General features: G+C 36.9%; 1 pseudogene; it reads left to right on the forward strand.

Annotated features, from left to right (window-relative positions):
- The first annotated feature begins 11713 nt into the window (after positions 1 to 11713).
- On the forward strand, positions 11714 to 49813 carry LOC111760104 (checkpoint protein HUS1 pseudogene; annotated as a pseudogene).
- The last annotated feature ends 22276 nt before the right edge of the window (positions 49814 to 72089 follow it).

The following is a 72089-nucleotide window of genomic DNA, read 5'->3' on the forward strand; positions in this document are numbered from 1 at the left end:
AAATATATCAGTGACCTAAACATAAGAGTTAAAAACATAAAACATTTAGAAAAAAACAGAGAGAAACCTTTCTTATATATATGTTACTAACATAAAAGTTTTAAAAATTATATATATATATATATATATTAAACTCAATAATTATTTTACTTTTCTTGTGGCATTTTCTTGTCTATTTTTTATAAAAGTAATGGGTAGTTTAGAACAGATCATGCTCATTTAATCAGCTTTTAAAGTAATACTCAGGAAAGGTAGATGCTATAAATATATTTATTGACTAGCTGAGAATGAATGATTGAATGGATGAATGGATTAATTAAATTTCCATTAAAAAATATGAAATCAAATAGGCTTTTTTTTCCTCCAGTGCTTTAAATAGACTCTCATATTATTTTTATTTTGATAAAGAAATGGTGACAACTTTCATATTTTTCTCTAAATTATTCACTCCCTTAAGGCAGGGCACAACTTTTACTTTATCTTGATATTTCTGATATAAAATATGTGCTGACACATTCCAGGCTCCTCAATAATGCCAAGTAATATAATGAAATAAAAGATAAATTGTGGAAAACAAAAAAGGCATTAACAAGACTATTACCAACTTTAAGCTACTCATTAAAATAAATTTAAACACTGAGACTCTTTTTTTGAGTTTCAAATATTCCCATGAAGAGTATATTGATGCTGCTTCTATGATTTCCCCTGTATCAAATTTTTCATGTGGCCAAAGATATGGTCAGTACCATGTACGTTACAATTTCAATTGATGTTGTATTTATTATCTCTTCAGCTCTAAAAATGTCTTTCTCTCTTTATCATTCTTTAAGCATTGTGAGTATTTTGTGTTTAAATATTTTGCTTTTACACTTTTTGTGTTGATTTCTATTTACAGCTGGACCTCTCACTTGAAAAATTAATTTTCAATTAAATTTCTAAGAAATACATTACATTGTTAAGATGTGAATATGTTATTTAAGAAAGTTACCATACACAAGCAGACAAAACTCTGACTTAGAAAGCTTTCCTGCATTATGACCACATTGATAGATAAAAGAAATCCTTGCAAGATGCTTTAGAAACTGGAACACCAATTGCCAAATCCAGGGCAAGAGAACAGGCCCATAGTTCATGATGATCAACCTTAGATGACCAATCAGTTTTTTCTTTAAGGAAGTACATACACTGCTGCACTTTGCCAATTTCATTAATTCAAGTACCAAAAGAAATATTAGCAATGGTAAGGACACCACCAGGCAGTCCAACAAGAAATCTAGATCAGTACTCCCAGGAGAGCATCAAAGTAGGTAGGCAGAGTTCAGCTTTCTTGCAAAAAAAGAATGCAGGAAAGACAAAAAGCTACCCAAGGGAGTGTCTTTGGTAATCTGCTGGAGAGTAAACTGTGGCACATGATCCAGGAGGGAGAGGGACGGAGAGACAGAGACCAAATGTAAAATGGAACACTGACAACTACGAGGATATAGAGTAAGGGAAACCAAGAGTCAAAAAAGGACCTTAATTGAAAACAAAACAAAAACCATAGAACAGATAAAGAAACTAACCAACCAAGAAAGCCCTTCAAGAGAAACAGACAGCTGGACACCAAGAAACAATTACAAGCCAATTAGACTAGTCCAGTCTAATAAACAAATTGAAAAACAGATGGAGATGCAGAATGTATAACAACTAATCAAGGGTGTACAAACAGATACCACAAATCAATTTAATGAAGTAAAGGCAGAGATGAAAGATATTAAGAAGACACTGGGGGAACATACTGAAGAAATCGTAAACATACATAAAAAGATAACAGATCTGATGGTGATGAATGGCACAATGCAAGAAATAAAAAATATGTTGGAAGCACATAACAACAGATTTGAACATGCAGAGAAAAGAATCAGTGATTTTGAAAACATTACATCTTATAGGCAGATAGTAAGACAGATAGATAAAAAGAAAAAAAAAATTCCAGAAGGTACTCAGGGATTTGAGTTACATGATATGAACAAGCATGCACATTATGGGCATTTAAGAGAGAGAAGAGAAGGGAAAGGGAGCAGATTGAATGTTGGAGGAAATAATGGATGAAAATTTTTGAACTCTTTTGAAGCACATGGACATAGATATCCAGGAAGTACAGTGCACCCCAAACAGTATAAATGCTAACAGGCCTACCTCAAGACATACACTTATCAAATTCTCCAAAACTCAGGACAAAGAGAGAATACTGAAAGCAGCAAGAGAAAAAGAGGTCCATCACATACAAAGGAAGCTTGATAAGAGTAAGTGCTCATTTCTCATCTGAAACCATGGAGACAAGAAGGCATAGGTATGGCATAGTTAAGTGCTAAAAGAAAAAAAAAAAAACACAACAACTGTCATTCAAGAATTCTATATCCATCAAAGCAGCATTCAAAAATGAGGGGGAATTCAAAATATTCACAGATAAACAGAAATTAAGAGTGTGTCAACAAGAAACCTGCCCATCAAGAATACAAAAGGGAGTTCTGTAGGTTGCAAGGGAAAAACAGGAGAGAGAGGATTGCTGGAGAATGTAGAAAGAAAGATTATTTGTAAGAATAAATAAAAAGATAAAAAGAGAAATGAAAACTACATATGACATATATAAATCTAAAGAAAATATGGTTAATGTAAGAAATGCTTTGACAATAATAACATTGAATGTTAATGAATTAAACTTTCCAATCAAGAGACAGATTGCCAGAATGGAATAGGAAATATGACCCATCTATATGCCAATAATGAGCAATCTGAGAAAGAAATCAAGAAAAAACCCATTTACAATAGCAACTAAAAGAATCAAGTACATAGGAGTAAACATATAAAAATGTGAAGGACTTGTACATAGAAAACTACACAATATTGTTAATGGAAATAAAAGAGTACCTAAATAAATGGAAGATTATTACATATTCATGGGTAGGAAGACTAAACATCTTTAAGATGTCTCTCCTACCCAACTGATTTACAGATTTAATGCAATTCTAATAAAAATTACAAAAACTTTTTTTTTACTAAAATGAAAAATCTAATCATTAAATTCATTTGGAAGGGCAAGGAGCCCCAAATAGCCAAAGACATATTGAAATAGAAAATACAAAATTGGAGTAATCACCCTACCTGACTTTAAAAAATACTACAAAGCTACAGTGGTCAAAATTGCACGGTATTCACACAAGGATAGACAAACTGACCAATGGAAGAAAATTGTGTGTTCTGATATAGACACATATACAGTTAGCTGATAGTCAACAAGGCCACCAAGCCAATTCAATTAGAAAAGAATGGTTTCTTCAACAAATAGTGCTTGGAGAATTGGATATCTGTATCCAAAAGAATGAGAGAAGAGCACCATTTCACACCCTATACAAAAATTAAATTAAGATGGATCAAAGATCTAAATAAAGAGTCAAGACCTTAAAGCTCCTGGAAGATAATGTAGGGAAGCATCTATGAAATCCTGTAGTAGGAAATGGTTTCCTAAACTTCACACCCAAAACATAAGCAAAAAAAAGAAAAAATAGATAAATGGTAGCTCCTCAAAATTAAAATTTTTGTGCTTCAAAGGAGTTGGTCAAGAAAGTGAAATAGCAGCATATACAATGGGAGAAAATATTTGGTAACCATTTTTCTAATAAGGGCCTAAGATTCAGCATATATAAAGATTTCCTACATACTGAAAATAAAAAGACAAGCACTTCATTTAAAAATGGGCAAGACTTGAACAGATATTTCTCCAAAGAAGAAAAAGAAATGGATAAAGAGCACACACACACACACAAATGCTCAACAGCATTAACTATTAGGGAAATGCAAATCAAAACTACAATAAGATATCATCTTACACCTATTAGACTGGTGGTTACTAAAAAAAAAAAAAGAGATCTACAAGTGTTAGAGAGGATGTGGAGGAAAGGGGATACTTATCCAGGGCTGTTGGAAATGTAGAATGGTTCAGCCATTGTGGAGGACACTTTGGTGGTTCCTCAGGAAGCTAACTATAGAACTGCCATATGATCCAGCAATCCCACTGCTGGGTATTACACAGAGGAATTGAAAGCAGTGACATGAACAGATATATTCACACCAAAGTTCCTAGCAACATTATTCACAATTGCCCAAAGTTGATAGCAACCCAAATGTTCATCAAGAGATGAATGGATAGCGAACTGTGGTGTATACATACAGTGGAATTGTACTCAGTTGTAAGAAGGAAAGCAGTATTAACACACAGGATAACATGGATGAATTTTGAAGATCTTAAAATGAGTGAAGTAAGCCAGTCACTGAGGGACCTCACTGATATGATTTAAACAAAAATGAGCAGACTTATAGAGCTAGAATCTTGAAGATAGGTTAACAGGAGACAAAAAGGGAGTAGAGGGTGGAGAGCCAATGCCCATGTTGGCAAAATCTATTAGAAGATGAAAAGTTGTGATAGAGCAATTGGGTGTGACAGTGATGTAGTGATGCTACCGGGTTTGGTGGTGCTGGTCTGTGAAGGGGAATGTGGTTAGGAGTTGGGTTGGAATATCCATCAACTAGGAGGAAGGCTGGTGGAATGAGCAAGTGAACTCGGGATTTGCAGGTCTGTTGTTAAAACTACAATGCTGGGAATATTCTTTTGACAAATATGGCATGGGAGAGCATGGGTGTATGGCATTGTTTGATGGGAAACATGTGGGAAAGGGAGAATCTGGGGAATGCCTCTATGAAATATGAAAGTGATCGTCTTCTCATAGTGTGTTATTTCAGTGGCTGGAGACTCACAAAATAAAGAAGAAAATATTAAATTCCCATCCTAGGGAGTCCTGCAATATTCCAATTAGAGTGAAAAGAATCTCTCAGAAACATAGGCTGTGCCTAATAAAATAACACAGACCCTCAATATTATTGCAATATTATTATTCTTGGAAAATTGAAACTTAGTGGCTACGGTATGTTCTGACGGGAGGGGGAAGGAAGAATAGAATAAATGGAACATATGGCATTTTTAGAGCATTAGAATTGTTCTGCATAATCTTGCAATAATGGATACAGGCCATTTTATATTTAATCCAAACTTATAAAAGTGTATGGTACAAAATGTAAACGTAGTGTAAACCATTGGCCATGGTTAGTAGCAATACTTCAATATTTGTACATCAATTGTAACAAGTGTACCATCCACATGTACAATGTTATTAATAGGTGAGAGTGTAAAAGGGGGAAGGTATTGAGTATATGGGAATTGCCTATATTTTCTATGTGACTTTTCTGTAACCTAAAGCTTCTTTGAAGATAAAATGAAAAAAAAAAATAAGACACTAGGGAACATAGAGAAGTAATTGTCACTGTACATAAAGGATAACAGATCTTACAGTAATGAAAGACACAATGTACAAAATACTTATTATTTTATTTCAATTTTTTAAAATTTAAAATTTTTGTATTTTATTTTATATTTTAAAAATTATTATATTATTTTCTTATTAATTTTATTTGTGCTTTTTTTGGCTTCATTTTTTGAGTAGTTTTGGATCACAGTATGTTCAAACTGTTGCATGAGAGTATGACTGGTGCAGGTTATCGGTGACGGAGGATGTGAAGAGAAGTGTGAACTTAGGTCATGCCTCTAAGGCATATGAATATGTTCAAGTGCTCATGGGGTGTTATCTCAGAAGGTTTATTCCCACACAAGAATGCAAAGAGTATTGAATTCCCATCCTGTTGAGTCCTGCTATATTCTGTAATAGAAAGGCAAGACTCCCTTAGTACATTGTCAATGCCTAGTCAAAGGAGACAGACTGTTATAGCAGGCCCTTGATATTAATGATTGCACTTATGAACCTTTTCTTGAGAAATTGAAACTAGTCTAGTATTGTGTATTGACTAAGAGTTACCTCTTTAAAGCCTCCTTGTTGCTCAAATATAGCCTCACCCTAAGCCAAATTAATCATATAAATTTATTACTTTCCCCCCCAGCATGTGACATGACTCCCAGGGATGATCCTTCCTGGCACTGAGGGATTATTACCAAGCACCTGCTAGCAATGCATCTGGAAAAAGACCTTGACCAGAAGGGGGAATTATTAAATACAAGTGAGCTTTTATGGCTAAGAGATTTCATAGTGAGTTAGGAGGTAATTCCAGAGGTTATACTTATGCATGTCTCAGCAGATCTCACCTACTGCCATAGTAAACAGTGCCTCAAATAACAGGGCTACTGAGGCTCTAGAGACATCTAGACACTATAAGCAGAGCAGACAAGTTCAGACACATCTAGACACTATAGCAGAGCAGACAAGGAATTTGACACACTGTCTGTGGGTCATACTTTGGAATTTATACTCTCCAGTGTAACAGAGTTATAATCATTTATAGTTTCCCTCCATATGGCCCTACTGCCCCTTTATTTGAAATTATATTAGCACTATAGTTGTTAAATGTATTTATCCAAGACTTAAATCTTTGCTCTCTTCATCTGCTGGTTGATCCCTAAATCTTCATAGAGTGGCAATGCCTACTGTACTACTCAGCTAAAGGTTTCCTGATACAAAGTACCAGAAATCTGCTGGTTTTTTAAGGGGTGTTCATTCGGGGTCAAAGCTTACAGTCACAAGGCCATAAAGTGTAAGTTACTTCCCTCACCAAACTCTGTTGCCATGTGTTAGAGCAAGGTGGCTGCCAGTCTCTGTAAGAGTTCAGGCTTCCTCTTCCTCTTAAGGGTCCATGGTCCCAACTTCTTCCTATATAAGATGGGATAAGTCTCATCTCTCCCAGGACTTAGTTCTTTCCAGTCTCAGCAACTCTGTTCTCTCCATAAAGCCAGCTATGAACTGTCAGTTGAAAGGCTTGTCTCTCTTCCAAGGCCTCTGCCATGTCAAATGGAGCCTTCTCCCTTTCTTGGCATATCTGCTTCTCTGTATTCTTCTCCTGTGTGTTTACTCTGGGGACTCTAGGTCAAAACTCCAGTATTAAAACTCCACTGTCTGCTCTTCTGTGTGGTTTTATCTGTGAGTCCCCATGTATTAATCAGGGATCTCTAGTGAAACAGAATCAATAGGAGATATTTGAAAATAGTATAAGATTTTATAAGAATCTCTCACTTTACTGTGGGGATGCACAAGTCCAGGTTCCAAAGGCAGGCTGCAAACCAGGGGCTCCAATGAAAGTCTTGATGAATTTCTGGGAGACATTGGCTGTCCAAAGACAAACTGGGAAAATCTCTCTCAGTGCTGAAATCACTTCCCCTTTTAAGGTGTTCAACTGATTGGATAAAGCATCTCTCATCGCTGGCAACTATCTCCCTGGTTGATACAGATGGAATCATCCATCTATGCAGTAAACTCACTGGTGGCTAAAGCCCATAAATATCCTTATATTACAATTAGCCCAGTGGTTGCTTGACCAAACAACTGGGCACAGTTACCTGGCTGATGACACATTAGCTTAATCATCACTGTCCACCCCTTATCAACTCAGCAACCATACACATTACCTTAAATCACACTTGGTTTCTAAATAAAACAATACAAGGCATTCATATATATGAGAAATACATATGAATATATATGTATATTTTTTCTCTGAATAACAATGTTCACTCTCCTTCATACAACCAGAAATACATTAATTCCCTACAGAATAAGATGCAAGTCCTTGGGTAATATTCACTCTTAAACTTGACATCCTTAAATATTATGACATGGAGTTAATACAGTTTGACATATTATAAGGGTAAATGTTGGGGAAGAAAACAAAGAAATTTGTTTTGTGTACATTTACAATCATGTAATGAAATAAGGAAGAAAGATTCACGACTATTAAAGTTTTCATTTTCGTAACTGGTCAGGTGGTCAAAGTTCATATTTATCACTACCTTCCTCCACTACCCATTCCATGTTCCTGTTACCCTCAGCAAATACTTCAGTTGGCTGTGGTTCTTTTCCTGGTGGGTTGACACAAACTTTCATTCCTGGAGATTATAGGCCATTCTTGGTCCTGCTTGGACTGGGTTCTTGCAATTTTCCATTGACTATAATTGCAGGGAATGTCAGTACTAAGAAACACCCTAAAGGATCTCCTATATGCTAGCAAACTCTTCTTTACCCTCATTGTGTGGAAGCAGTCCTATTTCCCCCTTGATTGTCAGGATCAGTCACCTCAGCCAATACAGTAATTCCCTTCTTTGCCTCTTAATTCAGAGGTAAAAAGAGTCAAAAGTGACAAGGTAGCAGTTTTAACTACCAGTTCAATGGAATCATTGTTGTGTTCCCCAGTGACGGCACTCCTCCTTTGGGGACTAAGACCTATAGACCAAAAGAACTTAAGGTTGTAGGGACAGGAAGAAAAATTTTCCTAGTGGATCACTAGGGGTAATAGTGAGGGGTGCCACTCCCATTTCCACCCCTTGATTCCCAGACTCATGAATCCTGGTTATGGGAGAAATGGCCCATAGAAGGGATCCTGATTTAGAGCATACACAACCTCCTGGAGGAAACTGACCCATTCCTGCAAGTTATTGCCACCTATTTGGTGCCATATTTGAGTCTTCAAAAAGACTTTCCACTGTTTTATCAATCTTTTTGCTTCAGGATGGTGGGATACATGGTAACACCAGTGAATTCCATGGGTATGTGCCCATTCCCAAAGATCATTTACTGTGAAATGGGTTCCTTGATAGAACCAATGCTGTGTGGGATGTCATGGTGGTAGATAAGACATTCAGTAAGTCCATGGATGGTAGTTTTGGAAGAAGCATTGCAGCAGGAAATGCAAACTCATACCTGGCGTATGTATCTTTTCTAGTTAAGAAAAATCACTGCCCTTTCCATGGAGGAAGTGGTCCAATGTAGCCAACCTGTCACCAGGTAGCAGGCTGATCACCTCATGGAGTGGTGCCATATGGTGGATTTGGTGTGAGTCACTGCTGCCAGCTGTTTGGACACTCAGAAATGACTGTTGTCAAGTCAGCCTTGGTGAGGGGAAGTCCATGTGCTGAACCCATGCTGAACCACCATCCCTATCTCCATGACCACTTTTACCATGCTTTCATTGGGTAATGACAGGAGTGACTGGTGAAAGAGGCAGAGCATTAGCCACAGATCGGGTCAAATTATACACTTGATTTGAAAACCTTCCTCTCCTGATGTCACCCTCTTGTGGGCATTCACATAGGACACACATATTTTCATGCTTTTTCCTACTCAGAAAGGTCTATCCACATCTCTTTTTTACCAATTTTCCAATGATGTTCATTAGAAGTCCCTGACCATACAGCCAAACCAGCGGCAACAGCCCATGAATCAGTGTACAAATGCACCTCCGGTCATTTCTCCTTCCAAGCAAAATGAAACACCAGGTACACTGCTGGAAGTTCTGCCCACTGAGACATTTTGCCATCCCCACAGTCCTTCATGGATGTCCAAGAATGGGACTGCAGTGCTGCATTTGCCCACTCTCAGATGGTAAATGCATTTACTATAGAACCATCTGTAAACCAGGCTTGAGATTTCTCTTCCTCAGTCAACTGATTTTGAGGAACTATCCAAGAGGCCATAACTGTGTGATGGAAGAATAACATAACATGACAGCAGTGGTAAACATGGGTATTTGGGCCACTTCTTCATGCAACTTACTTATTCCTTCAGGAACACCACTTGAGCTGTATCATATATCATATGAGTGGTATCATATATACCACTTCCATTTTATGATGGAGTGGTTCTGTACATGCCCAACATTATGGTTTGGTAGGTCAGACAAAACCTAGTTCAGGTAATGTAATGCCATGGTAACATAGTGGCCCATGGTTAAGCATTCAGTTTTTACTAAGACCCAGTAAAAGTCCAGAAGTTATTTTTAAAAAGAGTTGGTATCTGCAGAAGATTGCAGAGCTTTGTTCCAAAAGCCTAAGGGTCTGCATTGTGATTCTCCTATAAGGGCCTGCCAGAGGCCCCAAACAGCATCTCTGCCTGCCACTGAAACTTCCAGCACCATTGGATCTGCTGGATCATATGGCCCAAGTGGTAGTGCAGCTTGCATTGCAGCCTGGACCTGTCACAGAGCCTCCTCTTGTTCTGATCCCCAGAAAATTTTTTTTCACTCTATGAAAAGGTCAGAATAGCAAACCTAAATGTATAGTGTGCAGTCTCCAAAATCCAGAGACCAACGAAGCATTGTGCCTCTTTTTTGGTCATAGGAGGGGCCAGATACAACATCTATCCTTTACTGTAGAAGGGATAACCCAATATGCCCCACACCACTGGATACCTAGAAATTTAAGTGAGGTGGAAGGCACCTGCATTTTTGTTGGATTTATCTCCCATCCTCTCTCACACAAATGCCTTAGACCAATAAATCTAGAGTCTTTGCTACTTCTTGCTCACTAGGTCCTATCAACATGATATAATCAATATAATGGACTGGAGTTATGTCCTGTAGGAGGGAGTCATGATCAAGTTCCATACGGAAACTATTATGACATAGGACTGGAGATTTGATATACCCCTGAGGCAGGACAGGATGGTATGCTGCTGGCCATGTTAACTGAAAGCAAACTGTTTCTGGTACTCCTTACTAATGGCAATTGGGGAAAAATAAATTTCTCCTTCAATAGCTGCATACCAAGTACCGGGGGTGTGTTGATTTCTCAAGAAATGATACCAAATCTGGGACAGCAGCTGTATTTGGAATCACCACCTGCTTAAGTTTATGTAAATCTACTGTCATCCTCCAAGATCCATTAGTTTTCTGTGTAGACCAAATAGATTGAGTGGGGATGTGGTGGGAATCACCATCCCTGTATCCTTCCATTGTTTGATGGTGGCACTAATCCCTGCAATCTCTCCAGGAATCCAGTTTTGCCTTCGATTTACTATTCTGCTAGGTAAGGGCAGTTCTAGTGGCTTCCACTTCACCTTTCCAACCATAATAACCCTCACTCCATAAGTCAGAGATACAGTGTGGTGATTCTGCTAGTTTCTGAGGATGTCTATTCCAATTATACATTCTGAAACTGAGAAAATAACTGCAATGGATCCAGGAACTCACAGGCCCCACTGTGAGATGGACATGAGTTAAACTCCATCAATCACCTGATCCCCATAAGCCCCCTTCTGACTGGTGTACCACAGTGAAATTTTGTTCTACTTGAAATAATGTCACTTTTGAGCTAGTGTCTAATAATCCCCAAATGCCTGATCATTTTCTTTTCCCTAATGCAAAATTCCTCTGTTAAAAGTCTGTAGGTCAACTTGGGGAAACCTTGGAAGAAGAACAACAGTATAAATGTTTAGCAGATGAACAGGATCCTTCCCTAAGGAGACCTGGTCTTCTCATTCATGGGTTCTGGGTCTGTAAATTGTCTCAAGGCTGAAAATTGATTAAGAGGTCATGATCCTCTGCATCTATAATTTGAATTAGGATTGTGTTCACTTGATCTATAACTCTTCTGTTTATACAGATTCACAAGGAATTTAGTAGACTAAATTTCACTTCTATGTAATTTATGATTCATTAGCCAATGCCATAACTCTATGCAATTTAGACTATTTCAAGTGCTGCTTTGAATCTGCCTTTCATTGTGGAAGCCACACCCACCTTGTCTTGGGTGATTAATTGCTGATTCTTAGTTTTTTCAAATAGATATTTCATCATCCCCATAATGTATAGGTATTCTAATTCCATTATAGCCCTCCCTACAATAATGTGTGGAATACGGAGAAGAGCAATCACAGAGCTCTTCAAGAAAGAGGTAGTTTTACAAATTAATCTTCACAGTCCTGATAAAAGGTGAGTCCTTTTGACATTCCTGGGATGGGTGGGCAGCTCTCAAATGGTAAATTCATTCTAGCATTCCAATCTCTCTAAGCCTTTGAATTCCCTCTTCTACTATATACCAGGGCAAACCAGGCATCTCAATCTCAGACATGCTAGGCCATCATTTGGCCCATGTTTCAACCAGCCCAAACTGTTAGAGCCCTTTCTAACCCCTCCAGCTTTTTTGCTGAATCCAGAATTTCTGCTTAGCAGGCCCATATCAATAAATTCAACTTGATCCAACTTTATATTCCTTCCACCATTATCCCATACCCTTAGTACACATTCCCACACATATCCTTGATTTTTCCCTATATAATTTAGAAAACTCATGCAATTCTTTCAGAGTATAGCATATTTTCTCATGGGTCACACTTTGTATTTCACCTTTTGTGGTTTATTGTGATTTATTGTGGTTTATTGTTATCAAAGTGAAGAAGGGTGGTGGGGGTGGGTAAAGAGAAGGATTAAAAATGTCTTGCAAGCTACTGACCTCAAGGCATTCCTTCTTCAGGCAGGGAGGGGTTGGAAGGCAGATTCCTCAGGGCAGACTGGAGGCTGGGAGTGTGTGCTGGAGTTTGATTGGTACCTGCCTCTGGGCTGGGATGAATTCCAGGCTCACCAGGGCAGGCTGGAGCCTGGGTGATGTAAGGTTGACAAGATGTTGTCTCTACTGGGCAGGCAATCACAGGTTTATCTGGTAAAGTTTCAGGAGAATTTTGGGTTCTAATATCCCCACCAATATTATCATCATACCCTATGTTTCCATCCCAGTCCTCTGGATTCCACTCCTTTCGAACCAATGCCTTCACTTTACTACAGAAACCCTTTCGAGTTGAGGTTTTACTTTCCTTTGTAGCTCTGCTACTCATATAATGGAAGTCTTAGTTTGGTTCTCAGATATCTCCAAACTGAGGCTGCAGGAGACAAGATTTTCTTTCAGAGCACGCATAGAAAGAAATTTTCACTTTATTCATGTCGCATTTAAGTTGTAAATTTGAAGCCTTTAGCACATCTCTTTCTTTTGCAACTGTATCCAGAGTATCTAGGAGGAGCCAGCCAACATCATTATATTTTTTACTCCTTAAAACACTGTTAAGGTATTGAAAACACTTTCATTAAGATCCTTACTTCTTATAAGCATGGAAGTAGGGGAAACCAGTGATGATATTTTGCATATCTCCATTGCCAACTCATGCCCTGGACTGTTAGTGGCCTCTCCATTATTGGAAAGGAAGTAATTAGTAACCTTGACTCCAATTAGAGTAGAGAACCAATTGCAAAACTCTCATAACCACTTCAGACATCCCATATTTAAGACTCTGTTTCTCAAGAACCATTGATGGTTCTGGAGTGGTTCTGTATTAGTCAGGGTTCTCTAGGGAAAAAGTATCAACAGGAGATATCTGTAAATAGTATGGGATTTTATAAGAGTCTCTCACGTTTCCATGGTGATGCACAAGCCCAGGTCCTACAGCAGCCTGCAGGACTCCATGAAAGTCTAAGGAATGCCCTCGATCAGTTCCTTGGAGATGTTGGCTGTCCAAATATGAGCTGGGAGATTCTCTCAATGCTGAAATCACTTCCCCTTTTAAGGCATTCAACTGATCAGATAAAGCATCACTCATTGCTGATAGCAATCTCCCTGATTTACGTAGATGTAATCAGCCATCTATGCAGTAAATTCACTGATAACTAAAGCCCATAGATGTCTTTGTATTACAATTACCCCAGTGCTTCCTTGATCAAACAACTGGGCACAATTACCTGACTGAGTGGACACCTTAATCTAACTATCACACCCCACCCACCAAGGGGTCAGTGACTCAATGTCCTACTGACATGGCCCAATCAAAGGCTAAATCATAATTTAATCAAATAAAAGTGAAACTTCTGAATCCAATACAACTTAATATGCCCAGAGGCTCAAACCAGGTTACAAACATAATCAGTATTTTTGGAATTCATCAGTAATATCAAACTCACACCTACTGACCAATTCACTTGACTTACCTAGTTCAGCTAGTGAAAGAATGATGATAGACAACACCCATCCTGAGTAACAGAGGTCTGCAACTGCTAGCAAGAGAGTTCATTTCATCTGCCCCATGGGATCTAAGCCCCTTTTCAATTTGAAACAGAGTGGGCATCACCATCCCAATACCCTCAAGACTGGGAGAATAAAAAATGGATTAAAGTAGGCTTATCATTCCATTATAGACATTATTCTAGCAATGGGGTAATTTTTATCATTGATTTATAGACAGTGGCCACAAGAGGTTCTGAGGGGAGGAGAGGGGAAAATAGATTTAACATGGGGGCATTTTCAAAATATTGGAATTGTCCTGCATGACATTGCAATGACAGTTACAGACCATTATACATTTTGTCAAAACTATAAAATTGTGGGGAGTGGAGTGTAAACTATAATGTAACTATATCCATGATTAATAGCAATGCTTCAATATGTGTTTATTAATTATAGCAAATGTACCACATTAATGAAAGATGTTGCTAATGTGGGAATGTATGAGAGGGGCCAGGGGATGGGGTATATAAGAATCCCCTATATTTTTATGTAGCATTTATGTAATCTAAAACTTTTTAAAAAATAAAATAAAATATAAAAGAAATATAGATCAATGTATTGTCCATCACTGCTTGTGGCAATGAATTAAGGCTAATCTACATTCCTTCTGGGGCAGGGATGTATCCTTACTTATTTCTGCCAGAGTTAGTGCTAGGTTTCTTGCTGTTTTTTCTATTTTTATGATTCCAACTAATGGGAACATTGCTCTGATTGTTAGAATAAACAAAAAGTCAGCAATTCATATCATGTGACTTAAAAACTGATTGGCTTTGTTTCATAATTCACATCTGAGTTCGAATTTCCAGCCCTAGTGCTTTATAGAATTATAGTTTGTTTTTGTTTTTATTTTTTTAAACATAGGCATAGACAAGTCTTGGAATACTCTTCCTAAACTGGATGATGTGTTAATCTGAAACAAATAGGACCAGGAAACCTGGTCATGAAGGAAATAGTATCCTGTAGGGGCACATGGAGACCCAGGAAAAAAGGATTTGCTCACAGCACAAGGTCAGGACCAAGGTCTTACATTAAATGGGTTACATATTTGAATCACTATTAGTCTTCCCCAGAAAGCAAATATTTGATCCACTGCCTTATGAAATATGTTAAGTTCAAGTTAAAAATTATTCAGGATCTGATCATTAGAATATAGTATGTGGTTCTTGTTCTGGGAAAGAGGGATGCCAGGAAAGCCAGAGCTGATTTGTTTAAGGTCATTTATTCATGTAGGTGAAAGTAATTTCATTTGATAAATAAATCCAACAAATATACAGACACCTTTCACATCAGTAAACTTTCTAGGTGTCCATTTCTAAAGTGAAAGATAAGCTGTTTCATCTGGACCCTGCCAGGCCCAGAAGAGAGGTATAATGTTTAGTTGGTCTCTTCAGATTTCAGAGACAACATATTCCTCATCTGTGTGTGCAACTCTGGCCCATTTACCTAGTGACCAGAAAAGTTGCTAGTTTTGAGGGGGGACTGGAACAAAAGGAGGTTCTATGACAGGTATAGCCTGTTATGCAATCTTCACTGTTACTTGGGCCATATGGTACAGGAGGGGCCAGTGGCAAATATAGATGCCATCTGGAGCTTTTGGTAGGCCCCTATAGAGTCACAATATAGACCTTTGGGATTTTGGAGCCAAGCCCTGCCATCCTCTGTAGATAACTACTCTCCTTCTGGTAAACATCTTTTGGCCTGCTATTGGGTCTTAGAAGAGAATGAACAATTAACCATGGGCCACCAAGTTGCCATGAGACCTGATTTGCCTATCATGAGTGGTTATTGTCTGACCCACCAAACTATAAATCTGGTCATGCAGAGCAGCACTCCATCATAAAGTGGAATTGGTATATATGAGATAGGACTTGACCGGGGTACCTGAAGCCTAAAGTAAATTACATGAGGAAGTAGTTCAAATATCCATGGTCATCACTACTGCCATATTACCTTCTCTTTACCACCCAACAGCTATGTACTTTTGGAAGAGTTCCTTACAATGAGTTGACTGAGGAAGAGAATATTTGGGTCTGGTTTACAGATGGTTCTGCACAATATGCAGGTACCAACTGAAAGTGGACAGCTGCCAGACTGCAGTCCCATTCTGAGATTTTTCCAAAAGGTAATGGTAAATGTAAATCCTCCCAGTGGGCATAACTTTGTGTGGTGCAACTGATTGCTCATTTTTCTTGGAAGAAAGTGCATTTGTGCACCGATTCATGGATTGATAGCAATGGTTTGGCTGGATGTTTAAGGAGTTAGAAGGAACCTGATTGGAAAATTATTACTGAGTTTTGGAAAAGAGATGTGGATTGGCCTTTCTGAGGTAGCTAAAAACAAGAACATACTTGTATTTTACATGAATGCTTATCAGAGTGTGACATCAGCAGAGGAAGACTTTAATTATCAAGTGTATAAGATAACCTGCTTTATGGCTAGCATGCAACCTCTTTTACCAGCCATTACTGTCATTGGCAATGGACTCATGAAAAAAGTGGTCACGGCAGTATGGTTGGAGGTTATGAATGGGGTTCAGCAACATGGACTTCCCTTCACCAAGGCTGACTTGGTTACAGCCTTTAATGAGTGCCCAATATCCCAGCAGCAGACAGTCATACAGCCCCCAATATGGCACCATTCCTTGAGAGTGATCAACATGTTATCTGGTGGTAGGTTTATTACATTTGGCCACTTCTATCATGGAAGGGTCAGTGATATGTCCTAGCTGGAATAGACACATAGACTGGATATGGGTTTGCCTTCCCTGCATGCAATGTTTCTTCCAAAACTAACAGCAGTGGACTTAACAAATGTCCATTACCATGGCATTCCACACAACATTGTTTCTTGTCAAGAAGCAAGTGATGTGCAGAAATGGGTACATGTTCATGGAATTCACTGGTCTTCCCATGTTCCCCATCATCCTGAAGAAGCTGGATTGATAGAATGGTGGAATGGCTTTTTGAAGACTCAATTATGGCACCAACCAGGTGGCAAAACCTTGAAAGACTGGGACAATTTTTTCCAGGAAGCTGTGTATGCTCTAAATAAGTGTCCATCATATGGTGCTATTTCTCCCATAGTCAGTTATATTAGTCAGCCAAAGGGGTGCTAATGCAAAATATCAGAATTCTTCTGGCTTTTATAAAGTAAAGTAAATGATGAAACTATTATTGGAAACTTGAGGAAAGGTGATCCATGTTTAAAGTAGCAGAGAACTTGGTAGGGTTAACTCCTGGTGTTTCATGGAAGGCAGAAATTGAAAATGGCTATCCTGGGCATTTAGCTGAAGAACTTTCCAAAATAAACTCAGAGAATGTAGCTTGGCTTCTCCTTGCAGCTTATAGCAAAATGTTAGATGAGTGAGATAAGCTGAGGACTGAACTGTTGGGCACAAAGAAAACAGAAATTGATTCTGGAAATTCTAAGCCTCTGGAAATCAAGTTCCCAGATGATAGTGCCCCATTTGAGGACTTAACTAAACTTGGAACTTGTAATCAGGATTGAAGATGTAGTTATCTAGGAAACACTTGTAGAAAGTCTTACTGTCTGATGGCTTGAGCCCCTGCTTCTTGCAAGCTAAACAAACAATATTTTTAAGAGTGCTGTATGAAAAACCTGTCAGCTTGGACTAAAAGGGACATGGAAAAAAGAGATTGAAGGAGTAGCAACTTTAGAGGTAAAACCATGCAAGCTAAGATTTGGAATTTCTTTTTGGAATTCATCAATAATATCAAACTGCTACACTAGTATTCATAGGTCCAGGAATCAAGGAGTGTAATGGAAATGGTACCACTCACTCTTACCTGTTATTGGTTACATTTAGAGTCTAACTATGGTTTAAAGTGATGCGTATTGCTGCCAAGTTGCCAATGGGTGAATGGTGATGGTGAAGCTAATACATCAACTTGGCCTGGTAGTGGTGCCCAGTTGTCTGGTCAAGCAAGCACAGGACTAATTTTAATATAAAAGCATTTTATGAACTTTAATCATCAGTGAGCTGATTGCATAGATGATTGATTTCATCTATAATCAACTAAAAAATGGAGAGTGATTTCAGCACGAAGAGAGAGAATTCCCAGCTCTACTTCAGATAGCCAGTGTCTTCTGGGAACTCATCAAGGACCTTCTTCAGAGCCCCTGGTTTGCAGCTTGCCCTGTGGACTTGTGAATATCCACAGTCACATGAGAGAATTTTATAAAATTGCATACTTTTTACAGATATTCCCTGTCCATTCTGTTGTTTACCTAAAGAACCCTAATAGAGTAAGGGTATTATTTTTTTCTTTTTTTTTTCTCTATTTTTCTAATGTTACATCCAAAAAATATAAGAGGTCCCCATATAACCCCCAACCACCAAGGGTCTTGGTCCAATGTCTTAGTCAGAAGCTGTGATAGTATCTGTTGCCATATGCTTGTTCCAAATAAGTTGTGACAGCTTTGTGTTTCTGAAGATCATCTGCTTCTGGAGGATCTCTGTGAATCCTCAGTTTGAGGTTCCCTATTGGAGTAGTCTTCCATTGATGTGGAGTTCTAAATTGCTTCTTAAGTTTTGAAATGTGATCATAGGATTGACTACCTCTAGATTTACTGCTCTCTTCATTATTAGCAGTCCCTGTTAAGATCCTTTCCATTGAGGTTCAAATGCAGTTTCTTTCCAATGTCTTTTTCAAATAAACAAATATCCTGTTTGAAGGTCATGAAAGGGCTGTTCAGAAGATATTTTGAGAGGGCAACCTTAACTTGTTGGTGATAGAACTGGGCATAGTACACGAATCCCTTGCAGTGATTTACCATGTTCACATGAAATTGATCAGTGTCTAATAATGGGGGTCAAATCCCTAAATGTGTGTACCTTTCAGCTACCAGCTCCTAGGAACATAAATGGTGTATCTCTGTAAGGGTATAAGGGCCAGTAGGATTAACTTTGGCCAAGGTAGCTCAAGGATTTCTGAAAGATTTCCTAATTTTCATTTAAGGATGTCATTGGTCCTTTCAAATGTTCTGGAAGATTGTATGTTGTAAGGATAGAATAGCTTCTGAGTGAATGGTAATGACTATAGAGTTATTTATAATTCCTGTGAAGTGTATGTCTAGATCATTTGTTATAAAAGTTGCAATGTGTTTTTTACTAAACTACTTAGAGCAAATACAATTAAATAGCTGGCTTAAACAATAGGGCTTTATTCACTAATGGTCAGATTACAGGAAAATGTTCAAGTCAAGTCATCATCAAGGCAATGTTTTCTTCATTTAGACTAGCAGCTGGAGATCCTTGGCTTCTTTGTCGCATGGAAAAACACATGAAGGAATCTTCCAATCTCTCCTTTCTCTTTCAGGGATTTTTGCTTTACCTTTTTGCTTCTGTGGATTTCTCTCTCTTTCTATATTCATTCCATTTATAAAGGACTCCAGTAATAGGATTAATACCAATCCTGAATGAGGTGGGCTATACCTTACCTGGTTTAGCCTTATTAAAAGGTCTAGTTTACACTGGTTTTACCCTCATGGAAATGTATTACATTTAAGAACATATTTTTCCAGGGGTCATACAGTTTTCAGTCAACACATTCCACTCTTTGGACCCCGTAAAAATATATTCTTTCTATGCTCAAAATACATTCATTCCATCACAATATCTCAAAGCTTTAAGTAATTTCATTAACAATACTTAGTACAAAATCTCATCAAATCGAACCCCATAAAGACATGTTCTTTCTACATGCAAAATACATCCATTACATCAAAATATCCCAAAAGCTTTAATTAATTTCATTAGCAATGCTTAGTACAAAACCAAATCAAATTTGGCTATAGGTGTGTTTTGTCCTGGAACACAAGTGCCCTCTGTCTGTGGACCTGGGAAATCTACAGAACAAGTTATCTTCTTCCAATACACAAACAAAGATCAAGCATACGATAAACATTTCCATTTCTCTAGGGAGAAATTAGATGAGTGTTCAAAACCAAAATCTGAAAGAAGGGATACAGCACAGTACCATTATTTTATTTAAATAAACCATTTTTATTGATGAGCAGACAGTAAAGATTACCAGATATTTGAGTAAGCCTACCATTAGAAGGAGAGAAAAAAGAAACAAATAATAAAATGAAAATTTAATAAAACCAAAAGGCAGGCAAAAGTAAATTGAGTGAAGAAGAAATACTGAGAGGAAAGTTTCAAATAAGGGAAGATATTTAAAGGAGTTTGATATTATTGATGAATTCCAAAAAATAATATTTTTGTAAGCTGGTCTTTTCCTCTGGGCATTTGAGATTATATTGGATTCACAGGTTTACTTGAATACTTAATCAAGTAAAAATACTGTGTCGGTAGAGCAGAGCATTGAGTACCTGCCCCTTGGTGGGGACTCACAGATAAAAGGCATGGCAATGGATAGAGTTGAGGGTTTTTGATGTTGGAGTTTTGATGTAGGAGTTGATGCTGAAGCCTTAAGCTGGAGCCCCAGGAAGTAAGCACAAAGAAGAAAGAGAAGCAAGTCCCAGGAAGGAAGGAACCCAGAAAGCCTGAACCCTCACAGACATCAGCAGCCATCTTGCTCCAACAGGTGAAAATAGACTTTGGTGAGGGAAGTAACGTATGCTTTATGGCCTGGTATCTGTAAGCTCCTACCCCAAATAAATACCCTTTATAAAAACCAACCAATTTCTGATATTTTGCATCAGCACTCCTTTGGCAACTAATACAACTTTCTAGAAGATGTAGGTCTTGGGAAATACTGTTATAGCAACATAGGATGTCTAAGCATGGAATAACATTTGAAAGGTAAAACCAATAAAGCTATGCAACACAAGAAATTTCTGATAGAAATAATCATGAATTTGGCATCTCTCCAAGAGTTGGTCCACCATAAAAGCACTAGGGTGCTTTATTGAGCTTGGAACTGGAACTGGAAAAATTATCTTGACTCATTCTTAACCTACATCAGTACCTCTTTCTGATTGTCAGAATATCTATCTCATTTAAACACAGGGGGATAAAATAATCACATATAAACTCCATACAATCATATTTAAAGAGAAAAAGGATAAATGAAACCAAATAATATTCCAAATTTAATAACATCAGAGCATAAAAAGGCAGTATAGGAAGTAAATTATTTCACATATTAGAATAATGTAAGAGTAAATTTTTAAAAAGCTAAATATTCAAGAAAATCATATATTTCAGAAATTAGATGGAAAACCATTTAAGGGATATGAAAACATGAGTCACAAACTCAGAAATAAGCTAGAAATAAACAAAAATCTGGAATACTTTAGTAACATGAGAGTAATCAGTTACCATAAAAAACATAGTTAAGGAAAAAATTAAAAGGACAGAAATGAAGAAAAATCAATTAGAATCAGAAAGGTAATTAGCAATTTGAGAGAAAAAACTAAAATGATAAATTATAATTTAAAATGTTAAAAACTTGACTCCTACAAATATACAATGAGTACATGTCTAAAATTGACTTATTATTTCATTAATAGGAGAATAAGCACGATGGTAAATAATTCAAAGAGCATTTAAGTATCCTATTTAACAAGACATAACAAAATAAGGTTTCCTTTTAAATTTTTATTGATGAAAATATGCATAAAGATAAGTATATATATATAAATGAATTTATATGAACTAAAACTAATCCTGTAAACAGGACCAAGACTAGGAAGCAGAATACTGCCATCACTTCAGAAGACTCCTTATATTCTCTTCTAGCCAGGATTGGAAATGTGTTCATCTAGGATAGAACTATGTAAAATCCTGTTGTCTGAAAGCTTGGATGCATTGAACCTTGTGCCAAACTGACAAGGTTCTTGAGAAATTTGTATGAACAGATACACTGCTAGATTGACAGAAAAGGACAGAGACAGGGCAAATGAAGAAAAAATAACTTCAAGGGCAGAACCATGGTATCAGAAATCTCCACTTCAAAAATCATCTCAGGTCAAGACTTTGGGAAGGGCAGGACTTGAAGGGTGCAGACATTTGTCCAGATGCTTAATTTCAAACTTGTTTGGGACTTTTACTCCTTTTTCCTTCCAATTTATCTCTTTGGAATAGGAATGTCTATACTGCATCTGTCTCACTATTATATTTGTGAGCCAGATAACTTGTCTTCTTGATGGCACCGCTCTATAGACTAGAGAGGAATTTTACCCTAAGCTGGACCACAGCTACAACTGGAATGGATGAATGCATTTTATATATGGGAAGAACATGCCTTTTTTTTTGTTTCAAAGGGTGCCCTGCAGTTTATTGAATTGTACACCCCAACTTAGACATGTCCTTAATCTTTTTTTTATTGACTTTGTAATAATATTACATTAAAAATATATATGTGAGGTCCCATTCAACCCCACCCCCCCAACCCCCCCTCTCCCCCCCCCAACAACACTCATTCCCATCATCATGACACATCCATTGGATTTGGTAAGTACATCTTTGGGCACCTCTGCACCTCATAGACAATGGTTCACATCATGGCCCATACTCTCCTCCATTCCATCCAGTGGGCCCTGTGAGGACTCACAATGTCCGGTGATTACCTCTGAAGCACCATCCAGGGCAGCTCCATGTCCCAAAGACGCCTCCACCTCTCATCTCTTCCTGCCTTTCCCCATACCCATCGTCCACCATGTCCACTTTTCCCAATCCAATGCCACCTCTTCTATGTGGACATTGGATTGTTTGTGTTCATTGCACCTCTATGTCAAGAGGAGGCTCAGATTCCACATGGTTGCTGGATGCAATCCTCCCATTTTCAGTTGCAATCACTCTAGGCTCCATGGTGTGGTGGTTGTCCTTCTTCAACTCCATCTTAGCTGAGTGTGGTAAGTCCAATAGATCAGATTGTAGGTGCTGGAGTCTGTTGAGGCTCAGGACCTGGCTATCACATTGTCAGTCCAGAGATTCAAATCCCCTAAATATATCTTAAACCCCAACATTAACTGCACCTCCAGCACATTAGCATGAAAGTCTTATGAAGGGAGATCCCATCTGAGTCCAGATTCATCACACATAAACACCATTTCCAAAGAGGGGCCATCTGCCCTGGTAGTTAACCCCATCGGCCATGCATGTCCTTAATCTTAATCCTCATTCTTATGAGTATGAACACATTTCTAAATAGGACATCCTGAACATACTGTTTTCTTTTATGTCATATCTCAAATATATGATGGTGGGTCTTAATCAATATTACTGGTGAATTTTAAAGAAAAGACACTGGAAGCCAGACACTGGAGAAGATGACCCAAGAAGAAGCTGGAAATCAGAAGAAACAAGAATAGCAGATACAAGGAGAGAGAGATTACCATGTGACAGGAAGAAGAGATACAAACCAAGGAAGTCAAAATATTTCAGCAAGTGAAGACAGGAGTGCTACAATTTTGGGGAGAAAGCAAGCCTTGCTGATATCTTGAATTTGGTTCTCTGGCCTTCAAAACCAGGAGACAAAAACTTTCTTTTGCTTAAGCCAACCCATTATGCGATATTTGTAATGGAAGTTTGGCAAACTAAGAGGGTTTTGACAGAACTGACATGATATACATTAAGAATTTTCTTATAGAAACTGGCTCACAACATGACTGTGGGATTATCAAGTCTGAATTCTGTAGGTCAGGCTGTGAGATGCAAACTTTCATGAAGATGAACTTGAATTTCCCACTAGAAGCTGGCAGGCTGAAGTAGAAGCAGAACTTGTTTCTGGCTTCTGAAACAATTAGTTCTGGTTTTAAAGACTTCCAAATGATTGGATGGTGTATTAGTCTGTTAAAGGGTTTCTGATGCAAAGTACCAGAAATCTGTTGGCTTTTATTGGATATTTATTTGGGGTAAATGCTTATAATTACAAGGCTTTAAAAAGTCCAACTTAGGGTTGCTTTCTCACCAATGTGAGAAAAAATGTTGTCATGTGTTTAAGTAAGATGATTGCTGATCTCTGGCTGGTTTCTGTCTTTTCCTCTTGAGGCTCCATGGGTTCAGTCTTTTGAGGCTTCATCTCCATTTGCCACTGACACTTTGAGCATAATGATATGCTGGGTCATTATGGCTCAGCTTGCACAGTAGTCTGGATCTGTTACAGAACTACCTCTCACTTTGGTTCCCACTCAAAACCAGCAACTTTTGGGTTACTCAGCAAATAGGTAAGAATAGCACACTCTAATGAGAAATAAGCTGTCTTCCAAATCCTTGGTAGCACAGTAAGCATTATGCCTCTTTTTGTTTGTAGGAGAGGCCAGATGCAACACATTTTCCTTCATCTTAAAAAGGATCTCTTGACACTGCCCTCTCCACTGGATTCCTAGAAATTTCACTCATGTGTAATGTCCCTGAATTTTGGTTGAATTCATAGTCATCCTCGGACATGCAGTTGACTTACCAGTAAGTGTAGAATAGTTGCTAGTTCCTGCTTGCTTCATCCAATCAGCATAATATCATCAATTTAATGAAACAGTGTGATGTCTTTTGGAAGTGTAATTCATTCTAGGTAATTACAGATTACATTATGAGATAGAGCTATATATTTGCAATACCCCTGAAGAAAGATAGTGAAGGTGTTTTGCTGTTCTTGCCAACTGTATTAGTCATCCAAAGAGGTTCTGATGCAAAATACCAGAAATTGGTTGGTTCTTATATGGGTATTTGTTTGAAGTAGGAGCTTACAGATACCAGGCCATGAAACATAAGTTAATTCCCTCACCAAAGTCTATTTGGAGCAAAATGGCTGCCAACATCTGTGAGGGTTCAGGCTTCCTGGGTTCCTATGTTCCTGGGGCTTGCTTTTCTCCGGGTTCAAGTTTCCTTCCTTCCTGGTGCTGGCTTCTCTTTTCTCTGTGTGCTGACTTCCCAGGGCTCCAGTTTACAGCTTCAGCATCAAATTCCAACATCAAAACTCCAATGCCAGAAACCCTCAACTCTGTTCTTTGCCATGCTTTTTATCTAACCATAACTCAATCATGCCCAGGTACAGATCAGATTACAAGCATAATTCATTATCTATTTTTGGAATTCATAACCATATCAACCTGCTACACCAACTGAAAGCAAACTAACAGAAATTGGAAAAAAAAATTTTGCCAAATCAATAGCTGCATGCAAGTACCTGGGGATGTGTTAATTTCTTTAAGCAGTGATAACAATCTGAAACAGCAACTGCAATTAGAATAATTGCCTAGTTAAAATATATAATAATCAACTGTAATCTTCCAGGATCCATCTGTTTTCTGCACAAGCCAAATAGAAGAGTTGAATTGGAATGTGATTAAATCATCACCCTTGCATCCTCCAAGCCCTGATGATGCTGACCTACACCATGTAATTTTGAATCTCTTTCCAAAAACTCTCTATTCAATTCCATCAATCAAGATTTCTTTTCAACAACACCACACTCTCTTGGTTATTTTAGCTTTTGGATAAATCCTAAAATCAGACTACACAAGTGTTTGAACTTCATTCTTTTTTATTCCAAGTTTTAATTCAAAGTGAAGTTAAAGCTTTGTTTTTTCATGTAAATTATAAAATCAACTTGTGATTTTCTGAAAACAAGTTTTTACTTAAATTTTAATTGGGTTGCTTTGAATCTATAAATCAACTTGGAATTGTATTTAATTAATAGATCAGAATCCATACCAATATCATATTTCTTAATTTCTTAATTTTATTCAGATTTCATGACCAATGTTACCTATCCACTATGTTAGACTGTCTTGGTAAAGGTCCCAAGTATCCACATATTTTTCAAAAATTATTTTAAGATTTTCTTATGGATATAGCAAGGTACTAATCCATAGGCTAGTTTATGGCATCCCCCAAACAAAGAAAGACCATATAAAACTCAAAACATGTAGCCTATAACTCTACCAGACTTCTAGTATTCTAATTTTCTATCACATAAACTACAGTTTTTATCCACTGCCCCAGCTCCCTGTTAATACTTCTAATTCATAAGTTTTTCTCCTCTTTTAGATTCTTAGCAAGCTTAATCTAACTCTCACACCATTGAGTAGGACAGCATTTTAAAATTTAAATTAGAAGCATAGTAATTTTTATTAAACAATTTTATGCTATAGGTTACCTTTTTCATATTACCTTATGTTCTATTACATACATATTTTTGGAATTTTTTAAAAGATTATAATTTCAGAGGTTAATAATTTAAGAGTTTATATTTCTAGTAAGAGGAAACAGATTTAAGATGTAAGTTATTAACCTAATATCACATAGCTAATAAGTATTAGATCTAGGACTATGTATTATAAAAATAATCATTGATTACTTCCCTGATCCTATGCCTTATGATTTTTCCACTGAGTGGTCATTTTTTTACTAAATGGCAAAGTGTATTCATGTAGTCATTTTTATCATGTAATTCATTGTTTCAGAAACTTTCATATGTTTATTACAGGAAAAAATCTCATCATATTACTTTCCTGTTGCAGAAGAGAATTCTTATATTTTCTCCTTAGATATACCCTATGGACTTCAAGAAGATCTTAATAAACTGGCATATATATCTAAATATATAATATTCAAAATATATTGTAATAATTGAATGACTGGTTCAATTTCAGAAATAAGAAGAAAGGCTTTCATCACTTACACAATATTTTAGAAACTATAACTCTGAATTTCAAACCAGAGTATGTGTTTAATATTTAAATTTGAGATAATGTATTATCATTTACTCAGAGTTATATTAATATTAAAAAATGGAACCACAGGCCTTCAAAAGAACTAGCAGGAGAAATAGGAAGTTTTCTGCATAGTAAGTCAATAAGCTGCAAATCAGAAATTTGCTTTAATTTTTGATGCAAGATAATAGAATAGGGACAATAGAAATACAGGACTATATTTAAATATTAGAGAAATAATTAAAGAAATAAAATTAATTTTCAATCATGCCTTCATTGTATACTACTTTGACATATTTTTTCAAATAAAAAATTATAAATGAATTATAAATTTAATTTACTAGTTAGCTAATTGATCTAGAAGTCATTTTATTATTATTTTAAAAATTTCATTGTCTTTTAAGCTTGATGGATTTATAAAAATAATTGTAAAAGAAGAGGATATAGTTTGCATTTTTTCTAGACAATAATGACTGCAGAATATTTCATATAACAATGGGAATTTTAATATGTTATGTGCTTTAGCCTATGGAGTCAGAGAAATATGGGCTTGAATCCTGGCTTTGCTGTTTCTAATTGTGACTTATATATCTAGCTTTGCATAAGTTTTCTCATGTATAAAAAGTTACTAAATTATTTACTTTGCCAAGTGCTATGTAGATTACATAAAGTAAAATCCACAAAATTACTAAACAAACACTTAATAAAATGTGGTAGCTACAATCATAGCTTCTCACGTTTTATGTTTCTAAATCTTTCCTTCTTCTCGTATTTAAAGTTTCTAAATCTGTTCTCATGGATGCCTGTTACTTTATATTTTCAGACTACATAAGAGTTAGGAAATAATTTTATTTTAATCTTTCTAATTAATATTCTGTATTTTTTTCCTTTCTGGCCCATATCTCCATTTTAAGTGAAATCAACTACACATATTCACAACCAGTTTAGCAGTCAATATTAGCTAGCAGGAATACCTGTTTGTAAGCAGATTAGATAAAATGGCTAGATGTGATACAATTTCTCTAATATGTTTTCAATTCTTACAGTGATGTAGGAATTTCTGTAAGTATTATGATTTGCTAGAAAATATTCCTTAATTTGTAAATCAACTTCTTGCTCTACACAGAAATACAATGACTAAGGATTGCCAGAAATTACATTTTCAAGAGTATAAGAAGAATTTACATTAAACATGTTAGTATTTCACTAACATCTTTATATAAGCAGAATGTGGTGACAGAGAGGAAACATTTTGGACCCTCATAACATAGAATTTTGATATTCACATGATTTATTCTCAGTAGAATGATACTTAATGTATATTCAATGTCATATAACAAACATATGTGTTTTAGTTTGTTAAAATCTGATGAAAACAATGTACAGAAATAGGTTGGCTTTTACAATGAGGATTTATTTACTTATAAGCTTAAGTTCTGAGGCTGTGAAAATGTCCAGTATTCATTAGATGATGCTCATCAAGTGATGCTTTTCTTCCTGAATTGGCTGCTGGCAATCCTGGACTCCTGTCACATGGCAAAGCACAATGCAACATCTGCTGTCTCTCCCATCTCCTCCAGGTCTCATTGCTTTCAGTTTCTGGCTGCTTCGTCTATGGCTTTCTCTCTTCTGTTTTCCCTTAAATTCAGCTTCTTGTTCTCATGGCTTTTTTCTCTGCTTCTGTGGCTTTCTTCTCAGTGTGTCTTTTGCTGTATTCATCCAGTTTGCAAAGAACTCCAGCAACTCCACCCTGGGTCATGCCTACTGAAGAAATTTAATCAAAAGGCTCTTAGCTGCCATAACGTAATCAAAGGGTGCCACCTACAATAGGTTCACACAAAACTGAATGGATTAGCTTTAAGAAAAGAATCTTCTGGGGTCCATTAAAGCTTCAAAATACCCCAATATGTACAACTTAATGAAGAAATCCTTAGCTTCTTATTTAGGGCCCCTTTATTTCTCAATGTTTCATGAGAAATAATGTTTTTTTTAAGTCTTTATTTATTTTATTTTAGAGAAATTGAATATGGAAATACTTTTATGTATCCTTAACATATTGTCAAAATTTAATTTAATATAAATATTTCAATGTATCTCAGAAATAAGCACTCAGCAATGACACTATGTTTATGCTATTAAATAGGATATGCCTGAAAATTTTGTCAATATTAGTTATTTTGTGGTTTTGAAAGATGAAGTTCTATCTGCAAAATCATACAGCCATTAGGTGTTATCTAAGATTTAAATTCAGGGCTATAGAGAGTCTTAATCCTTCACTGGACTTGTCAGAAAGTCCAGTGAAGTAGAGGTTAGAGTTGGCATCTTGTTGAAATTTCACCAGTATTTGTTAGTCATGATGTCTTGAATTCTTTTAGTAGACTACCAATTGGTACACTTTTCAAAATTCTTCCATAATTTTATTTTCTTTCACTGTGTTTCTTCCAATCTTCCTGTTTTTTCTCTAACACTCTTCAGTAAATATTACTGTATCTAATGCACAGATTATTGTAAGAGAGACAGAGAGGCAGGGAGATAAATCTGGTGGAGAAAAAGAGAATTGGAAATTATTTGGAACAGAACTGCCTTTTTTGTATGCCCATATAATTACATTAATATATAATTATATTATTAGTTGAGATCTTTATAAGGTATTTTATTAACATCGACACCCAAACTAAATAAGAAATTATAATGTATTTGTGTTTTTTTTTTTCATGAAACAATGTAAGTTGTTCAAATTTATAGGGAAATCAGAATTTAGCTTCATTATACATTTTTAATCTGGATTTCTCTAAGTCAAATGAGCATATTTTTTCTCTAATCCCACAATTATTAAGCTGTTCATTCTATTATTAGAAAAATCTTTTACCTACATCTATGAGAACCTTTCTAGGAAAATGAAGTTGTGGCTATCTTTTCATTTCAATAATTTTAAGTTGATTTTTGCATTCTCTTCTTGGCAAATGAAGATCTCAGAATAAAAAAATGTTAACAAGATTCATGTGATGAATAGAAATTATTTGTATGTCACTGGATGCAACCTGGCCCAGTGCAAGGCAAATGCTTGAGGCAAATGCACTGGACTGTAGCACATTGAAGGAAAAACAAAAGTTATTATGCTGAAAACTTTCTCCCAAATAAGATCCTAGATTTAACTGTGTTCAATCACTGAGGCTGTTTGCTTTTATAAGGGTGCCTTTTTAACTTTTTGATCATGTACTCTTTCTTCTTCACACTCCATTGAATGTTAAACAGTGTAATGGAATAGGCAAGAATGGCAAAAATCAAATACTATGTGTGACAAATATCATGATTTAATTAATTCAGCAATAGCTTTTATTAAAATTTTTGTTAATCACCCAAGAGCTGTAGGACAATATCAAATAATTTAATAAACATGCAGTTAGAGTTCAGCAACAGGAATGAGAATGGACCAGAAGAAATATTTAAGGAGATAATGGCCAAGATTTTTTCCAAATTAAGGAAAGACATCACATCATAGGGCCACAAATGCCTGCAATCCTCCAGGAAGGATAATGCAAAAAGCAAATCAACAGACTATAAAACACACGGACATTCATCAGACTCAAGCTGAAAATGGCAGACAAGGAAAACACATATCATATACAGAAGAAAAAAAACATAATTATTATAAGACTTGCCATCCAAAATAATAAAAGTAAGAAAATAATGGAAAGATATCTTTAAAATACTGAAAGTTAAATACCCATTCCAGATTTCAATACCCATTGAAAATAACATTTTAATAAAAGAACATAATAAAGCATTTTTAGGAAAATGAACACACACACATAGAAATATTTTTTTTTTTTGCCAAATGTCCTGTGCTTTAAAAATCATCCAGGCAGGGTTATGATCACAGGATTCTTGGGTCCAAACATAGACATATATAGCAATGTAATTGTAAAATTGAAGGTACATATTTTAAATATTTGCTTTTTAAATTTTAAATTAATTAAAAATTAATTTCCTAAAGCAAAACAAGTTTGAGGAATTTTGGGTGTATACCATATTTAAAAGAAAAATTATGATAAAAATAGCACAAAGACTGCTAATAAAGAATTGAATCTCTACTACTTTACCTTTCTTACATTATAAGTTATGTGGTATATTACTTTGGGCAGACCATGATAAATTAAACATGCATATAATAATCCCTAGTACAACCATTAAAAGTAAGAAACACAATAATTACACACATAAGGGATTAAAATAAGGATATCATTATAGTCACACACAAATATAAAAAAGCTGATAAGAAAATTTTATGAACAACTTTTAGTTGTTAAATTTGATAATTTAGAGTAAGTGTACACTTCCTTAAAAGGTTCACATCAGAAGAAATTTGTAAACTCAATAGTCCTGTACCTCTTAGAGAAATTGGATTTTTCCTTTAAAAAAAAACTTCCAAATGACAATTTGGAAATGGTTTTACAAATTGAATATTTTCCTCAAACTGGAATGTGGTCACAGTGCTATGTGAAATCTCTTCAACCATGCAGAAGAGGACATATTAGAAGATAGTAGAGCAAAAACAAAGAATAAACCTGGGTCCCAAGATTACCTCATGGAAAAGAGCAACCCACAAAGCCTAGTCAGCCAAAGTCTGCACTCTTACCCTCAAGGTAGATTTGTTGAGCCACTATATTTCTGAAGCTTTCTTGCAACAGCCTGTATCTAAGTAATAGAAGTTCTCTCTCCAGCCCAGTCACATCACTTGATAATCACTCTTTACAAAGTTCTTCCTTTCTGGAAATAAGACTGTATATGTATGTTAGCATCTGTCTCCAACATTTCATTGTTTCCTATTAGAAGCTCTAGAGAACACTGATAGCAACATATCCCTCTCAAAAGTTCTTGTTTTTTGTTACTGCTTTTTAATATAATAAAGTAATTATTATTTTTTCAACTCTGATAAGATTAGTATACTTTTGAATAAAAAAATTTCATATCAAAGATTGGTGAGTAATAATTTAATCTCTAAAGGATGGCAGTCTGGTTCAAATGTGAACTTGTCCTTTGAACTGTTGACTGGCCATGACCAAGTTATGTTCCAGCTGAATTCTCTGTAAAATTTAGCCTTTCCTAAGCTGTTGTTGAAACAATCTCCTAAGTACTGGGAATATAGCACTGGACATAATTGGGAAAATATTAAGCTCAGAGAGCTTTTATAATAGAGGAAATAGAGAAAGGTAACAAAAGTCATAAGCAAACTGTTTAGAATGATAAATAGAGTAACTTCTATGGAATAAAAATGCAGCCAAGGACAAGAGATGGGATCAGGTACTATTTTAAATAAGGTGGTAAGGAATGGTCTTATGAAGAAGTGGATGAGAAAAGACCCATGCAGTTATCCGGGGGATGGAATTTTAGGAAGAAGAAAAAAATGGAAGAATTCCAACAGCATCAGGGCTAATGTGTACAGGGAAGTAGGGGAAGTTCAGTTTGGCTGTGCCCAAGTGAGCATGACAGATGCAATGATAAGTATGAATTCATAGAAAGAAGACGGAGGAGCAAGATCACGTTGGAACTGAGGCTTTCATAAAATTTTTGTGTTTTACTCTGAGTGTAATGGGAAGTTATGTAGGTTTTGGAAGAAAACTAACATAATACAATTTACATTTTAATAGTAATACTCTGGTCCCAATATTAAGATTAGACTTGAGGGAATAAGGCAGAAAGCAGAGAGACAATCTAGAAAGCTGCAGCAATATTTTAAACACCGAGATTATAGGTCTTTTGGGTCAGTGTGGTAGCAGAGATGGTGGTGAGAAATAGTCACTCTCCAAGTATTTTCTGTACAGAGAATCAGTATGACTTGCTGGTGGACCTGATTTGGGGTGTGTGGTATTGAGAAAATGCCAGATGAGTCTTAAGTATTTGCCTGAACAAGTAGAGGATGACTTTCCATTACCTGAGACTAAATTTTAGATATTTCAAAAACCTATCTGAGAGGGACAGATACTGGACACTATGTATCCTGCCATAACCCACTGAATGTACTGGGGGATAGTATAAACTACAATGTAAACTATTATCCATGTGGTGCAGCAGTGCTCCAAAATGTATTCACCAAATGCAATGAATGTGCCACAATGATGAAAGAGGTTGTTGATGTGGGAGGAGAGGAGTGAGGGGAAATGGGGGATATATGGGAACCTCATATTTTTTTTAACATAACATTTAAAAATAAAATAAAGCAATTGTTGGGGAAAATACCTACCTGAGAAGTATCTTGTGAAGATGAACTACATCACTTATATACCTAAAGCCCTTTGAATATTGTTTGTGACTAAGTAGGTGCTCAGTAAATATAATCTATTTTTATAATAATTATATAACATCAATAATCTACAAACAAAAACAAATGTTCATATTTTGTCATGCTCTATTCTAGTCCCAGGGTGTCCTGACCCGTGTGATGAACTGGCCCAAGTGCAGTGCTGATGCGCGCAAGGAGTGCCCTGCTATGCAGCGGTGTCCCTTGCATAGGGGAGCCCCATACACAAGGAGGTCCCGGTCCCCTAAGGATAGCCGCCCAGCATGAAAGAAAGTTCAGCCTGCCCAGGAGTGGTGCTGCACACACGGAGAGCTGACACAAGATGATGCAACAAAAAGAGGCACAGATTCCTGGTGCCGCTGACAAGAATAGAAGCAGACACAGAAGAACACACAGCAAATGGACACAGAGAACAAACAACTGGGGCAGGGGGTGGGGAAAGGGGAGAGAAATAAATAAAAATAAATCTTTTAAAAAAATTTACAATACATTGAGTTTATACAGGCCTTGAACCATGAACAAAATGATTTTGTCTTAAAAATATTTCAGACTATATCTTACATAAAATAGGGGAAATACAGGAAAAATGCTAATATATAAGCTAATGTTTTCACATTACCCAAATGGTATGTTACATTTATCTAATAAGATCAAAAATTCTTTTTAGAATATATTATAAGAATATAGGGTAGTCTTAATTTAATTAAGATATAAGTAGTTCCTGAAATTTTCACTGTCCGAAAAGTTAGAGCATCTATTGACAATCTTTGTCAAAACTAATCAAAACAATGCAATTTCTAAATTATAGAAATGTACACAAGTGAAAACAAGTCCATCACAGTTCATAAGAAAGACCAGAAAATGTAAAAAGAGTATAAGTTAAGATACAGTGCACATAAAAGATGAGGGATAGGTAAAAAAGAATACTATTAAAAATAAATGATGTGGCAGTTGAGTGCCTGCTTCCCACACGGTCTGTCCCAGGCTCATCCCTGGTGCCTCCTAAAAACAAAACCAAAAAAACAAACAATAAGCAAACAAATGGAAAAAAAAAAAAAAACAACTCAGGGGAATCAGTGTGGCTCAGCGGCTGAGCAATAGTCTCTCACATAAGAGTTCTGGGGTTCAATTCCTGGCCCCAGTATCTCCAAAAATAGATAGATAGGTATCTAGATAGATAGATATCTAGATAGGTATCTAGATAGATAGATAGATAGATAGATAGATAGATAGATAGATAGATAGATAGATAAAAATAAATGCTTTTCGAAGACATCTCTGCAAATAAAATAAAGAGGAATAGCCATAAATACGGATTCTGATCAATATGGAGATTAGAGCAAAAATAGTCATAATAAAGTAAATTATATGGATATAATATATCATGTTAAACTTTTTGTTTGAATAAAATTTCATATAAATTTCAAATTAAAATTGAGGATGGAGAGAAAATAATGTATATTTTATATATTTGAATAAATTAATGAACAGTGATGAGTTCGTGAAAAGTCATTATGATTTTACTTCTTTTTTTTTCTTTTTTTTAAATATTTATTTATTATTATTATTTTTTAATTACATTAAAAAAAATATATGAGGTCCCATTCAACCCCACCGCCCCCGCCCCCCACTCCCCCCACAGCAACACTCTCTCCCATCATCGTGATACATCCATTGCACCTGGTAAGTTCATCTCTGAGCATCACTGCACCCCATAGTCAATGGTCCACATCTTAGCCCAGACTCTCTCACGTTCCATCCAGTGGGCCCTGGGGGGATCTACAGTGTCCCGTAATTGTCCGTGAAGCACTATCCAGGACAACTCCACGTCCCGAAAATGCCTCCACATCTCATCTCTTCCTCCCGTTCCCCACACCCAGCAGCCCCCATGGCTACCGTTCCCACACCCATTCCACATTTTCTCTGTGGACATTGGATTGGTTGTGTCCATTGCACACCTATGTCAAGTGAGGGCTTAGATTGCACATGGGTACTGGATACACTCTTCCCGCTTCTAGTTGTAGACACTCTAGGCTCCATGTTGTGGTGGTTGACCTTCTTCAACTCCATGTTAGCTGAGTGGAGTAAGTCCAATAAGTCAAAGTGTAGGAGCTGAAGTCTGTTGAGGCTCTGGGCCTGGGTGTCATATTATCAGTCCAGAGATTCAAATCCCCTACATATATCTTAAACCCAGCACCAACTACAATTCCAATAAAGTAGCATGCAAGTCTTGTGAAAAGAGATCCCCTCTGAGTCCATTTCCATCATGCAGAAACACCAGCTCCAAAGAAGGGCCATCTGTCATGGCAGTGAACCCCTTCTGCCATGACCATAGAACCCGTGGGTCTCTTTATCCCTCAAAAGAACCAATACCTGGGGTTGTATCTACCTTATCTGTCTCTTAGACTCTGTTCAGTTGTACATAGGGGTATTCCTTCTGACAACCTCCAGACTCTTTTTTAGAGACTCACAGCCTTATAATCTCATTTCTCCTTTCCATTTCCCCCTTACATTAGGTCAAACCGCTTCCCGAAGTCATGTTATTATATGTAGACAGGTATATTCTGCTGTTCCGCATTGAATCTTTGATTCAAGGTCATTTTCTAGTTGCTTCTTCAGCTGGTATGTGGTAGTGATCCCTCGGTGCCAGGGAGGCTCATCCCCGGGTGTCGTGTCCCACGCTGGGGGGAATGCATCACATCTACACGCTGAGTTTGGCTGTGAGAGTGGCCACATTTGAGTAACATGAAGGCTGTCAGGAGAAAACCCCCAGGCATAATGCTACTCTAGGCCTTGTTCTTATTGCAGGTGCTTAGGCTCAAAAGTGTAGCCATTAGTATCAAGAGCCCACTGTTGGGCCCTCCTTCCTTCCTGGTTCTTGCCGTTGCACCTGGAGGATTGCCGCTGCTCTCCCAGGGCCCACAACAGTGACCCCCCGGCCAGGAGCCCAGTACCCCCCCAGCTGTTGTTTTTAATTGTTTCCACTATGAGTATATATAGACATTACCATATACCCTGGGCATATGCCCTGTATAATTCCCTGTCAACCATATATATCCTGTCAATAACATCCCATATCAGTATTCCTCCACTGCCATTGTTGAACCACTCTGTGATCCAAAACTTCCCGTAAAGTGAATCCCAACATAATGCCAGCTTCAGAAGAGTCTTAGATCACCAAAATTCATATATACAATATACAGTATTTCCCCAGATCCACCATAAAACCTTTTCCCTTCCACAGCAATAATCTTTTAACTTATTCATATCATATTTCCTGATACTGATGTACAGATTCCGAAACTATAGTTTTCAAACAAGGTAACATTTGTGCTTACTATGTGGTCCATACTTTAGGTTGTACAGTTTTCTAAATTTTTTAGTTATCCTATGTTTTGTCTTATGGTTTTCATTATTAGTCTGTCGTCCCCTATATGTTTTTGGTGTAATATTAGCTGTTTTATATTCATCCTCGTCTACTCTCACATAACTCCTCTTTTGCCCCCTTATTTACCTTTGTTCCATCCATTGCACATCCATTTTCCCCTCCCCTTAGGGCCCACAACGCCTGCCAATCTAATGCCCTGGGAGCCGTCCTTTCTCACGAGAGATACAGTTCTCTCTATTCGACGGCATTAGTCTTCCCCAGGATATGGGTCCACCCCACCCAATGGTAGAACCCACCTTGGCAAAATGAGCCTTCAGCTATTCCCTCCGGAGTCCGTCCCACATCAGACCATACCCCCTGAGCGTCCTAACCAGGTAACCCTCCTACTTATACTTTGATACGTTTTACTCAACATTTAGTTCTCAATGAACTTCTGGCATTCTCCCATGTTTGTATGTTGCCCCTCCCTCCCACCTATTTCTTGGACCATATTACCCCTCTTCCCATCCCCAGCCCCCCTCAAACCCAGAAAACCCCACCCGAAGGTAACCCCTTGCCCCCATTTTGTCCCTTCTTTGTGCTCATACTTACCCCCAGCTCATCACAGATTCCACCCCTACAGACATTAACTCACAGCCTTCCTCCACCCCCCGATTTCCAGTAAGCCACTTTTCCAGACTCTAGCTCTCTGAGGCAGTTAACTTATTTCATATCATTGAGGTCATATAGTATTTGTCCTTCAATGCCTGGGTTGCTTCACTCAACATAAGATTCTCAAGGTTCATCCATGTTATCACGTGCGATTGTAGTGTATTGGTTCTTACAGCTGAGTAGTATTCCATTGTGTGTATATATACCACATTTTATTGATCCACTCATCTGTTGATGGACTTTTGGATTGATTCCAACTTTTGGCGATGGTGAACAATGCTGCTATGAACATTGGTGTACATATATCGGTTTGTGTCCTTGTTTTCAGATCTGATGGGTATATACCCAGCAGTGGTATTGCTGGGTCATATGGCAAATCTATGGATAATTTTTTGAGAAACCGCCAAACTGTCCTCCAGAATGGTTGGATCCTTCTGCATTCCGACCAGCAATGGATGAGTGTTCCCCTTTCTTCACATCCTCTCCAGCATTTGTATTCTACTGTTTTTTTCATGGCTGCCAATCTTATGGGAGTAAGATGGTATCTCATTGTAGTTTTGATTTGCATTTCCCTGATAGCTAGGGATTTGGAGCATTTTTTCATGTGCTTTTTAGCCATTTGTATTTCTTCTTTGGAGAAGTGTCTGTTTAAATCTTTTTCCCATTTTTTAAATGGGTTGTTTATCTTTTTGTTTTCGAGATATATGAGTTCTTTATATATGCAAGTTATAAGTCTCTTATCAGATATATGGTTGCCAAATATTTTCTCCCATTTATTGTGTGGGTTCCCTTTTTACTTTCTTGACAAACTCCTTTGAGGTGCAGAAGGCTTTAATTTTGAGGTAGTCCCATTTATCTATTTCTCTTTTGCTGCTCGTGCTTTTGATGTGATATTCATGAAGCCATTTCCTATTACAAGGTCCTGTAGATGTTTCCCTACACTGCTTTCTAAGGTCTTTATGGTCTTGGCTCTTATATTTAGGTCTTTGATCCATCTTGAGTTGATCTTTGTATAAGGTATGAGATGGTAATCCTCTTTCATTCTTCTACATATAGCTATCCAGTTCTCCAGGCACCATTTGTTGAATAGGCCATTCTCTCCCAGTTGTGAGGGTTTGGTGGCTTTATCGAATATTATATGGCTATATACATGAGGTTCTATATCTGAACTTTCAATTCGATTCCATTGGTCTGTGTGTCTCTCCTTATGCCAGTACCATGCTGTTTTCACTACTGTAGCTTTGTAGTATGTTTTGAAGTCAGGAAGTGTGATTCCTCCTATTTCGTTTTTCTTTTTCAATATGTCTTTGGCTATTCGGGGCCTCTTTTTATTCCAAATAAATTTCATAGTTAGTTTTTCTAGTTCCTTAAAGAAGGCTGTGTTGATTTTTATTGGGATTGCATTGAATGTGTAGATCAGTTTTGGTAGGATAGACATCTTAATAATATTCAGTCTTCCTATCCATGAACAGGGAATATTCTTCCATTTATTTAGGTCTTCTTTGATTTCCTTGAACAATCTTGTATAATTCTCGATGTATAAGTTTTTTACCTCTTTAGTTAAATTTATTCCTAAGTATTTGATTTTTTTATTTACTATTGTGAATGGTATTTGTTTCTTGATTTCCTCCTGATCTTGCTCATTATTGGTGTATAGAAATGCTACTGATTTTTGCGCATTGATCTTATAACCTGCAACTTTGCTAAACTCATTTATGAGTTCTAGGAGCTTTGTTGTAGATCTCTCAGGGTTTTCTATGTATAGGATCATGTCATCTGCAAATAATGAAATTTTGACTTCTTCCTTTCCAATTTGAATGCCTTTTATATCTGGTTCTTGTCTCAGTGCTCGAGCCAGTACTTCCAAGACAATGTTAAATAGGAGCGGAGACAATGGGCATCCTTGTCTTGTTCCTGATTTTAGAGGGAAGGATTTCAGGATTTTGCCATTGTAAACAATGTTGGCTTTAGGTTTTTCATATATACTCTTTATCATGTTCAAAAAGTTTCCTTGTATTCCGATCTTTTGGAGTGTTTTTATCAGGAAGGGGTGCTGTATTTTGTCAAATGCCTTTTCTGCATCTATAGATATAATCATGTGGTTTTTTTCTCTCAATCTGTTTATATGGTGTATTTCATTGATTGATTTTCTTATGTTGAACCATCCTTGCATACCTGGAATAAATCCCACTTGGTCATGGTGTATAATTTGTTTAATGTGTTGTTGAATACGATTAGGAAGTATTTTGTTAAGTATTTTTGCGTCTAGGTTCATTAGAGAAATTGGTCTGTAATTTTCCTTTCTTGTGGTGTCTTTGTTTGGCTTTGGTACTAGGGTAATGTTGGCATCATAGAAGGAATTAGGCAGTGTTCCTTCTGTTTCGATTTTTTGGAATAGTTTCAACAGGATTGGTGTTAGTTCTTTCCGGAATGTTTCGTAGAATTCCCCTGTGAAGCCGTCTGGCCCTGGGCTCTTCTTAGTTGGGAGATTTTTAATGACTGATTCTATCTCTTTGCTTGTGATTGGTTTGTTAAGATCATCAATTTCTTCTTTCATCAGTATGGGCTGCTTATGTATTTCTAGGAATTTGTCCATTTCCTCTAAATTGTCATTTTTGTTGGAATATAGTTGTTCAAAGTATCCTCTTATGATAGACTTTATTTCTGTGGGGTCAGTGGTGATATCACCTTTCTCATTTCTTATTTTGTGTATTTGCATCTTTTCTCTTTTTTTCTTTGTTAGTCTCGCTAAAGGTTTGTCAATTTTGTTGATCTTCTCAAAAAACCAGCTCTTGGTCTTGTTTATTTTTTCAAGTGCTTTCTTATTTTCTATTTCATTTAGTTCTGCTCTTATCTTTGTTATTTCCTTCCTTCTTCCTGTTGGGTTACTTTGTTGTTGTTTTTCTAATTCCTTCAAATGTGCAGTTAATTCTTCAATTTTTGCTCTTTCTTCTTTTTTGATATATGAATTTATGGCTATAAATTTCCCTCTCAGTACCGCTTTTGCTGCATCCCATAAAATTTGGTATGTTGTGTTATCATTATCATTTGTTTCAAGGTAGTCATTGATTTCTTTTGAGATTTCCTCTTTGACCCACTGTTTTTCTAAGAGTGTGCTGTTTAATTTCCAAATTGTCGTGTGAAGTCTGGGTCTCTGTCCCTTGCAAATTTCCAGCTTGACTCCACTGTGGTCAGAGATATTGTTTTGTATGATTTCGATCTTTCTGAATTCATTAAGCCTTTCTTTGTGGCCTAGCATATGGTCTATCTTGGAGAATGTTCCATGTGCGCTTGAGAAAAATGTATATCTTGCTGTGTTTGGGTGTGATGATCTATATATGTCTATTAGATCCAGCTCTTCTAATATACTGTTCAAATGTTTTGTTTCTTTAGTGATTCTCTTTTGAGATGTTCTGTCCAGAGTTGATAGTGGTGTATTAAAATCCCCCACTATAATTGTAGATGCATCTATTCTTTCACTTAGTTTTTCCAGTGTTTGCCTCACATATTTAGAGGCGCCCTTGATAGGAGCATAAATATTTATGATTGTTCGATCTTCTTGACAAATTGTCCCTTTCACTAAAATATAGTATCCTTCTTTGTCTCTCACAATTGTTTCGCATTTAAAGTCTATTTTGTCTGATATTAATATAGCTACTCCTGCCTTTTTTTGGTTGTTGTTTGCTTGTATGATTGTTTTCCAGCCATTCACTTTCAACCTCCATGAGTCTCTGGGTCTAAGATGTGTCTCTTGTAGGCAGCATATAGATGGGTCGTATTTCCTTATCCAGTGTCCCAGTCTGAATCTTTTGATAGGTGAGTTTAATCCGTTGACATTCAGTGTTATTACGTTTAGAGAGTTATTTATGGTAGCCATATTTTGGTTGGATTTGTGTTTGTTATATTTTGTTTGTATTATTTTATTTTCCCCTTCTATTTTTGTCTTTCTTGTTGCTTTTACACTCTCCTCCATCTCTGACTGTCCTGTTTTTTCCTTTCTTCCTGCAGAATTCCCTTAAGAATTTCTTGAAGGGGAGGTTTCTTGTTGATATACTCTTTCAGTTTCTGTTTATCTGTGAATATTTTGAACTCTCCATCATTTTTGAATGCTAGTTTAGCTGGATAGAGTATTCTTGGTTGGAAATTTTTTTCCTTTAGTACCTTGACTATATCATACCACTGCCTTCTTGCCTCCATAGTTTCAGATGAGAAATCAGCACTTAATCTTATGGAGTTTCCCTTGTATGTGATGGTTTTCTTTTCTCTTGCTGCTTTTAGAATTTTTTCTTTGTCTTGAGCATTGGATAATTTGACAAGTATATGTCTTGGGGTGGGCCTGTTGGGGTTTATGACCAGTGGAGTGCGCTGTGCTTCTTGGATATGTACATCTGTCTCTTTCAGTAGATTTGGGAAGTTTTCATTCATTATTTCCTGCAACACTCCTTCTGACCCCTTTCCCTTCTCTTCTCCTTCTGGAATGCCTATAATACGTATGTTTGAGCGTTTTGCGTTATCATTCAGGTCCCTAAGTCCTATCTGGATTTTTTCTACCTTTTTATTGACCACTTCTACTATCTGTTTGATTTCCAATGCACTGTCTTCCACATCACTAATTCTCTGCTCTGCCTCTTCTAGTCTGCTGATATTTGCTGCAAGTGTATTTTTGATTTCTTGAATTGTGGTGTTCATTTCCATCATATCTGTTATTTTTTTGCACATGTCTGCAATTTCCTCTCCAAGTGTTGTCTTCACGCTGTTAACCTCTTTCATTACTTCATCAAATTTGTCAGTGATAAATGTTCTGAGATCTTTCATTGCTTGTGCGAAGTCCTGCCCCCCTTCCTGATTTTCAGTTTGTTGATTGGATTCAGCCATGTTTTCCTGATTACTGGTTTGGTTTGTAGATTTTTGTTGCTGTCTTGTCAACATTTTTTCTTTGACGGGTTTAATCAGTTCTTTAGCTTCTTTGTCTAGTCTTGGAGATTAATTAGCTGTTGTTTTTGCGTAAGTGTTATATCTTCTCTTTGTCACTTTGTTCTTCTTATTCCAATTTCTTATTGCTAGTTAAGCTCACTTTAAAGGAAAGTATTAGTGCTGGGGAAAGTCAATTGTGTAAGGAAGGAGAAAGTGTGAAGTAGTATTGGTGATATATGTTTACAAAGCAACAATATGAGTTCTGGGAGGATGGAGGTTAGATCATGTAAATTGTGTAGATTTATAGTAGTAGGAAAGTACCTATAATGAGGTAGATGACTGAATATGGGAGGAATGTGGTACGTACTAAGAGGCTATTGTTTTCGTGAGAGAGGGAAAGAGAAAAGAAAGGTAATAGTTTCAGGGACGAATACCAGATGGAAAACTAAACAAAGGTATTAGAAATTAAGAGTTAGACACTTTGTGGATCAAAGAAAGGGAGATGGAATATAGGAGAGATAGCAGATGGTGGAGGATATCAAGTTGTAGGGGAAAGGGGATAGTGTAGATAGGCTAAATCTATTCACAGAGAAATGAGGCAGTGGAGGGTGAGGAAACCCAGCAAATGTGAGGTATTTCCTGTAGGACCTATTGTATTGTTAAGGTAAAATAGTATAAGAAGAATATTGGGGACAAGGAAGAGAGGATTGAAAAAAAAAAAAGAACAACAAGAACAACAACAACAACAAAAAATTAAAAAATAAAAAATAAAAAAACAAACAAAAAAAAACCCAAAGAACAGAAACCCCGCCGCCAGGCTCGGCTGGGCTCAGCTGGGCTCCGGTCCCCCGCCCGCCGCCCGGCGCGGCTCGGCTGGGCTCGGCTGGGCTCGGCCGGGCTCGGCCGGGCTCGGCCTTCCCGCCCGCCGCTCGGCGCGGTGCAGTGCAGCTCGGCTCTCCCGCTCGCCGTGGCGTGGCTGGGCTCGGCCGAGCTCAGCCGGGCTCTGCCCCTCCGCCTGCCGCGGCTCAGCCGGGCTCGGCCGGACTCGGCTACCCTGGCCGCCGCCCGCCGGGTCTCCGCGCGGTGCTAGCTGCCTCGGCTCCACCTACCCAAGGAGGGAATCCTCCACACGTAGCTGGGATCTCCGTGTATATTTCACAGATGGATCCTCTCTGTTACCTTCCCTCCAAATCGATGTCCAGACACCTCCGGACCAGGAAAAATCCCGAAACAGCCGGTCCCAAAGAGTCTCCGATGCCTCCCAGCCGATTCCCCCCAGGAGCTAGTAACCGGGAAGTTCACTCCGCCGCCATCTTGCCTCCCCCTCCTGAAAAGTCCCAATTTATATCTTATAGACCAGTCCTTTCCGTTACCTTCCCACCAAATCGATGTCCAGACACTTCCTGCCCTGAAAAAATCCTGAAAAAGCCTGGTCCCGGAGAACCTCCAGCGGTGCCCAGCTGCCTCTTCCCAGGAGAGACGGCAAGGCAAGCTCACTCAGCCACCATCTTGCCGGAAGTCATGATTTTACTTCTAAAAGAGAGGTTTAACTTTATTTTAATCTTTCAAATATCATTTAAGAAAATGATAAAATATAATTCTAAACAAAAGTAAATAAATTAAGAAAATACAAATTACTTGAATGCTAAAAAATGTATTTAGTGCACATTGCTTAAATTTAAATAAAAATAATCAAATATTTGTAAAATGAAGAAAAAAGGAACTTTTAGAAACCTACCTGGGTAAATTTTAAGGGAGGTCTCAAAATTGGGGTTATTACTGATTTTTAGTTTTACAACTTTTCTTTATTAAAATCTGCATAACCAATAAGCCAAGAATTTACCTCAAGATAACAAATTTATAGAAATTATGAGAAAGGAAACATTTTTAAGCATACCAGAATTAAACAAAGTAATATATTGATATATCACAGGATGGTAAGGTTTTTAAATGATTAACTGGAAGACACAAAAAGTGATATAAGAGCATGCAGATATTTAACATCATTAATTACAAAACTTCAGGTCTTAAAGCATGGAAAAATGAGATTCTTAATTCTGTTCATGAACCAAGAAAATATTTTTTATTTTCCTAATCTGCTCAAGCAAGTACTATAGAATGTGTGGATATACACAATGATAATTTATTAGATTGTCATTTTGAAGCTAAAAGAAAGTCTGAAACAAGGCATCAGCAAAGCATCATTGAGGTTATGCTCCCCCAGGACTGTGCATTCCAAGGCTAATGGCCAGTGATTCTTGGAACTTAGTTTCAGTGTACATGGAAGCACCTTGTGGTCTTTCTCTTCTCTTTCAATTTCCCTTGATATTTGATTTCTAGTTTTTGTGTCTGAGGCTTTCTCTCCCTTTTAGTGAATTTCAATGTCTTATATAGGATTCTTGTGATAGGATGGAGACCCATCACTATTGAGGTGTACTAAATTTTAATTTAAGTAACCACATCAAAAAAGTCCTACTTACAAGAGTTCGCACCAAAGGAATAGATTAAATTTGAGGAACATGCTTTTCTGGGGTACATAGAGTTGCAAACCACCAAAATATTCAACTTTCAAAGGAAGTACTAAATAATGTAATGATGAGTAGAATCCGAAAGTTGCAAAAGAGCAATAGAAAATGATAAAAACTTGCTTTTATATATGTAATACATATATACACATACATAGAAAACCATAAAAAAACTATAAAAAATGATTGATATTATTTTCTTTAATAATTTAAAATATTTTCCAGTTTTTCTTCAGTGTTCACATATATTTTTTCTATAACTCAATTGTATCACACTATTTTAATTTTGCTCTAAGAACAAATATTGAAGTGCTGTTTTCCTTTTTAGATTTGTTTGTTAATGAATAAGATTAGCCAAAAAAGCATTTATTTTTTTCTTTTTCCTTTTGAAGATTTATTTTTTATTTATTTCTCTCCCCTTCCCTCCCCTCTCCCCTCCCCCGCCCGCCCCGAGTTGTCTGCTCTCTGTGTCCATTTGCTGTGTGTTCTTCTGTGACCACTTCTATCCTTATCAGGTGCACCGGGAATCCGTGTTTCTTTTTGTTGCATCAACTTGTTGTGTCAGCTCTCCATGTGTGCGGTGCCATTCTTGGACAGGCTGCACTTTCTTTCGCGCTGGGTGGCTCTCCTTACTGGGTGCACTCCTTGCGCGTGGGACTCCCCTACATGGGGGACAACTCTGCGTGGCACGGCACTCCTTGCGCTCATCAGCACTGCACATGGGCCAGCTCCACACAGGTCAAGGAGGCCCAGGGTTTGAACCATGGACCTCCCATGTGGTAGGTGGATGCCCTATCCATTGGGCCAAGTCCGCTTCCCCAAAAAACATTTATAAACCACCAGTAAACATTTTCATTACAAAAACTATTGTATATTCAATTTTTTGCAAAACCAAGTATTCTGATGATAGTGGCCAAAATTTATTAGTACTACATAAATTCTTTCCATATACCATCAGATTTAATTTTGATAATAACTCTATGGATTTAGAATTATTATTTTTCTTTCACAACTGAGAAACCACATTTAAACTTTCAATGATTTACTAGGGGATATACATCTAAAAATCTGGCAATCTGGCCTCTAAATGCTAGATGGTTCAGTCTAAAACAGCACTCTGTGACTATGCTATATTTCTTATCTACAAAATAAATGAAATGACTTCTGAAAGTGCTCTACATAAAAATTTCTCTGAAATTGGAACTGTCATGGGGATTTCTATGATATATTTTGAAAGACAGTGTCAAATGCTTTCACATTAGTTACCCTGAAATACACATATATTTAAACCACAGGCTTAACACATATTTTATAAGTTCCAATTACAATGTAGATTTTCTAAAATATATTCTTGGAAATGTTGCTGATCATAGCCGGTGAAATAGAAGATGGCTCAGCAGAAATTCACACTAATTAAAAGATGCTAGTGTATTTAGAAAGTTACAAATTAAATACCCAAAAAGGCATGAAAGGAAAGATGCATATAAATGTTCAGCATTACTGACATTTTGTGTGCCTGGAGCCCTCTCTCTTCTGCCTGACTCTAATGAGAGCATTTTTTACTTCTTTGTTTCTAAGGCTATAAATGAATGGATTCAGCATGGGGAATCACCATAGTATAAAACACAGAGGCCACTTGATCTTTTCCCAAGGAGTAGGAATTCTTCGGTTTTAAATAAGTAAAACTCATGGTACTGTAAAGGATGGTGACTCCCAGGAGGTAGGAGGCACAAGCAGAGAAGGCCTTGTGCTTTCCTGAAGTGGAATTAATTTTCAGAATAGTAGACAGAATGGACACATAGGACACGGTAATTGTGATAAGAGACACAGATACATTGGAGCCAGCAAAAATGAACATCATAATTTCAGTGTCATAAGTGTCAGTGCAGGACAGAGCTAAAATTGGGGTTATATCACAGAAAAAGTGATAAATTACTTTGGATTTACAAAAATGCAAACTGTTTATGCAAAGAACATTGACAAAGGATTCAGTAAAACCAGTCATGTAGGAACCAGTGACCAGGACATTACAGGGTTTCTTGGACGTAACAACTGGGTAATGAGGAGGATCGCAGATAGCTACATGGCAGTCATAGGCCATTGAAGAAAGGAAGAAAAATTCAGTGGCCCCCAAGAAGACAAAAAAGTACATCTGGGTGAAGCAGCCCATAAATGATATATACTTGTCAGAAGTCAATAAATTTTCTAAGGTTTTAGGTGTGATGACAGTTGAATAACTTAGGTCAAGGAATGACAGGTGACTGAGGAAAAAGTACATGGGGTGTAAAGCTGGAGATCTAGGCAAATTATCAATATCATCCCCGCATTCCCTAGCACAGTATCAGATATATCAGGAGAAATAGTAAAAAGAGGACACGCTGGATCTCCTCAGAGTCTGTCAATCCCATAAGGATGAAGTCAGGCACATTTGTACTATTCCCACTTCCCATAATGTTCAACTGTTGCCAATTGTTGAGAAATCAAAAGTGACACTCACCCTGAATGACTTTGCTTCATGTATGATCTGGAATTTTAAAAAATTAGTAATTATGAAAATTCGTAATAAGGAGAAACTCTCAAAATATTCTGAAAAAACAATAGTTTGATTGCCTAACATAAATTAGGTATAAATCATTCTTATATAATAGTGATATTATATAACAGAAACATATATATTTCATTATTAAATTGGACTTAAACAGTTAAAATATTTTACTTTATTAACATATTCATTAAGATAAAAATATTACACCATAAATTTCACTACTGTACCCATTTATAGATGGTAAATGGGCATAGAAAGTTAATTATTCAGAGAAAAATTAATTAAATTTAGGCTCTGCTCTGTGATTCTAACAAGATTGTGTCCAGAGATCACCTGTTACGTTGAGGATTACTTAAAATACAGCATTTGGTCATCCCTGGGACCATTTTCAAAGGAGAGTGCTTGGCATTATTCCAAGAATATAAGTTCAAGGAATAATGCATCCAGGTAGGTTGTAACAGAGTGTTTGCCTTGCCCTTAGAAGCCACATGATATTGAGCATCATTTCCTGGTATTCTTTTGTGAGTCTCTATTTTACAACTGTTTAAAAAAGAAGGCATATCTAGAGAAATACATGAACTGTGGCTGAAAGGCCAGAATGTTAACCACCAGAGATGCAACAGTACATTTTCCACCATGTAATATTTTTATATTTAAAAGTTTGAATGTATCATAGAGAATAAACATTATTCCTTAACTATTGGAGAAACAACAAAATTCAAAGAAGGAAATGAAAATCATTCATAGACGTTGCTCATCTTTTGATGTTTTTTCCACCAATAATTTCCTTTGTGTACCTATTTTTATGAATACTTGATTCACATAATTTTACTGTGCCATTTTTTGGTCACATATTGAATTTCTTATTAAATATTTATAATTCACCTTTACTACTGTTTAAACAATTTAATGAAGTTTTCATTGGTTTCTTATCCATAACTAATTTCTTTCTATGAGTGTACACCAGCCATGAATGGGTATTTTTGTACCATGACAGATTAAGATTTTCTCCTGTCAGTTTTTCCAGTGTTGCCTAATTCACCTACACAGAAGACATTTTGCTGTATTCAGCCACAACAGTGTTTTTGCAACTTGTTTCATTATTTTATTTTCCTGTATTTTATTATATTAAAAGAACAATAAGATGAGAACGAAAAAAATCAGTGCTGAGTTGACTAAAGATATGATAACATCTTTAATGCCCAACAGCTCACTGAAATGCTTTTTTTATGAGTCTTGTATTAATTAATGATACCAAAATCAAATTCCAGGAAGATTTATAAGCAATTTTTATGAAAAAAAATCTGTTCACATGTCGGGATTTCAGGAGAGAACTTGATGGTATGGATAATGGCATTTACAAAATAATTCGTTACATATTTACTGAACTTTGGGAAGTACAATTCTTCCCTATAAAAAAATCAGTTATTTAGAAAGGCTTATTTAGAGCTAAAAAGACAGCATCAATTTATTTCACAGTAGGTGAACTTGGGGATTTTAAATGAGAGACTGATGAAGATTTTAAATACTAATGCTTCTTCACTTTATAGTTTCAAATTGCCAGGAGCAATTTTTTCTTCCCAACATTGAAGTCAAGTTTTTTTGTCATTAAGTATAATTTCAAATAATATTAGTAAATTTGAAAGTACAATAATTTACCATATTGATTTTATGATGAATTTTTTTTTGCCGTATTTTTTAAATCTTTATTTTTAGAGAAGTTTTAGGTTTATATTTATAGAAATATTACATCGAAAGTACAGGGAGTGACCAGGGCACGACCCGGCCGACCACCCCATCAGCCCCGACGTGACCTCGCAGGCCCTGACTTCCCAGACCTGGAGGCAGGTTTGTCAACCAACTCGCGGGTTCCGAAGGCAGGTGGAGGCAGGGGACTTGAGGACACTGCGTGGGCCTGGAAGGCCAAACGTTCGCATTAGCGCCAAGAAGGCGCCGAAGACAGGCTTGCGTCCCTGACCGGGGAAAAGGCACCTCCATAGCCTGGTACGCTGCTCACGATTATATGGGGAGGAAGAGTTGGAAAGGTGTTAAACCTTTAGTGGTCGAACATCAAATAAGAGCGGCAGAACCCGTGTGAGGGTGCCCCGAGCCTGCGGAAACAAGAACGTCTTCAGTGGATTTCAAATGGAAGATGTCTCGGCACAAAACAATGAAACTTATCTATAGCTGAACTCAGAAAACTTATCTCTAGCCCTGTAAACTGCCCAGAAGACCAGAGCTTTGAAAATCAAGCATCGCTTTCCCTGCCTCACAGTCTTGGTAGAACTGTAACCTGTACAAGCACTAATCGCATTGGGTGCATGATATCCGCATAAAATTATTCTGAGGAAACTGTGGGAGGAGTTACAAGAACCTACAACCCCAGACTCTGATGTTGGTGTTTACTTACCAGTGGTGAAGACTATGGAGAGTGTTTGGAGAAGATGAAAAACATCAGGGATGACCTTGTCCACGTGTTTTCTCTGCTGTGAGAGGATCTTTTCTTTTGGGGATTTTGGCCATTTCTGAGTTCCTGGCTCTCAGGAATTGCCTTCTCTCTAGGTCTCGATGCCATAGAGATTATTGAAGCAAACCTAAATTTGTGTACTGAACTTGAAAGTAGAAACTGAATTAGTGTGGTTGCCACTCATTTTAAAGACCTTGGAAATCCTCCATTAGCCTCTGAAAATGCCTCTCCAGATAGAAATTCAGATCAAATGACTGATGTGCACATAAATATTAGGACGCTCCTGGAACTTCTTGCTGGATGACAAGTAAATCCCACAAAGGCCCAGTGCCTTTGGACAGGATTGTCCATTTTGATTTGCTTCACGAAAATGTTTTCCTCCAGTATTTAATTCCAGCATGGTCAAAGCACCACCTTACTAGAATTTGGAAGCTAAGGACCTTTGTTGAATTGAAAGAGAAATAGGTTCATGAGTCTAAGTCACCTCTCTATGTCCTTTGAGTAGCAGGAGTCACACACACTAATTTCTTCCTATATAATATTTTAAATAGAAATTGAATTACTAAAACAGTTGGTTAAACAATATTACTTCCTTTTCTCACATTTATTAGTTTTTTTGTTTTTTGTTTTGCTTTTAATATACTGACAAAAGTTAGGCCTTCTTTATGCAGACTTTAAATTTCAGTTTCTCATTGTAGAAGTTGTTCAGATCTCATGTATTTAGAATGGATGAGTTAATTTATGTTTAGAGAACTTATAAGAGTTTGTGAAGCATGGTTCTGTTTGTTCCATTCAACATGTTGTAGCAGATAATTTTGTTTCTGACAGTGTATTCCCTTCCCTTGCCTGATCTTGTAACAAGGATGTTTCTGTCTGTGGACTAGTTACATTAGCCTGGCAGCGCCATTCTGCCACTTGTCTTTCACTCTGGGATCAGCTTTGGTCTTAGGTTATAATTCCTTGTGATGGTTGTTTTCCCTGTGTTTTACATTTGTAAATCTGGAAATAATAGCAATGCATTTTTCTTTAGAGACACTGCTTAGCAGAGGTGAAATTTTTTTTTTTCTAAATTAACATCTGCATTAACACCAAAATCATATTTCTGTTTATTTATCAGTGCTGGTTCAGGTACTGATAAATATGCTTTGTCATTCTCCCTCATGTATGCTCTAACATATTTCCTATTATAATTAAGTCCTACATGTGCTATAGAGGTGGACCTCATAAATGTTATTTTAGCTTCACTTTACAAAGTTGAGGCTCAAAGGAAAGAATTTACTTGGGATATAGTGCAAAAACTGGGTCAGCAAAAATGAAAAAAAAATTGTATGACTTGTTCATCTTATTTGGTAAAAATAATGTTTCTCCCAATGTTTAATAATTTTAGTTTAAATAGGGTGCAGTATTTGATTAAATTAACATTTTTTAAATGAGAGCATATAATTTTATTTATTTAAAGCCCCTTGCCCTCTTTGATCTGTAACAAAATTTATTGCAGCTGCAGATATAAAACTTAAAAATCATGTTAGAAAATAAAATGACATTGAAAAATAGTTTTATAAAACTTATATTTCCTGTTAAAAATCTTTAGGGAATTTCCAATCCATAAATTGAGTATTTCTGATGATTTACATGATGATTTTGGATGTATAAAAAATGTATTGGTTTTCCTAAAACGTAATAGTAAAGGAACATATTTCCTCCTCTGCATTCCACCAAGTTCCCCTTTTCTAATCTTTCTTAGGAATTAAGCATGTACACCTCTGTTTCTATTATTAGAATGTTAGATATCATGTGACTGCGCCGCTCTGGACCAGAACATTAGAGGTATTCATGTGCAAATTATGCAGTGTAGCTGCTTTCCCCCCCCCCCCCCCCCCCCCAGATTAGATTGAGAAATTTATCCAGGGTTACATAGTGGCAGGGATAGGTTTAGAATAAATAAATAAATAAATCTTTAAAAAAAATAAATAGAATCTAGCAATTCTGACTGAAATATATAACACTTTCCAGCACAATATCCTGTGCCAGTGACCCTCATTAATCTTTTGAATGAGCAATGAATAATAGATTTCAAAGTTGACATTCACCAATTATTTTATGAATTGGAAAATAGTATCTCATATTTTAAATCTGCTACAGTAAAGATTTAAATGCAACTGTTAACTGTCATGAAACCAGCTCTTTAGAGAATTTGTCATCAGTCCAGACCTGATTTTGATGATTTTATATCTCTCAAGATATTCTCTCTGAATGGAGTCTGGCTATTTAAAAGAGCCTTATATGGGAGTCAAGGAGCTTGAATTAACTTGCCTTGGAGTGTTAGCAAGCGTTTTACCTCTCTGCATTTTAGCCACCTGTAAAATGAGAATGTTTCTTACCTCCTATAGTGGAGGGAGCAGATAAAAAACTGCAGACTTAAGGAAATGCACAGTGCCATTTTACTGAACAATATACCAAAGTAAAATTGTGCTAGGTCTAAGAGTAGCAATTTATTTCATTTAGAGGAACAGATAAAATTTGAAAAATTAACTTATTTCAAGACTAACATTCTCAAAGTGTTTATTATTTTTAGTTAATTTTTTAAAAGAAGGTTTAGATTACATAAATACTACATAAAAACTTTAAGGGATTCTGATAAACCCCACTCCTTCCTTCTCCCACGCTTTTCCATATTATAACATCCTTCATCAGTGTGGTACATTTGTTACATTGTTGTAGAATTTGAGAGAGGTTCAATTATTTGTGTATAGAGAGGCCAGGACTCAGGAATGATTTTGAGAAGGAAAAATGGTTTATTGACAGTTGGCGGGACTCGGGAGCTTTCTGTTTCAATCCTGAGCCCCGAACAAGACTTTCGAGTTTCTTTTATACAGAGAGGAAAGGTTAAATGGTCCCTTTGTTTCAGTTCTCAATAGGCTTGAATTAACACATATCTTCCACATCCTAGGTAAGCTTTTAGCATGAACTTCATACATTCTAGATAAGCTTTTAGCCCGTTTGGTTTGCATTTTCCCTGAATATTTAAAGTTTATAGACTTTGCATTGTTAAACTGTTTCCTGGGACTGGAGTCGTTGCCATAGTCACCAAGGGCAGGACTGCAGCCTCTTACCTTTCCACACCCACAAGTTAGGACACACAGCTTATGTTAAGGTTATCTCTGAGGAGACAAAGAGCCTCCCACCCATAGCCCACATCAACATTAATGAACCCATATTGAAGCACTGTTACTATGGACTACAATTTACATTATAGTTTACACTCTGTCCTCGATAGTTTTGTAAGTTATGACAAAATATACAATGGCCTCTACCTGTCACTGCAATGTCATGAAGGACAAGTCCAATGTCCTGAAAATGTCCTGATATTACACCAATTCTTCCCTCTTCCATTCTTTAGAATCTCTGGTGGCCACACCCTTTATATCACTGATAAGAGTTCTTTCATTGGTAGAATAATAGTAAGTCTATGTTAGAATACTAGTAAGTCTAGTCCATCGTTCATTCCCCATTCTGGAGGATTTTAGGATGGTGATCAAGATAGGGATGCCCACTGTGTTTCTAATTAAGAGGGAGCTTAGATCCCAAGGGGCAGATAGTTGGAACTATCTTGATTACAGTTGCAGACACTGTTTGTTCCTTGGGATGGGTGTTGTCCATCATCATTTCCTTGTCAGATGTCCTGGGTAAGTCCAATGAACTGAAGAGTAGGTGTTGCAATTCCGCTGAAATTCAGGGCTCAACTAGCACATGGACAGACAAATGATTTAAGTCTCTGTGACATACATTTAACAAGTATAGTGCTAATAATAGGTTCAGAAAAAGGGGCAGAAGAGTCATGCATAGGGAACTTATAAATGAGTCTCACACTGTTACACTAGGAAGCAGAAATTCCAAACTAAGGCCCACTGACAGGGTGCCAACTTCCTGGGCTGTCTGCCCTGCTCTTAGTTTCTTGACGAGTCTAGAGCCCTCAGGAGTCCTGCTCTTTGAAGCCCTATTTACAGTGGCAGTCATTGAGATCCTACTGAGAATTGCATAAGCATAACCTCTGGAATGACCTCCCATATCACTTTGAAATCTCTTAGTTATAAAAAATCATTTGTATTTACCATTTTCCCCTTTTGGACAAAGTCTTTTTCCAGATGCATTGTTAGTTCGAGCTTGGTGATAGTTCCTCAGTGCTAGGGATGCTCATGCCTGGGAATCATGCCCCATGCGAGGAGGAAGGTAGTGCCTTTATATGCTGTTGTTCTAGAGAGAGGCCACTGTTGAGCAGCAAGGAGCCTTTCAGGAAGTAACTCTTAGGTAGGTAGTATTTGTACAGTGGATGAGTGTGACAGTGGTGCGGTGATGTGATTGAATTCGGTGGTGCGGTCTATTAGGGGGAGTAGGTTGGGGGAGTTGGGTTGGAATATCCATGCTGCTTGGTGGGGGGGGGGGGGTTAAGGGAAGGAGCAGGTAAACTCTGGGGATTTATAGGTCTCTGGTAAAAACTGTACTGTTGAGTATGTTCTTTTGGCAAATATAGCAGGGGAGGATTACTGGTGTAGAGTGTTGAATATGGGGAGGTACATGGGACAGTGTGCACCATGGGCAGGCTTTTATGGAATTTTTAAGTATTCATTTTGTTATAGTGTGTTATGTCAGTGAGTGAAGACCCAAATAATAATCAAGAAAATATAAAACTCCATCCTGGGAAGTCCTGCTATGTTCTCAATTAGAGGGACAAGGATCCCTCGAGAACATAGGTAGTGCCTAATAAAAGGAAACAGACTGGTATGTCAAGCCCTCAATATTATTGCAATTTTCTATGAATCTTATACTTCAAAAATCGAAACTTAGCAGTTACCATAGGTTCTGAGGGGAGAGGAGAGGGAAGAATAGAATAGATGGAATGTAGGGCACTTTTAGGGCATTACAATTGTTCAGCATGATCTTGCAATAATGGATACTGGCCACTTCAAATTTTGTCTAAACCTATAAAACTGTAGGATCCCAAATGAAAGCCATAATGTAAACCATTGACCATGGTTAGTAGCAATGCTTCAATATTGGTACATTAATTGTAATAAGCATGCCATACACGTGTAAAATGTTATTAATAAGGAAGGGGGGGGAAGGGGGAGGACACCTGTATTCTCTGTGACCCTACATGATTAATAAGATTTGATTCTGTAAGGAATAAACTTAATTAGAATTTTAAAGGTACATGGTCCCATTAAAATGTTAAAGAGGATAGTGGTGAGGAGACCTACAAAGGGGCCAGCCATGACATATTGGACCACGAGAGTGAGAAAGGCAAGGTGCCTTCAGAGGCTGCTTGCTCCAAAAATTGATGGGAAACAGCATTCTTCCTTGAGTTCTTTTATGCTGTGGATTGATTTTAGGGAAAGTTTGTGGTAGACCTCCTGGATTTAAGTATAAACTGCTAACCCCAGTTCCCACAGCAGCGGATATGCATAGGACAACTAGGAGCGGTATGAAGAGAGGCACTGCCCTAGACACAAACTCACAAAGACAGTATAGGCAATAACAAGATAGGCACATGGCAAGCAAAATAAAGACAGTACTTAAGAGAGCCATTCTTTTGTTTTATAGGCACATTCATTAATTACTTAGAAAATGAATTACATTTACCAGGACTTTTAATATGTTTAATATCCCTCTGCATATGCTCTAAAATAGAAGAGATATAGGCACTACTTAATATTAATTAATGTACTAATCAATGCATAAATTTCTCTTTGAGCTGTTGTTAATAGTTCTAAGCCCCAGGTTTGCAATATCATAGATACTCTCTCCCTGTGAGCAGACCATAATGCCTGTTTAAGTTCTACAAGTTCTACTTACATCACTGGTAATCATTGCTCCACTTGGTATGCCCTACACACAGCCAGCATGCTGTGGCACCGTTGACTCTTGAGAGATGCTTGAAAGGTAGGTTCCAGTATTTAACCGGCCAGTCTGGAGGCAATGTCCATTGTACCTCTGGCCATATAGAGCCATCGCCAGCAGCTGCAGGGGTCTGAAACTGCAAGATACTCTGTACATTTCAGGAGCATGTTTTGAGATGTGGTAGATATTGATATTGATTTAGGGGTCAGTGACCAACCTAGCCAATAACTTAGATGGAAAAGCACCATGCAAGGTATTTGGGCCTGGTTTGAATGCACAAGAATTTGACAATACTGAAGTCTGTCTTTTTTTTATTTTTTACACTTTCTAAACACCTCCAATGCAGTTTGTAACATATCAAATGAACTTAACTTTTTAGTACTTTGCTTTTTATTTCTACACCTTTACCATGATGACCTTAATTAACAGGTGCTTTACTTTAGCAGAACAGGACAAACTGCTTTCTCAATTATTTTATGAAAATCTTAGATTCCCAGAGGAATCAAGGTTATCTTTCCTTACTAACACTTTACTGTGCAGATGGAGGTGGACTTTGCCAGGTTTCCCTATTATGAAATTATATTTTGTTATTAATATCGATTTAAGTTTCTAATTAAAAATGACTTCCGGAATTAACCATTTAAATACTTCTGTTTAGAAGATGTTTTTACAAATTCCTTTTAATTAACTGTAACCACCTAGACTAATTACATTACCTTTAGATAAGCTTATTAAATTACAATCAGTTACCAACAAAATTGACTCTATCAATTTAAGAGACGGCAGTTCTACATTTTTTTCTTTAATTTTATTAGACATGAACTTACAACTTTCATCATCTTAAGGCATTAATACATATAATGTTAAGTCATTTAATTGGGATTGAGTTCTGAGGTTTTCAGTAAAATAAAATTGAAAGCATTATAGTTTAAGCAGAAAAATTCCTTTTCCTTTTTTTACCAGAGGCTAAAACCTCTTTTCTTTAATAAAATTCTAAAACTGTGAATAATCTTAAAAGCATACTGACTGCTAGGTTCTGAAATATATTACAATTGTTTAGTTTATTTTAATCATAATTTAGAAAAGATCTTTCTATAGTCTTACCAGATTTTGTTTAGGTTCTTGACTATGCTGCAAAAATGAATTTCAAGAGCACATTGGGTGAATTAGGCCAGTAATTTATTCCGGTACAGAGGGAAGAGAAATGGGAGAAAATAACAGACCACGGGTCCCAGATGAAGAGGAAGGGGCTGAAAAGTGATAAAGAAGACTGATTTACAAGCTACAATTTCTCATTATACATTATAAATCCCCAGGTTTAGTTGCATAGTGATCCAAGTAGGGGAGAAGGTGACCAGAATTGGCGTCCAAAGGTGAGAGCACGAATTCAGGCCTTGTGCCTGCCTTTTGAACTGTTAATTATTCCACCCCTTTGCTAATGGCACAGGAGGAGTAACAGCTGTTTACTGTTTTGATTGATGACCCCACCCATCTATCCCCTGGGAGGGTCCAATGATAAAGTCCTTGGGGAATATCTGGGGCTTCTCCTGGCTCCTGGAGGAAATCTTATTCTGAATGGGAGAATCTTGGGGAGGATCTTCTAGCAGCCATCTCGGGGGTATCGACAGCCACATGAACTTCTTGCCAGGTTCCAGATCCATCTATTGACTCCTTATTTTACTAGCTGGCTTCAAGAGCTTTCAATGACTTTTACTGACTGAAATTTGGTAATAGGATTATTAACCACCCTTATTTTTAAGATTGTTAAAAGGTTTAAATTGGGGGACTACAGGGCAAACTGATTCCTAATTCTCCAGCCGAAAAGATAGTTTAAATCTGCCACATCTAGCTCCTCCCTCAGAGTTCTTGCAAAGATAAGGTCCTGGGGGTTGGGTAAATCAAAGAGCTCAGGAAAATCTTTCTGCCTTTCCCAACAATTTCTATATTCAGATTTCTATATGACCACTACATCCTGCTTAGCCTAATTTGAGCTCCAGGAATATCCATTCATATATAATCACATATTTAATTTTACAATTTGAATACAGCTCTTTTAAAAATTTTCATTTGTTAATTTGATGTTACCATTCCACTGTATAATGATATAAACTTAACATATAGACATATGGAGTTAGACAGTTACTTATAATTTGCCTTCTTTAACAAAATAAGCTTAACTGTAAAATAACATTTAAATGATCTCTTTAAATGCTATCCTTTTAATTATTGGCCTATAACTAAAATGTCCCCAATGCTTTAAATACAATTTTCCTTTACTTCAGAACTTGGCTTATTTTCCATTTTCACTTTGGCAGACTTTGCATGAAAACAACTAATTCCATTATATACTCTGTGAGGTCATTGAAGTGTCTGGGGAACTTTCTTTTTCTTATGACTTGCCTCCTTTAGGAACATCAACACTCATCCTCAGCCACTGGACTAGAAGTGTGAACATTCATCCCAGAGTGTAGAGAATTCTGCCAGGCAGCAAACATCTGGAGTTAGAAGAGAAAGCAGGGTCACTAATACCGGTGTTAGGGTAGGAGACAGGAGTTTCTCAAGTTTGCTTTCCCGTTAGCCATAGGGATCAGAAGTTGTCATGAAATAACCATAAGCAAAGGCAAAGGGTGGGGCTAGACATGAAGTAAACCTAAAGGCAAACTCAGTTTATAATTACCATCACAATACCTAGCATAAGAAAGGTTGTGGTTAGACCTGAAGTAACCATACACAAAGGGAAAGTTGAAGACTATCATTACAATAGCTGAAGTCTAGGCTAAAGCCACCCAGTTATAGAATTTCAGATATTATCCTTCTGCTGTTTTATAATATTAAGTCATCTACATAATGATCTTAACTTAGTTACAGTTTCTAGTATGTTTCCACTTAAAAACAATCTCTGCACTTCCATTTATTAACTAAGCAACTAAAACAATTTTATTTGTAACAACTTTGCTAAGTTTTTTTGCTTTTTCCCACACTTGAACTAAATCCACTTGTGAATTATACATCAGATTCAGTTGCAAGATAGTATTGACATGTAAAGACTCATTTTTAGGTTACCTTTCACTGTTATCAAATTTGTAACAGTTGAACCCTAAATCTGATTTATGAGCTCCTAAGCACAAGCAGACTAACAAAGTTAAAGCAAGCACAGATTAGAAAAGAGGAGAGAATTTTACACACTTATCTTGGCTTAGGGAAAGACTTGATTTTAGAACCACGTAGATGCAAAGCTCCTATCGTTCATGTATAATGAAATACAGATCTGTCCTAAAGTGAAAAGACTAGTTTTCACAGAAAAAAAATCAGAATATAAGACAAGACGTAAATGGATAAAAGTAAACTACAGTGGTTGCTAATTGTAATTTACTAATGTATTTAGAGGTAAAAGTTACTTATAGGAATTTTGCAAAAGCATTTTCTAAACTGAAATATTTAAATGGCTAGTTCCAGAAACCATTATTAACTAGAAACCTGAATTGATATTAATAATAAAGCAGGTAGGTTTTTTTTATATAGCTAAGGTAAAATACCTGTTAAATAATCTAATCATGGTAAAGTATTAAAAAGAGTTAAGTTCATTTAATATGTTATAAACTGCCCTGGAAGTGTTTAGTAATTATAAAAAAACTTAAAAGAAGTAAACTTCAGTATTGTCAAATTCTCATGAGTCTCCAGTACCCTGCATGCTGCCTACCCATTTGAGTATTGGTGAGATCAGTCACTATAACTCCTAAAACAATTAAAGTATCTACCTCATCTCTGCATATGACTCCTGAAGTGGATGGAAATTATGTTGCTGTTTTGGACTCCTGTGGCAGCCAGCAATGACTTGATATGGCCAGATTTTGCCTCCAGACTGGCTCTGTTTCAGAGAGTCAAGTGTGCTATGCACCAGGCCAGTGGAAAACTGGAGCTTTACCCCAAAGACCAACAGTGCTGCAGCATGCTGGTTGCATACCAAAGGAGCAATAATTACCAGAGTAATGTTAGTAGAACTTAAACAAACATAATTGGCATTATGGCTGCTCCCATGGAGAAACAGCATGCATAGTATTGCAAACCTGAAGCTTAGATCTATTAACTACAGCTCAAAAAAGAACTTGTACATTAATTAGTGCATTGATTAGCATTAAATGCTATACATATGCCAGATAAATATAATATCTATTCTATTCTATATCATTTACATGAGGATATTGAGCATGCCAAAAGACTTAGTAAACTCAATTCATTTTCTAAGTTTATTTCTTCCAGAATTAATGTCCCATACTATAAGATATTAGTCATGCAGAGATTTCATGGACACACCTTCCCTCAACCCCTTTAGAAGAACAGAGAGTTTCACCACCTGTCAGGCAGAAACTATTGCTCCAAACCATCAAGACACAGCTACAGAAGAATGACCATCACCCTCTAGTTCCCCCTTAAGAATAAGGGTGTAAATTCTCTGAGGGGAAATATAGTATAGGAAACAGAGAAGTGGCTGGTCAGACTAAAACTCACTAAAGACTCTGGTAATAAGGTTGAGTTTGAAAATCCTGGGCTCAAAAGAAATCCCAAATAACACCAAACAGAAAGGCCTCTCCACTGGTTCCCTAAAAGCTTATAGGTGAAAGTGAAAAAGGGAACCAGAGCAGCAAATAATTGGGACCTTCTGTGTGTCTTTGTGGATTCTCTTAATGCATAAACTAGTTTTTGATGTCACCATAGAAAACTCAAAAATTTAAAAGGGGAAAATATCTGGTATTGAGAGTCTCCTCATGGAACACCCTTACCTGGTACTTTGTTATCTACTATTGAAAATATTTCTTGTATACTAGTAAACAAGTACAGCCTGCCTTAAACCATAACTTCTGCAAATTGAACAGGTAGGACCCCTGGCTGGCATGGTAGATTACAGCCCATCAAGTTTGGAACAAGACCTTCTCATTAAATAATATTCAATGCTGTGTATATATCCTTGATCACTCCCATAATGTCTTACAAGTTTTAAATCATATACAAAAGCACAGAAGTCATATTGATAAATTAGATATTTACCCCCTTTTTGACTGGTTTAACTCTCTCTCTTAGGCCTGGTGACATGTCTTTATAGGTTTGCTAGTTTTTAGGGGAGAACTCTTAGTTTTATGTTGTATGCTGTGCTGTTGCTGAATGCAGTGTGTGTGATATGGGCAACACAAACTGCTGCATAGGGGTGGGCTGTGGGGGTCCAGTGGGTCTCAGGTCTTGGCTTCTCCTCCTTAAGGGAAACTCAGTATGTAGCCACTGCAGGGCTCAGGACACAAGTTAAAATGTAACAAACCTCCTCACAGGAGAACAATGTACAGATGGTATCTTAAACAGTAATGTTCTCCAGGCTGTACAATTCCTTCCTACAGTAGCATCACCAGACCCCATTTATGTAACTCTGTTATGAAATATATTTGTTATGAGACACTATAGCTTGCCCCTTATTTCCCTGGCTCTCTGTGGAGCACTATTCTCTTTCTTCCACCAGCTGCCACCAAAGACCCTCTCCTGTCCATAATAAAGCTCATGCCTTCATCTTTCTGAATTTGTCCTTTGGTCTTGCCACCATCCTGACCCATGCCCTCCAGGAGCCGGGTTGCAACAATATACATTAAGAGATTTGTTATAAAAATTGACTTACAACATGACTGTGGGAATTACCAAGTCTGAGTTCTGTAGGGCAGGCTGTGAGATGGAAACTTTTATAAAAATGAAGTTGAATTTCCCACCAGAAGCTGGCTGGCTGAAGTTCTGGTTTTAAAGATCTTCAATTGATTGGGTGGTGTATTAATCTGCTAAAGGGCTAATGAGTACCATTGGGGTTAGAAGCTTACAGTTACAAGGCTGTAAAAAGTCCAAGGCAAGGTTGCTTTCTCAACAAAGTCAGTTGCCACATGTTGAAGCAAGATGTTTACCGATCTCTGGTTGATCTCTACCTTCCCCTCTCGGCTTCCTTTTCCTATTGATGCACAATGGACAGCCTCTTGAGGATTCCTGCTTAAGTGATGCTGTAGTCCTCTCTCTCTTGGCATAGGGCTTATTTCTGGGCCTCTTATATCAGAATTGGTCGTTCTGCTCTCATCCCAATCTCAGTCATAAGCTATCAGGCAAATGTCTCATCACTCCCTGGGACTTCAGCTCTTTGATCCTTTTCCTTTCTTGCATATGATAGGATCAATAATGAAAGAGATATCTCATCCTGTGTGTCTGTCTGTGTGAGTGTCTATTTATATCAGACCCAGCAAGGGGGTGAGACTCAACCTGGGTCACTTTCCCCACTGATATAGTCAAATCAAGCCCCTAATCTAAATAGGCAATCTAATCAAAGACATTTCAGCTTAATTTAATGCAATCAAAGAGTATTACACCCAGAGGAATAGATTAGTTTACAATTATAATCTTTCACTTTTTGAGATTCATAAAATAATCTCAAACTGTCACAGTCTGAGAGACTCCACACATCACTGTGGGCAATCTCCTTTTTTGGTGGTAGATACCATGAAGAGTAGATGCAATCATCTGGTTTTGGTGCAAATTAATTTAAAAAATAAGCTCACAGTGACTATCACACAGTGCCAGCTTCACCAAACAATTGAGCTCCATACTCTGCACAAGTAGAAAGATGAAATAAACCATACAATCCAGTGGTTATCAACTTGGCATTCATATGTATCTACTTAACTCATACTTAATCCCCAAATAAAGACAATAAAATAGTCATATTTCCCCTAACATAAAACTGTCGTGTGTACAACAGAAAATGCATAATGCTTTCTCCAGAAGAGAATGCAAGTCCTTGAGAGATATTTACTCTTATCCTCTAACTTTAATAGTATGGCATAAAGTTAATACAGCCTATGATTTATGATAAGGGAGTAAGAAAGGGTAGAAAACAAAGATATACACTTTATATGTGTGAGTACAAACATATTCAAAACAAAGTAAAGGAAAATACTAAAAATTACCGTCTTTATTTCTGCATTTGGTCACATGGTCATAGCTAGTATTTTTAACCGCCTTCACCTACTACCCATTCCATATCCCCTTTATGACAGCAAGGTCCTTTTCTTGGCAGGGTGACCCAAATATTCCTTCCTGAAGTATCTAGACCATAAGTATACCATTGAATTGGGTTGTTGTATTATTTCATTGACTTGAATCAATAGACTTGCCAAGTCATGGTAGTACTAGGAGAAATACTAAGGGAGGTGTTCTTAATGCATTTTGTTTTACTGACTCCTTTGCCAGTCAGGTGAAAACAATGGACCTCTTACTAAGTCTACACTATACTGTGTCTTATTTAATAAATACATCACACCCACATCAACGTGTCCCCTCAAGAATAATGTTTTTTTTGAATTTCAATTCAGGCTCATGAATGCCTTATTCAGAACACCTGCACTAAGGGATCTCTTATATTCCAGACATACTCTTCCTTACATCCATTAGCACTTTCCCCTTGGTAAGCAGGGTCAGTTATCCAGCCAGTAAGTAACTCCCTTTTTGCCATTGACTCAGAGACATGATGGGGAAACAGGACTTGGCCCAGTGGTTAGGGCATCCATCTACCACATGGGAGGTCCGCGGTTCAAACCCTGGGCCTCCTTGACCCATGTGGAGCTGGCCCATGCGCTGTGCTGATGCGTGCAAGGAGTGCCCTGTCACGCAGGCGAGCCCCACGCGCAAGGAGTGCACCCGTAAGGAGAGCCGCCCAGGGCTAAAGAAAGTGCAGCCTGCCCAGGAATGGTGCCGCCCACACTTCCCGTGCCGCTGACGACAACAGAAGCCGACAAAGAAACAAGACACAGAGAACAGACAACCGGGGGAGGGGGGAATTAAATAAATAAATTTTAAAAAAAAGAGAGACATGATGAGACCAAAATGACCAACCGACAGTCTTATGTTGCAGTTCAATGGAATCATTGTTGTGTTTTTTGGTAGAAGTGAACCTCTCTTTGGAGACTTATACCAGAATAGCCTTAGTTTGTAGAGACGAGAAGCAAAAATTTTGTTAGTGAATCACATGTAATACTATTTGGTGCCACTCCCACTTATGCTGTGTTATTCCTCGCCTTGTGAATCCTCGTTAAGGGAGAAACACCACCACAGAATGTACACTGATTTAGAGCATATATGATATTCCCCCCTCTGTCAACATTGTGATTGAGTCTTCAAAAGGCCATTCCATCTAGGTGATTTAGAATGATAGAGAACATTGTAATGTCAGAGAAACTCATGAGCATGGGCCCACTGCACACACTTCATTTGCTGTGAAGTGGTTTCATAGAGCAGAAGCAATGTTTTTAAAATAGTATGATGATATATAACACATTCTATAAGTCCACAGATGGCAGTTTGGCAAAAGCACTGTGTGCAGAGAAGGCAAATCAATATCCAGAGTATGTGTCCAGGAAGAGCAAAGCAATGCCCCTTTCTTGATGAAAGTGGTTTTATGTAATCCACTTGCCGCTAAGTAGCAAGGTGAACATTTGGAGAATGATGACATATTGGAGACTGAGTAGTAGCCTCTGCTCTTATTAAATTGGGCTCTCAGCAATAGTGTAGCCAGATATGCCTTGGTGATTGGAAGTCCGTATTGCTGAGCCCATGCATAACCTCCATTCTTACCACTATACCTTCTTTGTTGTTCATGAGCTCATTGGACAATGATAGAAGTGGCTGGGGAAAAAAAAATAACTAGAATCCACAGAACTGGTCATGCTATCCATTTGTTTATAAAGTCCTCCTCTGCTAAAGACATTGTATGGTGATCATTAACATGGGACAAAAATAAATTAATGTTTTTTATCCATTCAAAAACTTCTATCCACATAACTCTCCCCCAGACCATTTAGTCTCTAATTTTCCAATCATGTCCCTTTCAAACCCTGACCACACCACCAAACCACTGACTTCATCCCATAAATCTGTATACAAATGCACATCTGATCATTTCTCCTTCCAAGTAAGATGAATGTTAAATTTCACTTCTCAAGTTTCAGCCCACTGGATGATTTACCTCCACCACTGTCCTTAAGGAATGTCCCAGAAAGGGGACGTAGTGCTGTAGCTGTCCACTTTTGGGTGACAAGTGTATATGGTACAAAACACTCTGTAAACAAGGCCCACATTTTCTCTTCTTTTGAGGAAGCCCTCAAGAAGACATAGCTGTGGGTTGGGACACTGAAGGAAGTTTGCAGAAGTGGGTGTCAGGGGCATTTGAGCACACTTTCAGTAACTGAATTGTACTCTCAGGGTCTGCTAGTGCCTGATCTCCTATAAGCCACTTCCATTTAATGACGTGCTTCAGTACATGCCCAGCTTAATGGCTTAGTGGATCAAGGAAAGTCCATTTCATGATAGGAATCTCAGTTTTCAAGATAATTAGGTGGCCCATGGTTAAGCATCCCATTTTTACTAAGGCCAAGTTACAGGCTAAAATCTGTTTCTCAAAAGGAGAGTAGTTATCTGCAAAAGATGGTAAGATTTATACCAAAACTCTATGTTTGCACTGTTATAATGGACTCAGAGTTGTATTAAAAAAATGGAACCACAGATCTTCCAAAGAACATAGCAGGGGAAATAGGAAGTTCTCTACACAGTAAGTCAATAGAGCTGCAAATCAGAAATTTGCTTTAATTTTTGATGCAAGATAATAGAATAGGGATAATAGAAATAAGGGACTATATTTAAATATTAGAGAAATAATTAAAGAGAGAGAAAATTAATTTTCAATCATGTATTTGATATACCACTTTGATATATTTTTCATATCAAAAATTATAAATGACTTTTAAATTTAACTTACTATGTAGCTAATTGATCCAGAAGTCATTATATTATTATTTTAAAAATTTCGTTGTCATTTAAGCTTGATGGATTTGTAAAAATGATTTAAAAAGAAGAAGATATAGTTTGCATTCTTTCTGTTCAATAATGACTCCAGGATATTTCATGTAACAGTGGGACTATACATATGTTGTGTTTTAGCCTATGGAGTCAGACAGTGTGACCTTGATCAAATTATGTATCTAAGCTTTGCATGAGTTTTCCCATATATAAAAGCATATGAAATTATTTAGTTTGCCAAATCCTATTTAGATTACATAAAATAATACCCACAAATTTATTAACCCTTAGTAACCACTTAAGAAAATGTGGTAGCTGCTATCATACCTTTCCTTCTTCTCAAGTTTAATATTTCTAAATCTGTTCTCATGAATGTCTGTTATTTTATATTTTCAAACTCCATGACAGTTGAGAAAATAATTCTGTTTTAGTCTTTTAGATTGATCATATATATTTTTTTAATTCTGTATTTTTTTTTTCTTTCTGGCCTCTATTTCTACTTTAAGTGAAATCAGCTGCACATAAACACAACCAGTTTAATATTCCAGAATATTAATGGGAATACTTGTTTGCAAGTAAATTGGATAGAATGACTTGCTATCATACATTTTCTCTAACATGTTTCCAATTCTTATAGTGATGTAGAGAATTTCTGTAGAGTTATGATTTGCTATAAAATATTTCTTAATTTGTAAATCAACTTCTTGCTCTTTAGAGATCAATGACTAAGAATTGTCAAAAATTACATTTTCTAGAGCAAGAGTTCTTTTTTATTTATTTATTTATTTCTCTCCCCCTTCCCCCAGTTGTCTGCTCTCTGTGTCCATTCTCTGCGTGTTCTTCTGTGGCCACTTCCATCCTCATCAGCGGCACCAGAAATCTGTGTTTCTTTTTGTTGCATCATCTTGTTGTGTCAGCTGTGTGTGTGTGCAGCGCCATTCTTGGGCAGGCTGCACTTCCTTTCGCACTGGGCAGCTCTCCTTACGGGGTGTACTCCTTGTGCATGGGGCTCCCCTACATGGGGGACAACCCTGCATGGCACAGCACTCCTTGCGCGCATCAGCATTGCACATGGGCCAACTGCACATGGGTCAATGAGGCCCAGGGTTTGAACCGCGGACCTCCCATGTGGTAGGCGGATGCTCTATCTATTGGGCCAAGTCCACCTCCCTAGAGCAAGAGTTCTTAATCAGGGGTCCATGGCCCATGAAAAGATTTCAGGGGCTCCGTGAGCTTGAATTAATTTTGAATAATCCTAAAATTAATTTAAAGACATGCTGATGTTGAGTGTCATAAAACTATCTGTTGCTATATTCTGAGACAGGTTCTGTGGTTTTCACTTGAATGGCAAAGGGCCCATGGAATCAAAAAAAAAAAAAAAAGGTTAAGAACCCCTATTCTAGAGTATGAGAAGAATTTATATTAAAACACTAATATTTCACTGACATCTCCATAAACAGAATGTAGTGACAAAGATGAATCATTTTGAATATTTATAGCATAGAATATTGGTATCCACTTGATTTATTCTCAAGAGCATGATACTTAATGTATACTTAGTGCCATGTAACAAACATATGCATTTTAGTTTGCTAAAAGCTGATGAAAGCAATATACCAGAAATAGGTTGGCTTTTACAATGGAGATTTATATACTTATGAGCTTACAGTTCTGAGGCTGTGGAAATGTCCAAATCAAGGCTTCATCAGGTGATGCTTTTCTCCTTGAAGACTTGCTGCTGACAATCCTGGGCTTCTATTACACAACAGGGCATAATGTGGCATTTTCTATCTCCCCCTTCTCTTCCATGTCTCATTGTTTTCTGCTTCTGGCTGCTTCGTCTGTGGCTTTCTCTCTCAAGGGTTCCCTTGAGTTCAGCTTCTTGCTCCCATGGCTTTCTTTCTATACTCTTGTTGCTTTTTTTTGCATCTTTCTCCATATTCATTCAGTCTATAAAGGACTCCAGTAATAGGATTAAGAGCCACATTGAGCCATAGCCAATTTTAGTAATTTAATTAAAAGACCCTTAACTGAAGTGATCTAATTGAAAATTCCCACCCAAATGAATGGATTAGCTTTAAGAACAGAATTTTCTGGGGTCCATAAAAGCCTCAAACTACCACAATATGTGTAACTTAAGAAATACTTAACTTTTTGTTTATGGCCCCTTCATTACTCAATACTTTCATAAGAAATAATTGATGTTTTAATTTTGTATTTATTTTATTTTAGAGAAATTAAATTTGAACATATTTTGATTGAATGCATCTTCACATATTGTCAAAATTTAATTTAATGTAAATATTTCAGTGTATCTCAGAAATAAGCATTCTGCAAGGACACTATGTTTGTGCAGTTGAATAGGATATGCCTTAAAATTTTGGTCAATTTTAGTTATTCTGTGGTTTCAAAAGATGAAATTATATCTGCAAACCCATGCTGCCATTAGGTACTATCTGAGATTTTAATTCAGGGTTATAGAGGCTTTTAATCTTCCAAAATTGTTATCTTGTTTCACACAAGCAAGTGAAGTAGAAGTTAGATTTGGCATCTTGTTGAAATTTCTCTGGTGTGTGTTAGTCACGATGTATTATATAATGGATACTTTTTTTTTTTTTTTTTTTTTTAAAGATTTATTTATTTATTTAATTTCCCCCCCTCCCCTGGTTGTCTGTTCTTGGTGTCTATTTGCTGCGTCTTGTTTCTTTGTCTGCTTCTGTTGTCGTCAGCAGCACGGGAAGTGTGGGCGGCGCCATTCCTGGGCAGGCTGCTCTTTCTTTTCACGCTGGGCGGCTCTCCTTACGGGGCGCACTCCTTGCGCGTGGGGCTCCCCTACGCGGGGGACACCCCTGTGTAGCACGGCACTCCTTGCGCGCATCAGCACTGCGCATGGCCAGCTCCACACGGGTCAAGGAGGCCCGGGGTTTGAACCGCGGACCTCCCATATGGTAGACGGACGCCCTAACCACTGGGCCAAAGTCCGTTTCCCTATAATGGATACTTTTAGTAGATTATCTATTGATACACTTTTAAAACTACTTCCATAATTTTATCTTCTTTCACTATGTTTCTTCCTATCTTCCTGTTTTGTCTGTAACACTCTTCAGTAAATATTACTGTGTTTAATTCATGGATTATTGTGTGTGCTGTATGTTTGTGTGTGTGAGAGAGAGAGAGGGAGAGAACTGTAGTAGAAAGATAGAGAATGAGAATTATTTGGAACAGAACTGTATTTTTTGTTATGTCCAGATAACACATTGATACTTAATTATATTATTAATTTATATCTTTATAAATTACTTTATTAACCTAGATAGTCAAACTAAATCAGAAGTTTTGATGATTTATTTGTGTGTGTTTTTTTGTGAGATAATATAAGTTCTCTGAATTTACAGAGAAATCAGACTTTTTCTCAGGGGTTCTTAATAAGGGATCCATGAACTTGAATTGAAAGTCAAAAACCATTATTCTTGTGGGTACATGTTGGTGCAGGTATGATATATTTATTAAATAATGCATAGTATAGTGTGGACTTAGTAAGGGGTCTGTGGTTTTCACTTGACTGGCAAAAGTCCATAGAACAAGTAAGGTTAAGAATCCCTCCTTTAGCTTAATTATACAGTTTTACTCTAGATATCTCTGAATCAAATGAGCATGTTTGTTTCCCTATTCGCACAATTATTAAGCTGTTTATTCTATGTACTTAGAAAATCTTTTACTTATATCTGTGAGAGCATTTCTGGGAAAATTAAAATTTGGCTTTCTTTCCATTTCAATAATTTTAGGTTGATTTGTGCATTCTCTTCTTGGCAAATGAATGTCTCAGTATGGCAAAATGTTAGCAAGATTCATGTCATGAATATAAATTATTTGTAAGTCACTAAGTGCAACCTGGCCCAATGCATGGAAAATGCTTGAGGCAAATGCATTGAACTATAGCACACAGAAGGAAAAACAAAAGTTACTATGCTGCAATCTTACTCCCAAATAAAGATCCTAGATTTAACTGTGTTCGGTCACTAAGACTTTCAGCTCATTTACAGGTGCCTCTTTAACCTTTTTTGGTCATTCACTCTTTCTTCTTCACACTCCATTGAATGTTAAACAGTCTAATGCCATAGTGAAGAATGGCAGAAATCAAATATTACTTGTGGCAAATATTATGATTTAATTATTTCAACAATACCTTTATTAACAATTTTATTAATGATCCAAGAGCTGTAGGACATTATCAGATATTTAATAAACATACAGTTAGAGTTCAGCAAGCAACAAGAATGAGAGAGAATGGACCAGGAGAAATATTTATGGAGATAATGGTCAAAACTTTCTCCAAATTAAGGAAAGACATCACATACCAAGGCCACAAATGCCTGCTATCCTCCAGGAAGGATCATGCAAAAAGCAAATCAACAGACCATAAAACTCATGTAGATTGATCAGACTCAAGCTGAAAATGGCAGACAAAGGGAAATACATATCATATACAGAAGAAAAAATATAATTATTATAAGACACTTGCCATCCAAAATAATGAAAGTCGGAAAATAATGGAAAGAGATCTTTAACATACTGAAGTTAAATCCCCATTCCAGATTTCAATATGAGAGAGTGTAAACTGCATTGTAAACCATCATCCATGTGGTGCAGCAGTGCTCCAAAATGTAGTCACCAAATTCAGTTAATGTCCCATGATGATGAAAGAGGTTGTTGATGTGGGAGGAGTGGGGTGAGGGAGGTGGGGAGTGTATGGCGACCTCTTATATTTTTTGAATGTAACATTTGAAAAAAAATAAAGAGGAAAAAAAAAAAGAAAAGAATCATTGGGGGGAAGTGGATGTGACTCAAGTGACTTGGCTCCTATCTACCATATGGAAGGCACAGGGTTCAATTCCAGGGGCCTCCTGGTGAAGATAAGCTAGCCTGTGTGGCTTGCTGGTCTGCATGGCAAGCTGGTAAAGTGGAGTGTGCAGGCCTGTGCAGCAAGCTGGCCCATATGGAGAACTGGCACAGCAAGATGATGCAGCAAAAAGAAACACAGGGGAGATTCAATAAGAGAAGCAGCATGCCAGTGAGCTGCACCAAAGTGAGCATGACAGATGCAATGATAAAGGATGAGTTCTTAGAAATAATATGGAGGCAAGTTCCTGTTGGAGCTGAGGATCTTATGAAATTTTTGGGTTTTATTATGAGTGTAATAGGAAGTCATGTAGGTTTTGGAAGAAAAGTGACATAATAGAATTTACATTTTAACAGTAACACCCTGGGTCCTACCTTGAGATTAGACTTGAAAGGAATGAGGCAGAAAACAGAAAGACAATGTAGAAGGCTTCAGCAATATTTTAAACACTCAGATGATGGGCCTTTTGAGCCAGGGTACAGAGGAGGTAGTGAGAAATAGGCACCCTCTAAGTATATTCTGTACAGAATCAAAATAAGCTGGAGACTCAATGTGGGGTGTGTGGCATAGAGAAAATGCCAAGATAAGGTGTAAGTGTTTGCCTGAACAAGTAGGAGGATGACTTTCCATTACCTGAGATTAAATTTTAGATATTTAAAAAAAACTACCTGAGGGTTAACTTGTGAAGATAAGCTCCATCAATTATATACTTAAAGCTCTTTGAATATTGTTTTTCACTCAGTAGGTGCTCCATAAATATAATCTGTTTTTACCATTATTATATAGCATCAATAATTTGCAATGAACTCTAAAGTTCATATTTTGTCATGCTCTATTCTATTCTTATTTTCTTAAACATTTTTAATGGTGCAAATTTACATTACATTGAATTTAGACATGCCATCATGAATGAAAGGATTTTGTCTTAAAATATTTCAGACCATATCTTGCATAAAATATGATATGCACTGATTTAAATAAGGGAAAAGAGGAAAAATGTCTTCATATTGACAAACGGTATGTTATATTTATCTAATAATATCACAAATTCTTTCTAAAGTATATTATAAGAAGATAGGGTTGTCCAAATTTAATTAAAATATAAGTACTTCCTGAACTTTTCACTGTCAGAAAAATTAGAAGATCTATTGATAATCTTTGTCAAAACTAATGAAAAGGATGCAATTTCTAAATTATAGAAATGTACACAAATGAAAGCAAGTTCTGCACAGTTCATAAGAGCAGAAAATGTACAGAGCCTATACAGAATGCATGTAAAAGATGAGGGATGGGTCAAAAATAATTGTATAAAAAATAAAGTTATTAATAACATCTCTGTAAATAAAACAAAGAGGAATAGGTATAAATACAGATTATAGAAAATAGAGCAAAAGGCATTGATTAACTAACAATATATATTTTCATTACAAAACTATTGTATATTCAAAATTTTATATACTGTAAGTATTCTGATGATAGTGGCCAAAATTCATTAGTGCTACATAATTCCTTTCCATTCATTATCTAATTTCATCTTTATAATAAATCTATGGATTTAGAAATATTTTTCTTGCACAACTGAGAAACTACATTTAAATTTTCAGCAACTTATTAAGGGATATACATCTGAAAACTGGCAGAACTAAGTTCTAAACCCTAAATTGTTCATTCTAAAGCAGCTCTTTATGCTGTATTTCTTATCTACAAAATAAATGGAATGACTTCTAAAAAGTGCTCTCCATAAAAATTTATCTGAAATTGCAACTTTCATGGGGATTTCTATGATCCCATTTGAAATATAATGGCACATTTTTCACATTTGTTTCCCTGAAATACACAGGGCATATAATAAATATTTCTTGGGTTCCGATTACAGTGTAGATTTCCAAAAGCGTACTCTTGGAAATGTTTCAGAAAATGTGTAAACGACGGAGGATGGAGCAACAGAAATGCAAACTAATTTAAAGGTGTTAGTGTATTTAGAGAGGTACAAATTAAATACCCAAATAGGAATAAAAGAGAAGATGCATGTAATGTTCAGCATCACTGTCATTTCAGTTGACTTAATCCCTCTCT

Source organism: Dasypus novemcinctus, chromosome 10, assembly GCF_030445035.2.
Source record: "Dasypus novemcinctus isolate mDasNov1 chromosome 10, mDasNov1.1.hap2, whole genome shotgun sequence".
NCBI classification, from domain to species: Eukaryota; Metazoa; Chordata; class Mammalia; order Cingulata; family Dasypodidae; genus Dasypus; species Dasypus novemcinctus.